This window comes from Pinus tabuliformis, chromosome J, assembly GCF_031772625.1.
Source record: "Pinus tabuliformis cultivar Carrire ecotype Pingquan chromosome J, CPIR1, whole genome shotgun sequence".
In the NCBI taxonomy this organism is placed as follows: Eukaryota; Viridiplantae; Streptophyta; class Pinopsida; order Pinales; family Pinaceae; genus Pinus; species Pinus tabuliformis.
The window spans coordinates 474,161,761-474,233,849 of record NC_142295.1 but is presented as its reverse complement, the minus strand read 5'-3'; the positions used below and the strand labels follow the sequence as shown (position 1 = coordinate 474,233,849).

At 38.6% G+C, this 72,089-nt stretch overlaps 2 pseudogenes; both read right to left on the bottom strand.

Moving 5' to 3' along the window:
* Window positions 1–47,077: 47,077 nt before the first annotated feature.
* LOC149227874 (uncharacterized) lies at window positions 47,078–54,266 on the bottom strand (annotated as a pseudogene).
* Window position 54,267: 1 nt separating this feature from the next.
* LOC149227873 (uncharacterized) lies at window positions 54,268–54,932 on the bottom strand (annotated as a pseudogene).
* Window positions 54,933–72,089: the final 17,157 nt, after the last annotated feature.

The following is a 72,089-nucleotide window of genomic DNA, read 5'->3' as shown; positions in this document are numbered from 1 at the left end:
TGCTTGTAGCTACTCTTCTAGTTATTATTTCTATTTCTTAGTAGACCTCTCCAGGGATTCATTTACTCTCACTGACTCTTCTATAGACTCACTTTCTCTTAAAATTAGTAAAACTTACTTTCCAGAACTAAAAAATTTCTTTGTTTGGTTCTCACTTACCAGAAAAATCTTTAAATTTTGTTATGTACGTTGATGGTGTATGATTTTCCATCCTAGATGATTCAGTATTAGTTAGTTTTTTGCATGAAGATTGCATTTTACTTGTACATTTAGGGACTTCCAAACACCACCCCGCATACATGAAGGGGAACTACATCTATTTGTACTTCATCAATAAAATTAGCATTGATAGAAAATCTAGTTTTGCACTATTTTGTTACCTTTATCTCTGCATCCTTATTTACCCATATGTTGGAGCAGTGTTTTGGAGTACAAGTTTTGGGAACTGTGTAGATGAGCATCATGCAAGAGGGTATCGTGTAAAATGGTCAACTGAAGGATAATGTGTGAAAATATGAAGAATAAGGAAAGTCATTGGGATATTTTTGTATGTAATAATTCATATCAATTCTTACCAACCCATAGTAATGTTTACCTGCCTGTACTAAAAAGGGGTTTTTGGTCAACTTGGTATAATGTGTAAAACTATAAATAGATAAATCCCAAGAGGTAAAAGACACCTTTGACCATTATTTAGACATATGTTTTGATGCATAGTATTACATTGTAATGAGAATTGATTTAGGCCGATGAGATGTGATGGAAGTGATTGTAATGGAAAAGTCGTAGTATGAACAGAAATATCTATTTTTGTCTTATCTTGTGGATTATGTGATGAATTGTCTATTTTTTGTGTTACTTTTATTTTAAATATATGAATGATGGGTTAACCATGTAGAATAAAGGTATACCTCATTTTGTTTTCTAAATAGTAATAAGTGATAATATGTTGAATACAGTAATGTGAGAATAAGGTCTCCATCTCCTTCATCACTGCAAAATTATTTAGGTTCCTATAGTTCCTCATAAATCCTTCAAGTGAAACTTCGCCTACTTGCAGGTGTTGCTGAAAATACTAGCGTTTGAAGGGGTTTTTTCATATAATTCACGTTAAACATGAGCCTACCCCCTATGCACCAACAAATGGTCTTTTTGTGGTGATGGGATCTATGCCTGAAGGGGGTATGGAGACCTACTGAGGAAGAGATATAACAGTGGATGGATACAAAAGAGCATGAGTTTGTTATAGTATGTATTTACAATTTTTTACAAAATATTTTTTACTAAGTTTCTGAATGTTTTTACCAAGTGGTTATAGAGCTTTAAAGAATAACACGTAACTTGGAACGCTATTGTACTATGCCAGTGGACTCCAAAATTAATCTAGAGGCTAAAATCTATAAGTAAAAGGATTCACACAATTTCTTTTCATTTAAATAATGTGTCAAAATGCTATGTTGTTGAGTTTTCTATAGAGGGTGCTTCGTCATATTATGAAAATGAAAGGGAATTGTTTGAGGAAGCGCAGGAAAGATATCTAAGATCATTTCCCATCTGAATAAAAATGTTATTGTGTGACAAAGGAGTTATTCCATTTGAATGTAATGCAATTCCTTCATGATATTTATGTGTAACAAGTGAAATAAGGATGTGGTAAAATAGAATGCTTCATTGATGAATCTTGAAATTTTTAAAAAGATAAGGTTTGAGCTCTTTGAAAAAATAAGTACCCTTCACCCTCATACATGAACAGAGCCTTTAAAGGTGTGCTCCAAACTCATCAATATAGATATATTAAGGGATCATAAATTCACATTCATTATGACTATTATTACTAAATATTCATTAAGATGCAAAGGTTTCATGTTATTTCTTCTAAATCTAACAACTGTAAAGTATGTGTAATAAAATATTTTATTTATGTACAACAATTTAAATGCATTATGTTTCAATAGCAAAATGTATCTAAAAAATAAAATAAAAATTATGTAGAAAAATTAAAAACTTATCAATGGCATACTTTATAACTTGAGGCTTCCTTCTTTTCCAGAACAAAAACATTGAAATCAAACTCATAAAAGAGTAAGTTATGTGAACTAACCTTATTGGGTAGCGTATCCCCCCATAGCAGGTTCTTGGGGCTTGAAGCCCAAATTTTGGTCAAGTGTAATGTAAAGGCCCTGCGAAATGCTGGCACAGAGCGCAAGAGTCTAGGGTTGTCCGCCCTAAGATAATGTAATTTAATGAAAAGTGTGTCGGCCTACCCATGGTCTGCGGACCATGGGACTATATAAATAGAGCGAGACTCTAAGTGTAAAGGCAGTCTTAGTTTTTGACAAGTAACAGATAGATGTGAAGGCATGGTTAGAAGTTAGAAGTAGATCTGAAGGTATTGGGTCATAGTGATAGGTAGAGGCTCTGTAGCTAAGTGCGCAGAGGCCTAGTAGAGTCCACAGCTGAGTGCTTCTGAAATATTGAGTGTCTATGCTTCTATTTTATTTATGCATCTCTTTACAGTTTTATGATTGCGCACACTTGTTATGAATGTTGAATGATTAATGAGAATATTTGGCCCACACAATTAAGTTAAGATCTATAATAATAGCACAGTAAGGATAAAGGATCAAGATAGCACCTCTTCGTGCTCTTTACGGAGCTGCGTGGAAGCATTTGCACAAGCTGCGAAGGACAGACAGTTGCGCGAAGCCGCGCAAGCACGTAGGTTCGGTTCATGAACTTCCTATATTTCATGAAGACATCCCTAGGGTGTGGAAACCTGATTCCATCACCCTCCCATACTACCTCGGGTGAGACCTCATTCCGTGCACAACGGACTGTTATCGAAAGGGCCGACAGTTTTGGGAGTTGTTTGGCTAAATCACTTCTGAACCTGGGTCAGGCCCCAACAAACCAACAAATGGTTCTGTTTCCAGGAACAAGATCTTCCTAAGGGATGTCTGATGTCATGCAATTGGAACCAAACAAAGAAGGAAATTGAAGAGTGGTTGGACAAGAAGATTCATGAGTTCGTGACATAGGAAAACAGAACTTTGCAAGTATCCGAGAAAAAGTGGCTGGATCACTACATATATACGACAATCTATGAGAATTCTTCACGTCCTTTCCTTCTGAACTGTCTGAGTGGATAGCGAAGCTAGCCGACAGCCAAGGAAGGTGTAAACTCGACCAACTGATAGTGTGGACTCTAGAAATAGTGCGTAGACTAGAGGCATTAGCAGATAAGTTTGCGCGAGCTATGGACCATTGGCTTGACCAGATAATAGGGGGATTTATCACTGAGTTTGCAATAGACATGACCATGAGCTACAATGAAGCAGAAAAATGTTTTCTCAAGGGACCTCGAGGTAAGTACATTAAATATTTGAATAACTAGATTAAGATGTTGTTATGTGAAAAGCGAGTTATGCGAATACATTAATGTTTGGAATGACGCGGACTGGAAAGATCTACAAAGGTAGCGAGGAATTAGGAAATAGTCCCTTAATTTCAGCTTCATGAGAGAGCGAGTAAGAGCTCACTCAGGTCTCTCCGAGAAGCGTGGTCAATTTGATAAGGCAGCGCATTCTGCAGTTACCACCTTCATTGAGATCGTGATGCTTCCAGGAAAGACCCCTTGGGATCTGGATCAACAACTGAAGAGTACGATCTGTGAGGCTAATATGACGCTCATGGATGCACATCATCGCGCATGGTTTGTGGCATCTCTAACACCACACCTGAGGATGACGTTGTCGCAATAGAAACTTTCTACCCAGGCTGAAGCGTTGGAAATGGCGATGAGGTTGCATGAGACACCAATATAGGATCCGGGGCTAGGAGTTCAACAAATCCACGAGCAACTACAGAATCTCTACCTAGAAATGCAGAGCTTGAAGCAAGATAGGGCACTGCAGCCAAAGGCATGCGAGGAAGTGTGGTGCATAAAATGCAAAGGCCAAGGCCATGACAAAGACCACTGTCCAATATTCGTGAACTACTTGGCAGGAGGGGGGCCAATGTCGTTGAGACCAGAGGCACAAGCAGGGCCAAGTGTGACACCCATGTTATGGTGCGTGATCTGTCAGATAGGAGGAAAACACATGATGGATAATTGTCATTTGTTGTAGAAGTATACACAGACTCCCCAGTAGTTGTTTTGTAATTTCTACAGGTTAGTAGGACACGACGAGCGTACTTGTCGCAACTATGAGTTAATGATGGATCGAACCCTAGCATATCAGATGCAGACAGAAACGTGAGCACTCGACCCAACGGTGAGGATGGCGCATGTTGGATTTCATGGGTGAGATCGAGGACGAGGAGGAATGGGACCAGGAAGGGGCCACAGACAGTTAATTTGCTACAGTTGTGAAGGACCAGGGCACTACGCCCGCGATTGTACCAACCCAAAGAGAATATCCTGTTCATACTGTGCTCAGTTTGATCATGCAATGATAGATTGTCCTACGTTGATCACCCAGTTGCGCGAGAAAGGGGTACTCTAGCCTCCTCTGACCCAAAATATCCAAATGATGATGTTTGAATTGCGTGAAGAAGACCCAAATGTGAACATGATGCTCAGAAGCAGTGCGACCATAGGGGAGGATAAGGGGAAGCAACCCAAGGAAGATGCATGGGTTCGCAAGGCTCCTGCAGAGGAACCTGAGTTTGACCTAGAACATGCAAAGGAGACGTTCATGGAAGCCAAGAAGAGCTTCACAGAGGCCTCTACTTTAGGTATTAAGGATCAACCAGAGCCAGGGATTGATCCTTCTATGCTTACTACCTTTTTGGAGACATGCATGAAACTGCTGCATGACAATAAGGCAGTTAAGAGACTACAGGAGTTGATCACTAGCTGTGCAGGATCAGGGGAACGACACGTAGTCCAAAAATTGCGGAAGCATACATTCTGCACTGGGAGGGAACAGAGATTGACAACACAGATTGGCGAATATGAAATGGATTAGGTAATCCTAGACCTGGGTTCGGATGCGAATGTGTTACCAAAGAAGACATGGGAATGCATGGGCACGCCCATGTTACAGTGGTCCCCTGTTCAATTACGAATGGTGAACCAACAGAAGATTTTTCCCATGGGGAGGTTGCAAGGGGTAACAGTTGATATCAAAGGCGCGAGCACACAGAAAAACTTTGAAGTAATAGAGATTATCGATGACAACAATCCTTATCCCACGTTGCTAGGAATAGAGTGGGCCACTAATATGAATGGAGTCATCAACTTGAAGAAGTAGAAGATGATATTCGAGAAAAATTCCCTATGCGTAGTAGTTCTGCTAGATCCATCAGAATGAGCATGCTACACTGAACCTGTGCGCGATGATGAAAGTGACAATGAGCTGGATTGTATTTACCAGATAATGATGTGAGACTAGGATTGGGTGAACCCGATTACAGATGGGATAATCTCGTGGGAGCGTGACAACTCATGTACTTCAGATTTAGACGAATAAGTAGAATGCTGGCAGAACCAGTTGCACGAAGTGACAATGCTGAATTACAACATGATGATTAGATCAATGTGCTACATGACGACAGAGGTAAGTGAACTGCCAACATATGATGGGGTGACATCACTGGATGAATTACTCGACAAATTTGAAAGCGCAGTACTAGAACAACAGCAGTACGGTGTGCTGGAATGGCCACTATGTGCAACACCCTCACGATGGTGGAGTACACATCAGGAGACCATTGTAAACTGGCGCAAATGTAGAAATCGGATGAACTTGCAGTTTGGAAGCCCCCAGGATCGAACGAGAGTAGGGTAGCCAGGGCAAAGTAGCTTGCGCGACCCCCTGTGTCGATGGGTGTAGACATGTGCCATGTAGCGCACACAAGCACACCCCAGACTAAGGACCGAAAATCAGAACCAGACACGGTAGTAGGAAAAGCGACGCACACCACAAATATTCCATGTAGGAGTAGTCAAAAAGCTATGTAGAGTCATGAACAGAGTTCACCAGGCGAGACGAACTGATTAGGACCTGTGCGTACCAGCAGTTCAATGGGCCTATAGGGCCATAAGCAAAAACTGAAATGAAAAAATGACCCCAACACTGACGAGAAGAGACGAAACCATAAGAGCGGAGAAGAATCCCTGTACAACAACTCCCATAGTTGGGACAGTACGTGAGGACCCGCGTAAAGGAATTATGTGGTTACAGGAAGCAATTTGGCGAGGGAACTTGAAACTTCGTGAACTCAAGGAACATTGGGTATGGCTGAGAAAGAAAAGCGTGAGGTTGGACGAAGAAATCAACAAACTAGAAACTGAAGTCGCGCAAGCATGCTGTGTCGAGAAACTAAGCACGATGGGACAAGGAATAGCCAGCCATACTACTATAGTAGAAGAGTTTATGACCCTACTATAATGGCTGCGACTACACCTTACTAGACAAAGTAACCAAGGAAGTGCACCGCATAAGGAGGAATGCGAGGCCCTGACTAGCGCGAGGGTAACTAAGGAAGGTGAATTGAAGCCTCGCACTAGTGGTGCGACCACCTGAATAACCATAGGAAGCAAATTCTCAGTGCTCCAAGTAGTTGAAAGAGAGCACGGGACTACAAAAGAGTTTGTAGGAGAGCTACATGAGACGAAGGTTGTGCGTAGGATCGGGATGACACAAGGGTTGCGGTCGTGCATAGGGGCTGTGCTACTGTATGGGTAGGCTGGGAGGTGACCGTTGGTGTCACTGTTCATGACAAGAGGTCCAATTTAAGGCAAAAAGGAGCGGGCGACTGGAAATTAAGACACGAATTAAGAACGAGATTTGGGACGATCTACCACCAAGAAGGCATTAATGATGTAGAAGTGGGGGGAAGGGTTGAATTCAAATTCAAAGGACGCTATAAAACCCCTACGGCTAGCTCCAAGGAAACATTTTGTTGTTTGAGAATTGAGCAAGTACAGAGCAGTGAGCGTTGCGTATTTTACCATCCTCAAGTGTAGACACAATGATAGCTTCTAGAACAAGAGTGTGATTCACCAAAGTTACCACAGAGCCCAATATGGCCCATGAGGAGCTTGGAGAAGCAGTAGCTACACCTGAAGTTCCAAAATCACCACACACACCATAGCCACAGAAATATAAGCAAACAATGGGGCCAGTCTGGGTATCCCCAAGAAACCCAGAGTTTGGAAAATTGTCAATGGCAGAGAAGGGCAAAACCATGACCATTGAAACAGTGGAGGAGGAAGAAGAATTGCAGGCCGTGATTGCGCAAATTGAGGTGCAAGACGATGAGGTTGAGGATGTCTCCCAAAAGCATTCCGTGACAAAGTTACCTCCCTACATCCCCCCGTGGAAGTGGAAAGCCAAGGTACCAAAGGATTTGAAGGCCACAAAGAGCGCGCTCCAAACCCCGCTCCTCCCCGATGATATAAGGTTTGAAATTCCGCCGTTGGGACGAATACCTACTATGAAGTTCGAAGATTAGGACCTCGTGGATAGCGAGAAGTTCCCATAATTGGCCACAGAGAAGTTAATAAAGCAGAAATGGTTGCACAATGTGGAGAAGGCTAGGTTACTCCATCTGTGATGGATATCCCACTACCACCATGCACCCATCACCATTTTTGTCATCCACTAGTTGTTGTGCCTAGTGGATGACAGGTATCTCTAGCTAGAGGAGCTTATTCCCATCACGGCTGATCTGATTCACTGAATTTCTCGAGTACCCGTCAAAGGAAATGACCCCGTGGCCATAGCAGGAAAAAGCAGTAACTTGGTCCTCGCAGAAGCTATGAAGGCCAAGTATGAACTAGAAAAGAGAAAGCAGGGGTATGCAATAGCAAGTATTAAAGAACAAGGGGTGCACGTAGCCACCCAGCTGCTGGCCAGCAAGCTAATGAGAAAATGTCGCACCAACGAAGTACCAACGTTTGCGTTGGCAGAGCAATGTGTAGAGGGGATCTAGTTCAACCGAGTGAAGTTCCTCTATGATGAGTTCTTGACAAATTGCAGGGAGGCCCAGGAGCAGGGTAAGACCTTCCACTATGTGTGTTTGCTCTTATCCATCCTATTGGTTGCAGGGGAGCTACCGGCAAACAACCAGTTCCCCACTACTGAGGGTGACCTACCCAAATCCACGAGGTACACCTCACTCTGGGCTACAAAAGCCATGAAAAGGATTCACAAGATAAAGGTGTTCTGGGTGTTTGTAGAGGCAAGCATCTGAACATGGATCAATCACACACTGCACTTATCCCCTACAGTTCATAACAGCCTGAAAAGCATGGCAGAATTCAAGGCGGATATGCATAACCTGTATATTCGGGCATGCAAGGATCTAGCATGAAAATGGGTGAAGCTTCCATTCATTGCAACAGATGATGCGATCTTTGATGTGATGGAGTCATGGCCTTTGGAGTGGCACACCCTGAACTTGGCAGAAATAGAGAAGATCACAACTCAGCAATGAAAGAAGGACACCAAGCTATGCCTCGTGCAGCTGGCTGAGAGGAAGCACTAAGAATAAGAAGCAGAAACACAACAGAAGGTGGCTGATGTAGCAGTAGCAACCCATACGACAGAGACCACAACTACGCCAACCAAAGAGGCCAAGGAAGGCTAGGAGATGTCCTCGGGGCAGTAGACTGGGGAAGTGGATAGGGAGGAGGACCATGTGGACCCCAGTACAACATCAACACAACTCAAGTGGCTGTGTGACTTGGAGAAAACCGTCCCCAGAAAGAAAGGGAAAGTCACAAAGACGTCTGACAACCCGATCACGCTCACAGAAGGTGATCTATTGGATATCAGCAAAACGATTCGGGAAGTTGTGGAGGGAGTGCTCCAGGGATTGCGGATGGAGCAGAACACTATGTTAGGGGAACTCAGCACACGACTACACGTTTTATAGGTATAGTAACCGCAAATAGGCACAATGGCCGAGTATGTCGTAGCAAGAACTGTTGAGGCCAAACAACCATTGCGCGCCCATATGGGTAATGTTAGGGCCTAAATCTACCTCAGGCTGAGAAAGGTAGGATCTAGGGTAACATCAAACCACGCTTAACCTGGTAGCTAGCCCTACCAAGTCGAGAGATGGCTCTCTCCTTGTCAATATCAAAAAATATGGCCAATGAAAGCTTTGAGATGATTGATGTAATAACTAATTTTAGGCTAGGTATGTGTACAAAGGTGTCTGGTTGAATTTGATGACATTTTGTTGGCTCAAATGTGAAAGGCAGATTTGGGTCTAAGGAATGAGGCTCAGTTTTGCAGAGATCTCTATGGGGCAAGGTAGGCAGGTGATTTGGTACTTCAAATTGAGTGAGATGGGGAACTTTTAGACAGGTGAGAAGTTGAAAAGGGCATGAAAAACTTAGGGATCCTTTTCAAATAGTTGAAAACATAGATAACTAAACAAACCCTAGGTAGAGCACTACACTTTCAATGTATTCTACCTTTTATCCTTGTTTGATTTAGTTAATATGAAGCAAAGAGAGATAATGGCATACATAAATCACATGTAAACTTACAATTACAGAAGAAAACACAATACCAAAGCAAGATGCCACATGAATCCCATCAAGTGCTGCAAACCCTAGTCTATTCCTTAGCCAAAACTGCTGAAATGAATATACAATGAAGCTCCAAGATTTCCCAAAAGTCCAACTATGCTAATGGCTGAAAAATTACAATATATAGGAAACCAACAACTCATCCTAGCCTCTAGGGGTCGAGCTCATAATATTAGGAGCTTTTCCAACAAAATCTAAACTGAGAACTAAAAAGTAGACAGTGGAACAGCTTGCCTCTAAAAACTACGAAACTGATCCATTCAGATGCAAATTACCTTTTGATGGATGAATCTACCTCTATGAGTGAAAATTTAGCATAATTACATCAAAATCCATCATGTCACATTAAATTACATCTTGATTTTGACAATTAGAAGGAAAAAAGTCAAACTATGAAAAAACTAGGTGAAAAATAGAGTTTTTGACCAAAAATGAGCAAAATTCCTCCAATGCACCGCGTTGATTTCCCTATGCATAGTGCCTTTTTGTAGCTAATTTTGGCGGCCTTCCCGGTGTCCAAATTTTCCCCAAGTTAGATTGTTGGAAATATCTGGTTGTCTACTTTCTAGCACAGATAGAATTTTTGAATTTGGCCTCCATTTACCGCTCCATAACTGAGTTCTCCCAATAGTGCTTCCTGTGTGTCAAAAAAGGGGCAGAAAGGTCATTTTTGAGGTGTTTTTGACCTTTTTGGAAGCTCAAAACTTGTCAAAATTTCTAGGCCATTTGTGAGCATGCATATTTTTGCATTTCAAATCCAAAAATGCTAAGTTTTCCTCAAAAGGAGGTCCCCATCAAAAGCAAGCACCAGGTGGCGTGGTGCATCGGGCAGAAAAGCTTGTTTTTTAAGGAAAAAATTCCAAAATTGCAAAAAGTTTCCCAAATTTTTTGAAATTTGGGCTGAGTTTCCTCCATTATGTGTTGTGTTGGGCCAAAGAATCCTTAGCCAATATCTAAAGTCTATCTTGCTCTTTTCACCTTCATGATGACTTCTTCAATTTGGCTTTCAAATTTGTCATTCTTGCTTTGCAAACCATATTTCTTGACAAGTAGTGGTATGCCATATGTTTCTCAACATATTTTTCTCATTGTTGGCCTTCTCTAGCATCCTTTCTAGGTGCAAGTTTGTTCTCTCAAGCCAAGATTCACAATCAGCTTGAATTTCTTGCTCAAGTGTGGTCAATTTGGTTTTCCTCTTCTTGGCAGCTTGTCGTTTTGCCTTCATGTTTCGGAGCTCCAAGATGATTTGTTGATCTTCTAGTTTCTTTTTCCTCTACTCCAAATAGTTAATTATCCACTTGTCTCTTTCCAGATTGAGAGACAAATGATAAATGTCATCTTGCTGCTCCCGAATGACTTGTTTCAGTTTTGAGCTTTGTGAGCCCAAATCTGTGTCATCATCGTGAATGAGGATGAAATCTACCTCTTGACCTTCTGATGGTCCCTCATCATGCAAGGGCTTCTTACCCTTGTCCTTTACCTACTCTACTGATGGAGAAAACGAGACCCCTTCCACCCCGGGTGGAGATAGTACTCGTTTTACTGCTGCTACAACTCGGCAAGTGAAGTGGGCTCCTCCCGGTTATGTTTTTCACTTTTGCGAGGCCTCCTTGGTGCATGAATTTCTCTAGAAGAATCACTGACTATCTCCTCATTTCTGTCATAAGAAGGATCAGACTCCATATTTGCTAATGTGTGAGTTTTCTTGATGAGTATGAAGAGATTTATGGTGATTTTAGTTTTCTGCTACCAAGGATGAGAATGTATGAGGGACTGTGAAGGGAGAGTGTATGAGGGGTTTTGGGAATTTTATTGACAACTTTTTTGGGAAATAGGGGGTTTAGGGAATATTATGTAGGCTTAGGGACAACAATTAGGGTTTAAGAATTTGTAACTAGGGTTTGGGATAGTGGGAGTTAGGGATATGGGTTTGGTGAATTTTAGGAATATGGGAATTAGGGAATGAGTGGATGAAACTAGAAAATAAATAAAGAATTCAAAGAGTGAGGGAGTGATGGAGTGGACTTGGGAGCAAAAACACAAATGCAAACCCTAGGCAATTGTTTTTGAGCAAAAATTGTAAGGAGGTAGGGTTTGAGTTTTATCTCATTAAATCACCATAAACACCAAGAGAAATTCATTCATTGGTCATGGAAGGATGTTGAGCCATTTGAGAGTCTTTGGAGGAATATTTGAATGGATTTCAGGCTTTTTATCCCAATGCACTGGCCATCTCAATGTGTTGCGCCAGTTCATTTTTTACACTGCAGCGGGTTGCCCAATGCGCCACGCCATCTCAATGCGTAGCACCTTTTTGCAAACAGGTTTTGAAGGCCTTCCCAGTGTCCAAATTTGGTGCAGGATAGCTCCTCGGAAACCTTATTGAGTTTAATTTTCAACCCAACTTGAATTTTTGAATTTGGAGTTCATTTTCCTTGTCAAAAATCAAATCTCCCAAGACCGGTCAAAATGTGCAAAATGAGGCTGCCTCAAGGCAGAGTGCTGTTGCAGTCAACGTTTGAAGGTCTTTCTCAACCCCAAATTGAGCACATGAAAGCTCATTGGAAAGATATTTGTGTCTAGTTATCATTTGACTCATCAAGAAAGTCATTTGGCCAACCACGCTAGGAGAAATCTTGATTTTACCAAGGTAACTTCAGAGGTGCATCAATTCTCCTGAGGCAACTATATTTTTGACGTTTCTCTAAAACCATGAAACCTGTGTAAAAAGTGAAGTTTTTTTTTCTTCAATGGCCTATTTTGGACAAAAACCTCTCTTATTTTTCCCAAATTCATCTTTTCTTTCTCAGAAACATCATTGGAGTAAAACCTATCCCGATGTGTGGAACAGGGGATTTGTCGAAATGAAGCGAAATGAAGGGGATAAGGGGCTTCTAAATTTTTGAGAAAATTTTGGGAAGTAGGGAGGGATGTTAGGAAGCAAGAGAAAGTGGAATTTCAGAGATTGGGTGAGGGGAAGGGGTCCAAAAGGTCAAAACGCAGGCTCGGCCTAGAAAATTGTCAAATTGTAGCAAGAAACTAGGGTTTGTGCGAAAATGAGGAATTTGAGGGATATCAGTGATGGGAAGTGTTTAATAAGATACATTAAGGATATGGGAAGGTGTATGAACATCAGGATATAAGTTTTGCTGATGATTCGACCATCCAAGAGAAATTACCTTCAAAACCCTAGGAGAGAGAAATGAACCTTACCTAGGCACAACTGAAGCATGAACAAGGTGTAAAATGACCCATTGGAACCTGACATGATGATGACAACCCTCTAAATCATGGTATACTCAGTTGAATGGTGACATGGACCGACATTTGGACAACTTTGAAAGGAGTAAAAGAAAACCCTAGACCTAATGCCTAGTGACCAAATTTTACTTGAAGACTCATTGAAATGACAAAATTTGACGTTGAAACCTTATAATCACTTTGTAAGAGCATGTTTTATCACTAGAGGAAGTTTGTAAAGACTGACACTAACATTGGCTCCAATGGGATGGTAGTTCCTTGGAGGTGCGAAGAATGGCAGATCTTTGGGAGAGTAGATGAGTGCCTTATCCATTGGGCAATGGAGTCAAAAACTCAAGCTAAAATGCATGACTGAAAACTAACAACTTGATGACACAAACTGACTCTCACTCAACTAAAAACTAACTCGATACTTAAACACAACCGACAAACTGGAAATGATGCTCAAAGTATAGCTTATTTGTCAAAACCTACTCTAACAGTTTCATTCATCACCTGATCAAGTGAAATGAAACAACCAATGCAACCAAGTAAGTATTCCAACTGTTGTTTGAATTCTCCACAAGTGATTGCTTATGAACAACAATAGAGAACTACTGAAAGGCCACTCCCATGACAACTTGTGAACAGATTCGTTGAATACTATGGATTCTCTATCTGCCTCCAAAAACACTACATAAGGATCTTGAAGTTCATGCACACTGGGACTTAGCTCATCCAATGTATTACTTTTCTTATCCTCATACCATGAATGCAAACTTTGATCTGAGCTTTGTGACGAGACTCCTACTGAAAATGACAAAGAGACCGATTACAGGATCAAGTTTGTATCAGTACACATTTCAAGCTCACATATAGTCAATGGAGAAGGACTTTGACTGTAGACATCATCCAAAACATCCGCTATTGGATCATGAAAAACATGAAAGGACTATTGCAACCCATTTTCTATTAGCTCCGATGAGATTGCATGATTTCCTACAGGCTGCTCATTTGAAGAGATACTATGCAATTTACCCTTCAAAAATTGAAATGATTCAAAACAAAATGGTACGGAATCATCTTGCATCATTTGATCATATGGTCCAGCTTCCAAGTCTTTATCTGCAACTTGACAATCAATGGGATTCGGGGGCTGCAACACTGGATATGAAAAGTCTTGAACAAGGTTTTCATTGCTCTCAAGATGGTCCAGATCAAGACTTGTCGACAATTGATTTTTGATTGCATGGAAGTTGTCTCTGATAAACTGAAATGAAGCAAAACAAAAAGGCAAATATCCTTCACTTACTTCAAAATTTGTGGCACTTTCCTCGTCATTTCCATAGCTGATATGTGATGGGTGAACATTGTATTTGAGCTGCTCAAAGTGAACTTCTTCCTCCCAAAAACTGGCTGCTGATTTGTTTGCAAGACTAGCTTATGTTTGGATAACATAATCATCATCATAATGATCAAACTGAGGCAAATCATCAGTATAAAACACAACATCAAGCATACATGTCATATCAACAGATCTCTCTTCTCCAAGATGATCTATAAAACAATCATTATTAGATATATGACAACTAGGATAAGAAACAAAATGTTTTGGAGCAGCCATTTGTTATTCTTCAATCAGCGACCCATGGGCTTGAACATTATACTCATTCCTTGTGGCGATCCTTTACATCATCTCTTCCACTGCACTTACCAAAATGTCCAACTTTACCTCTAGAGATGTCGATTCCTCTGGATCTATGCTTTTCATCTCTTCTTCCTTCAACTTTGCCCTTCGGATCAACAAATGAGCCTCTACATCTACTGCATTGTTCTGCATCTCTTCAAGTGTTGCAAGATTCCTTTCTCTAAGCTAAAACTCCATTTCTAGATCAAAGGCACCCAAGTAGTGCAAGAGAGTGGATCCAAGAGGAGGTCTTATATTAACCGTCATCGAAAAATAAACTTGGTTAAATCTGGCAGAAAATTGTTGTACTGTCTCTCCTGGAAATATTTTCAGCTGATTATACTCTTCTATAATCAAGAAAGGGTTTTGTCTTACCACCCACCTGTCGAGGAAAACTTTAACGAACTACTGGAAATCTGAGATGCTATCGTCATGCCGCGTTTTGAACCAACTCTTGACTTTGCCTTGCAAAGAAAGAGCAAAAAGCCTAATTCTGACATCCTCTTCATTAACTTCAAAAAGGTCAAGAAAAGACTCAAAATTCAACACATGTCTCTCAGCAGTGATGTTGTCGTGTTCACCATCAAATCTTGGTAGATATAGGTCATGATTTTTAGGGAAAGCATGGGATATAGGAGGTAAAATCAGAGGCTTGTATCGATCTAGAATTTTGCAAGGTATAGGGGTATGTACAGAAAGTATAGAATCAGTCGTGGTCTCTTTAGGCTCATCATTTTGAAGACGATCATCACAAGATTTAGGAAAAGGGTCATGATCAAGCTCAAAGGCATGTAAATCTTTGGTATTCACAATCTTCAAAGGGAAGGAATCAAATTCAGGCTGAGGATCTTTCCTCAAATACAATATACTTTGCAAAGCCTTCTTGACATTCTCGGGAAAAGAGAAGAAATAATTTATGACAAAGAACAAAAAGTCTTGGATGAAATTCCAACTTGAATACCTGATCATTCCATATTGTCCTTTCATGTTTCTTCTAGTCAGGTTCATCCTTTAGTGGAGTCCTTAGATGTGATCTTGAAACTGATTTAGAGTTGCTAGGTGAATGATTTCAGCCTTGCGGTGTCTGATTGTTGTCCACCATCAACAATCAAATCTGAACTTGATTACATTTTACTGAGGAAACCAGATGTTCAGTTCATAAACTAGACCGGAGATTGACTAAAGCAGCATGCATCTACTTTCGCTAATGCAAATCAAGAGCATTTCGAAGGCTACCTAGTTAACTTCAGGCTCTGTCTATAGTTTATAAAGCAAACAGCAAACTTTTATTCCCTAGTATGGTCGCCACTATGTTAGGGCCTAAATCTACCTCAGGTTGAGAAAGGTAGGATTTAGGGTAACATCAAACCATGCTTAACCTTGTAGCTATCCCTACCAGGTTGGGAGAGGGCTCTCTCCTTATCAATCTTAGAAAATATGGCCAATGAAAGCTTTGAGATGACTGATGTAATAACTTATTTTAGGATAGGTATGTGTACAGAGGTGTTTGGTTGAATTTGATGACATTTTGTTGGCTCAAATGTGAAAGGCGGATTTGGGTCTGGGGAATGAGGCTCAGTTTTGCAGAGATCTCCATGGGGCTAGGTAGGCAGGTGATTTGGTACTTCAAATTGAGTGAGCTGGAGAGCTTTTAGATAGGTGAGAAGTTGAAAAGGGCATGAAAAACTCAGGGATCCTTTTCAAACAGTTGAAAACATAGATAACTAAACAAACCCTAGGTAGAGCACTACACTTTCAATGTATTCTACCTTTTATCCTTGTTTGATTTAGTTAAGATGAAGCAAAGAGAGATAATGGCATACATAAATCACATGTAAACTTACAATTAAAGAAGAAAACAAAATACCAAAGAAATATGCCACATGAATCCCAAAAAATGTTGTAAACCCTGGTCTATTCCTTAGCCAAAACTGCTGAAATGAATATACAATGAAGCTCCAAGCTTTCCCAAAAGTCCAACTATGCTAATGACTGAAAAATTACAAGATATAGGAAACCAAAAACTCATCCTAGCCTCTAGGGGTCGAGCTCATAAGATTAGGAGCTTTTCCAACAAAATCTAAACAGAGAACTAAAAGGTAGGCAGTGGAACAGCTTGCCTCTAAAAACTAGAAAACTGATTCAGTCAGTTGCAAACTACCTTTTGATGGATGAATCTACCTCTATGAGTGAAAATTTAGAATAATTACATCAAAATCCATCATGTCACATTAAATTACATCTTGATTTTGATAATTAGAAGGAAAAAAGTCAAACTGTGAAAAAACTAGGCGAAAAACAGAGTTTTTGACCAAAAATGAGCAAAATTCCTCCAGTGTGTCGCGCTGATTTCCTTATGCGTAGCGCCTTTTTGCAGCAGATTTTTGAGGCCTTCCCGGTGTCCAAATTTGATCCAAGTTGGCGTTTTGGAAAGGTCTACCTATCTACTTTTAAGCACAGATGGAATTTTTGAATTTTGCCCGAATTTGCCCTTTCAAAACCGAGTTCTCCCAACACTGCTTCCTATGTGTCAAAAAAAGGGCAGAAAGGTCATTTTTGAGGTGTTTTTGACCTTTTTGGAAGCTCAAAACCTGTCAAAATTTCTTGGCCATTTGTGAGCATGCATATTTTTCCATGAAAATTCCAAAAATGCTGAGTTTTCCTCAAAAGGAGGTCCCCATAAAAAACGAGCGCCAGGTGGTGTGGTGCATCGGGTAGAAAAGCCTGTTTTTTAAGGCAAAAATTCCAAATTGGTCTTAGTGTCCTCCATTAAATGCTGGGTTGGGCCAAGGAAGCCGCAACCAAGATCTAAAGTCTATCTTGCTATTTTCGCCTCCGTGATGACTTCTTCAACTTGGCTTTCAAATTCCTGATTCTTTCTTTGCACACCATATTTCTTGACAAGTAGTGGTATGCCATGTTTCTCAACATATTTTTCTCATTGTTGGCCTTCTCTAGCATCCTTTCTAGGTGCAGGTTTGTTCTCTCAAGCCAAGATTCACGATCAGCTTGAATTTATTGCTCAAGTGTGGTCAATTTGGTTTTCCTCTTCTTGGAAGCTTACCATTTTGCCTTCATGTTTTAGAGCTCCATGATGATTTGCTGATCTTCTAGTTGTTTGTTCCTCTACTCCAAATAGTTAATTATCCACTTGGATCTTTCTACATTGAGAGACAAATGATGAATGTCATCTTGCTGTTCCTGAATGACTTCTTTGAGTTTTGAGCTTTGTGAGCCCAAATCTGTGTCATAATCATGAATGAGGATGAAATCTACCTCTTGACCTCCTGACCATCCCTCATCATGCAAGGGCTTCTTACCCTTTCCCTGTACCTTCTCTACTGATGGCGAAAACGAGACCCCTTCCACCCCGGGTGGAGATAGTACTCGTTTTGCTGCTGCTGCAACTCGGCAAGTAAAGTGGGCTCCTCCTGGTTATGTTTTCCACTTTTGCGAGGCCTCCTTGGTGCATGAATTTCTCTAGAAGAATCACTGACTGTCTCCTCATCTCAGTCATAGGAAGGATCAGACTCCATATTTTCCAATGTGTGAGTTTTCTTGAAGAGCATGACGAGATTTATGGTGATTTTAGTTTTCTGCTACCATGGATGAGAATGTATGAGGGACTGTGAAGGAAGAGTGTCTGAGGGATTTTGGGAATGTTATTGACAATTTTTTTGGGAAATAGTGGGTTTAGGGAATAGTATGTAGCCTTAGGGACAACAATTAGGGTTTAGGAATTTGTAACTATGGTTTGGGATAGTGGGAGTTAGGGATGTGGGAGTTAGGGATATGGGTTTAGTGAATTTTAGGAAGATGGGAATTGGGGAATGAGTGGATGAAATTGGAAAATAAATGAAGGAGTCAAAGAGTGAGGGATTCATGGAGTGGGCTTGGTAGCAAAAACACAAATGCAAACCCTAGGCAATTGTTTTTGAGCAAAAATTGCAAGGAGGTAGGGTTTGAGTTTTATCTCATTAAACCACCATAAGCACCAAGAGAAATTCATTCATTGGTCATGGAGGGATGTTAAGCCATTTGAGAGTATTTAGAGGAAGATTTGAATGGATTTCAGGCTTTTTAGCCCAATGCGCCGCACCATCTCAATGCGTCGCGCCAGTTCATTTTTTACACTGCAGAGGGCTGCCTAATGCGCCGTGCCATCTCAATGCATAGCACCTTTTTGAAGACAAGCTTTTGAGGCCTTCCCGATGTCAAAATTGGGCACGAGATAGCTTGTTGGAAAGATTATTGAGTCTACTTTCCAACTGAACTTGGAATTTTTAATTTGGAGTTCATTTGCCTTGTCAAAAATCAAATCTCCCAAGACTGGTCAAAATGTGCAAAATGACATTGCCTCAAGGCAGAGTGCTGTTGCAGTCAACGTTTCAAGGTCTTCCTCAACCCCAAATTGAGCTTGTGATAGCTCATTGGAAATCTGTTTGTGTATAGTTATCATTTGACTCATCAAGCAAGTCATTTGGCCAACCAAGCTAGGATAAATCTTGATTTTTCCAAGGTCACTTTAGAGGTACATCAATTCTCCTGAGGCAACTATATTTTTGACTTTTCTCTAAAACCATGAAACCTGTGTAAAAAGTGAAGGAGGTTTTTCTTCCTTGGCCTATTTTGGAAAAACTCATCTCTTAGTTTTCCCAAATTCATATTTTCTTGTTCAGAAACATCATTGGAGTAAAACCTATCCCGATGTGTGGAACAATGGATTTGTTGAAGTGAAGCAAAATGAAGGGGATAAAGGGCTTCTAAATTTTTGAGAAAACTTTTGGAAGTAGGGAGGAATGTTAGGAAGTAAGGGAAAGTGGAATTTCAGAGGTTGAGTGAGGGTAATGGGTCCAAAAGGTCAAAACGCAGGCCCAACCTAGAAAATTGTCAAATTGTAGCAAGAAACTAGGGTTTGTGTGAAAATGAGGAATTTGAGAGATATCAGTGATGGGAAGTGTTTAATAAGGTACATTAGGGATAGGGGAAGGTGCATGAACATCAGGATACAAGTTTTGTTGATGATTCAGCCATCCAAGAGAAATTACCTTCAAAACCCTAGGAGAGAGAAATGAACCTTACCTAGGCACAACTGAAGCATGAACAAGGTGTAAAATGACCCATTGGAACCTGACATGATGATGACAACCCTCTGAATGATGGTACACCCATTTGAATGGTGACATGGACCGACATTTGGACAACTTTGAAAGGAGTAAAAGCAAACCCTAGACCTAATACCTAGCGACCAAATTTTACTTGAAGACTCACTGAAATGAAAAAATTTGACCTTGACACCTTGAAATCACTTTGTAAGAGCATGTTTGATCACTGGAGGAAGGCTGCAAAGACTAACACTAATAGGTAACACCTTCATCTTGCCTAAAGGCGCGCTAGCAACAACAAACGAGGATGACCGGGCTGCGATGAGTAGACTGAAAGGCATTGACTTGAACTTGGCTACCCTGCCGCACAAAATACTGTACTAGCTGTAGGATTGGGTCATCGCCAAACTTCACACCTAGAAATGTTGAGCGATCTAGGTCTTACATGAGTAGAAAATCAACATGGACCAGCTCAGCATCCAGAGGGATGCGTTGGTTGCGCAGGCTAGTGGATTGGAGCAAGCCGTAGAGGATGCATGCAAGAGCATTCCAGAGTTGGCTGTGCCGGCAGAGCTACCAGCAACAGAGCGGGTCCATAGATTGGCGGCCGGAGTCCATGAGGCCCGGGAGGAAATGACAAAGGTTTAGTTGGAGCTGAACCTGCAAATCGCCGAGTTGCGATTGAAGGCACAACCCTCCACACCCCCAGAAGTCAGAGAGCAGTGCACCTGCGCTATCCAGATGGGGTTGGAACAAATTGGCCAGGTGACACAGGGGTGCACCGGGATGTTGGAGCAAGCACTAACCATACTTACACACCTGCAGGAAGACCCGAACCTACAACGCCTAGAGACAGAGGTGCACGAGTTGCAGCAGGAATACGATAGTGTCTGAGGCACTGTGTAGATGGTTTCCCTTACTCAACGACTCGCCAGACTACAGCAGGCAAGGGCACTAAAGGACCGATTAGACGCCGCACACCAAAAGGAAGCCCTGCTTAAAGCACACATCTAGCCATGGATCGATGAAGCGTTCACAATCACAACTACCATTGAAGGGAAGATGGCACAGATGCGGGAACTGTACACAGTTGGATAGGAATGTGACCCTGCTCATGAAAATTCAAAGATACACGTGCAACAAGTACAATAGGTGGTGAAACAGTGTGCTGCAGATACTCAAGCTGTGCGAGACCTGCTACATGGACTTTGCACAAAGATCATCGCACCAACAGAGTGACTTGGGACAAGTCATGATGATTGTGTTGGGGGCCTGTTGGGCAGCGGATCCCCCCATAATGGGTTCTTGGGGCTTGAAGCCCAAATTTTGGTCAAGTGTAATGTAAAGACCCCACGAAATGTGGGTGTAGAGCGCAAGAGTCTAAGGTTGTCCACCCTAAGATAATATAATTTAATGAAAAGTGTGTCGGCCTACCCATGGTCTGTGGACCATGGGATTGTATAAATAGAGCGAGGCTCTAAGTGTAAAGGCAATCTTAGTTTTTGACAAGTAACAGATAGATGCGAAGGCATGGTTAGAAGTTAGAAGTAGATCTAAAGGTATTAGGTCGTAGTGATAGGTAGAGGCTCTGCAGCTAAGTGCGCAGAGGCCTAGTAGAGTTCGCAACTGAGTGCGTGGACCCCTGCAGCTGAGTGTGCAAGGTGGAGTTGGGATTGTACTTGGACAGGTAATTAATAAAAGATAAGTTGATTCTGAAATATTGTGTGTCTATGCTTCTGTTTTATTTACGCATCTCTTTACAATTTTATGATTGCGTGCATTTGTTATGAATGTTGAAAGATTAATGAGAATATTGGGCCCACACAATTAAGTTATGATCTATAATAATAGCACAGTAATGATAAAGGATCTAGACAACACCTCTTCACACTCTTTATAGAGCTGTACAAAAGTAGTTGCACAAGCTGCGCATGACAGATGGTTGCACGAAGCTGTGCAAGTGTGTAGGTTCAATTCACGAACTTCCTATATTTCATCAAGACATCCCTAGGGTGCGGAAACCTAGTTTCAGAACCCTCCCATACTACTTCGGGTGAGACCTCAGTCCACGCACCACAGACTATTGCCGAAAGGGCTGATAGTTTTTGGATTTGTTTGGATAAATCACTTATGAACCTGGGTCAGGCCCCAACAAGCCAACAAACCTACACCCCAAAAGTAAGTAGAAGTAAAAGTAAAAATACTTTGATGTTTTCTGAAATACCTTGTCCATCCATCTTCCCACAAAATCATAGTATTTAGTGTGAAAATTCAAATGGTCATACTTTTCAAGAATATAGTTTTGAACAATCATTTCATAGGAGGGCCTTTCATAAATTCTATTTTTGTTTCTTTTTGAAATTTCAACAAGGTTAGTCCCATGGAAATATAGATTCTTGTGACACCCTTCAAATGATTCATGATCAGAAACCACTAGAGTATTCTTCAAAATAATTTTCATATTTCAAATCAAAATCTAGTGTATCATAATTCATTCTCTCAATATGATGTAAAGAACATGGTAAATTATTCTTTGGAGGATGCAAAGCGTTCTTATCATTGTATAATTCAACAATCTTAAAATTTTCAACAAATATCTCACTATTTAACTCAAGGAAAACTAGGTTTTCCTTCTTTATAAGATTTATGATCTAGAAATTCTAAATTGGAACCCTGATCATCATGAAAAGTATTAGATTGAGTATAGTTATCATAGCTAGGAAGAAGTGAACAATATGAATTAATATCATTAATTTCATTCCATTATCAAATTCACCTTTCTCATATTTATCATAGGTAGGTTGTTGTGAAGCATATTGCAAATATGTTGATTGAGTTGTGTTGTATAATCCTCATTTTGATAAGTATTAGAAGTGTTTCGAATGTGTTCAAAATAAAAATTAAAATCTATAACTAGTTCATGATTCAATTCATCATGGTAGTTATCATAAATAGGTGGTTGAGAATAGTTCACATGAAAATTAGAAGAAATAGAATCAAAATAGTTAAATATAAGTTCAAAAACTAGTTTTGTTGTTGCATCACAAAAAGGTTCAAAATTTTGATTAATTGATTGAAAAATATCTTTATTGATTAGTTTTTGTTGAGCACCTTTAGGAATATGTAACATAATTTCTGATTGGTTAGATATAGTCAAATATTTTTAGATGTAACTTCTCCTTTGTAAATATTATTACTATCATCTTCTCAACATGAAACCGAGGATAAGTTTGAATTACCAAGAGTTATAGAATTTATAGATCTCTCAAACCATGAATGCATTATATGATCTTCTCTTAAAGAGGAAAAAGTTTCTTGTTCATGACTTTCAAGATTTGACAGAAATGTATCATGTTCATTAGCATATAAAATAGAAGGTGATCTTTGAAGATATTCAAAATTAGATTAATCAATATTACTTTCTCCTTAAGAATCATAATTTATCTTGGGTTCTTTATCATCATCATCATATTGGGTTTTTAAAATATTACCATTATAATATTTACAACAATCAAAATCAAGCAACTCCGCATGATATATAAATTTATAATACTCACGAAAAATTCTATGAAAATTCTTCAACAAAGAGGTTCCACTAGGAGGAAGTCTTTTGTACCACTTTCACGCATCACCTTCTAATGATATCATGAACAACTTCATGAGTACATCCTCATGGTGAACCCCCATCTTGGGAATGTAATCGTGGAATTTGATAATATGTTGTGTCGGATTGTCATATTCATCTTCTCAAACAAGGGGAATATGGGTATCACATATATCTATGTCTGGAAATTCATGTGGAAAACTTGTAATGTTAGAAAGAGCTAATGCAACAAAGCATAAGGAAGTCCATGAAGAAGCCATTGAAACGAAATTGATCCAGTTGAATAACTGAGTCACTAAGTGAACAATTAAACCAAGAAAGATTCACTTGAAATCCTTTACGGTGTGTGTTGTTGTAACCCTATCCACCAATAGGTCACAAAATTAATAGTTATTTAGTTACCACGAAAATGAAATCTTGACACTTCGTTCCCCGACAACGGTGCCAAAAGAATGTTGGTTCTTAGATTATTCCGATAACTGAGAGAAATCCAATAACACATTCACCGAGGATATAAATCCTCTCGCTTCAGGTTAAGGTTAAAATGGCTGGCCTCCATTCACCTCAAATGATATTCACTATTTCTAATGAAAAACTATGTTCAACAAGAAAACAATATAATGCTATATTAATGATATGAAAGAATGAAAAGTTTAATGGTGTAGCTTTGAGGAAAGGAACTTATATGCAAATATAAGATTCATGGATTGAATGAATAATTACTGTACACAATTTAAATAAAATTACTCATACCTACATTAAAGGAAAAAACACATAAGAGATAAATAAATTAAAATATAAATAACGAGGAAATAAAAAAAAACTAAAATACCTTTGTATCGCAAGTGTAATGTTATTCAATTTAATGTAAGTATGTTGTAACTCAATATCAAATATTGAATTACTTTACAAATAATACATAAAATAAATAACTAACACATTTATTCTACCAACAATATATATTGGAAAATAAATGAGTTCAATAAAGATTGCAACAGATTATAAAGATCATGTCAATTGTCAACCTATTAATAGTTATCGAGATAGAGATATATAACAAAGTAAAATAAATAAATAAAATAAAATAGAAAAAACCCATATGTATTGATATTTAAATTTAATGTGTTGGCAAAGCATGGAAAGTGTGTATCATTACATCTCTAACATGTGACATATACTTCAAATATGATTCAAACCCTTTAAATAACATGTATTTAAAAGCATTAAATCAACTTATGTATGCATTTCAATGTATGATCAAGTCAAATCAACAATTTTGCATATTTTATTAGTAAACATAAACTCTAAATAACAAGAGCATATAGGGAGAAAAACATAATGAATTATGATATCATAATTACATTTTCATAGTCACAATGTAAAAGGCCACCGCAACAAGTATAATATGGCTTCAAAATGAATTTTCATCTCCCAAGCCTACCATCATCTAGTCTCTGGAAAAACCTTCTCTCTAATGAGAAATTACATTCTTTATATTCTTATGCGAGTTAGTTTCCCATTTGGTTTTCCATAACTTCCCTAAATACAAAATTACATTTATAATATTTTATCCCAAAAATAAAATACATAAGCCTTTTATTTAATTAGTTTTTGTGTAAATCTTCAACCCAAAAAACCTTTAAAATATTCTTATTTATTCTTTCGTGCATTAAAAAAACATATATTAGTTTTAATATAAAAATATAATAATAAATGAAACTAAAATAAATAGAAACTCATCGCCTATAAATATTTCCCCACAAAATAACTTCCATATACTCTTATAAGGAATTGTCACAAAATAATTTCCATGTACTCTTATATGAAATTGTCTTCCTGTTTTTACGGCGGGGAACTTCTCACAATAAATTTCCAGGCATATAAAAAATGGCAAGTTGTAAATAAAGCTTACTTTCCATAAATTTAAAAGCTATATTAAATATAAAATTTATTTTCCCCTTTAAAACGTTGAATTCATGTTTTTTAATAAAGCTACAACAAAATAATTAGACAGTCAAGTCTTACATGTGAGAAATTGATTCATAAAAAATAAAAAAAGGCTGATTGTTAGAATGTTGGATTTAATTGAAAATTTATTTTAGACTTAAAACCATGTACTAATTCCCTCTTCCTTTTTATAAATTAAATTTTTGTGTGAGCAAAACGTCCATTCAGCTATTAATAATAAAAAAATTAAGTTTAATATAATATATTTAAAATTTAAAATAAAATAAAAATCTAAATAATATATATTTCAAATTTAAATATAATTATACATTTTAATATAGCTTTTAAATAAGTTTTTACATCTCATAAACTTAAGATTTAATCAAATCAATATATTTTATATAAAGTTTAAACAATATACACATAAGTTTATATATATATGTTTGTTTGTTTTAATATATATTTAAATTTATACACATTTAAAACTAAATTAATACACTTTGAGGGTCCATGAAAAGAGGGAAGGGCCATGGCTGAGCCGTATAAATATATGGAAAGCACGGTGGCTATTGTATCGTCCAACGTTCTGAATTAGTTCAAATCAAAATATTTTCTCTGCACAGTGATCGTATCCTCCAACGTTCTCAGGCACTGTAAAATATTTGTCTGCAAGGATATGGCGCCCCTTTGGTCCGAATCAAACACAGTTCTGCCGCAAGTGAAATATACGAAGTTGTTCATTAATGGAGAGTTTGTAGATTCAGTTTCAGGTATGTGGAATTAATTAGGTTTGTTAGCCATCAAATCAAATAAAAAACCTTGCATGATGTTTTTTTTTTTCTCTATCTAGCAAGAATTATTTGTTTCTGTAACTGAACATTCAATTGTTAATTTATTGTATTGTATTAATGTTGCAGGAAAAACATTTGAGACGATCGATCCTCGAACAGAGGAAGCCATAACTCGCGTGGATGGAAAAAATTTAACCGTTGAGGTGTTTAGGATGGATGGTTATGGTTCTTTTTGGAGAGAGAGAAGTTGGTTAACGTTGTTTGTTTGACCCAACAATGTTTACATATGAGTCAAACATTAAGTATCTCATTTATTTCATGGGGCATATTTAAAAAGGGAGTATTAAATGTGTTGGCCATTCGTTTTATACCATAACTTATACACATCTTGTTCCTAGGTTAAAAGTTAAAGGAAATATCCATTATGATTTGCATGAGCTAGGGTATTTTAGGGGTTATATATATATATATATATATATATATATAATTTTAATTAATTGATATTTATTTTATTTTACTATGTTTTATTTATATTTTAATTATTATATTTAATTTTAATTTTTAATCTTTTATAAATATTTTAATTATGATTACCATTTTCATTTTTTTTTAATTAATTGATTTTTTTTAAGTCTTATAATAATTATTATAATTTATAATTGTAAGTATTTTTTTATTATTTATATATAATTAAAATTTATAAATTTCATATAATGATTATTATAAATTATAATGACTATTATAATTGTAATGTTGGGTGGACATAAATTATAATAATTATAATGTTGGGTGGACATAAATTATAATGATTATTATAACTGTAATATTGGGTGAACATAAATATTATTTGAACATATGATTTGTATTTAAGAATAAAAAAAAATCATATGATAAATGAAACACAAGCAAAACCCACCCAGATAATCTAACTCTGATAATAGTCAAATCTAATACCAACATTATCATTTACACCAAAATCAAGCTATTTGTACCTCGTCCAAAATGTTAACATGTGATTCAACGAATATAATCATCCTTTGCAACAACCTATACAAATTTGTAGATGATCGCACAAGATATGTAATGTTATATCTCTCAAGCATACAAACATAACTATGTGTAATTTTGACTTCTCATGAAATACCATTAATAATAACTTATTTTAATTTAGACAATGTTGTAGCAGACTCTGAAATACCATTAATAATAACTTATTTTAATTTAGACAATGTTGTAGCAGACTCACAAGTGACTATTTAGGAAGTTAAATCATCAACTTGAAGCTGGGCAAAACTTAAAAAAATCAGTTGGTCAAACTATCTATTGTAGTTTATAGGAATACTTTCTAATGAGGATTTAGATGAATGATGTTTTTAATATTTGGTTTGGATTTTTCTTTGTCTTTATATATAGTGTTCATTCCTAAATACTTCACTTTTAGTGTTACGTGTTACCGATTTATCATGCAGGTTTTATAGTTACAATTTGTAAAGATTCACTTGATTCAAGGAGTATGTGCATGGCATCATAGACCTTAACTTTAGATAACTTAGAGTTTAGTTATGGATCTTAGTTTTCACTTGAGTAGTGCTTTACCAACCAAACTCAATGTTATTCTTGCTCCATTAGGTTACCTTTTTATTATATGCTAATTACCTATTGATCCAACTAAAGTAAAAACCACCCTAAAGAAAAATTATGATAATGAAATATTGGTTAAAAATATAAGATATTTAATGATAAATAGATTATATATTAGCAATTGCTATTAAAGGTGTAAAGATATAGTGAAGGAATAAGGTGTGAACGATTATTTATGCCAAAGAAAAAGTGAGATAAATACATTTGCTAAGGTTTTGTAGGAAAAATAATAATTTCGAAATGTACACAAAATTTGACCATATATTTAGAAATCGGAGTCAAAATTTTGAATATATAAATTAAAACGTAATTTGGTAAAAAAAACAGTAAATAGAAGCAACATCATATACTTGTTTTGACTATTATTTTCTGTAATATAGGAATAATTTGAAGATATTTAAAATTTAATTGAGCAAATAAGCAAGGTGAGGGTGTTATTTTTTTTCTTTTTAATTTTTATTAGTTCGATTAGAATGCAGGAAATATGAGAAAAATTATTATCTTTTATATGGATTAATATAAAAGGGCGTAACAATTTAAAAGTATGAATGTAATTTTACCAATGAAATTTTGTTGCTAATAAAAATATGTTTGTCAAAAGAATATAAATGATAAAGGATAAAATTTTAGCAATAGAAATATTATTTTAGTAATAAAATTATGTGCGTAATAATTTTTTTTTAGTTTTAGACTATTTGTGAGAAGAAAGGAAATGTTAAATGATAAGTTTTAAGATGAGTTAAATTATATAAAGGATTTTCCTTAAAACACATAGATACTTAAGGAGATATTTGATTAATATGATTTGTAAGAAAACATATGAGTAAATAAATTTTATAATATACTGTTAGTTTATAAATAAATGTTAATGAAAGAAAAAAAAACTAAACCTATCACCATTATCAGCATTTTAACTTATATGTTTATGACACTATCTGTTCATCAACACATTTGCATTAGATAGTATTAAGTCTATTGGTTCTCCCTACAATCCCTTTGGTTTTTAGTTGATAATAATTTCCTCTCATTAAAAAGTTGTGGGGCACATGAGTCTAATTTATTTCAAACACTCATGTTGTTCAAATCATGAAGTATTGCATTCTTTTTGTACGTAAATTTTTTTTTTTGAAAAAATGAAGTAATGCATGTGAACGGGGTTCTTAGCCTTATTTGCTGCTCTACATTTTTTTCGAAATTGTTTAATGAATTCACTAATAACCTCACATGGTTCATCGAATATAGAAACCTCTACATTCCTCCATTATATAAACAGAATGTAAGGATTCCAAGGCTCCCAACTAAACGTAGCCACATCGTTCATTCTTCACCATAGTTATTGCATTTGTTTAGTTCAAAGATCCCAACAATCCAAAGCAAAAAGTTTTGATACCTCCCAAACAAATGTACCCACATCATTCATTCTTTGTCATAGTTATTGCATTTATTCTTCTCAGAGACATCAAGAAACTCGCTTGCAATGGCTAGGATCCTCGCCATTGTTCTAAGCACTTTGTTAGCACTGACCGTTAATGGTATCTAATAATTAGTCGCAATTGAATCAAGTATGTACTTCGTTGTGACTAAAGCTTGAGAGGGGGATTTTTAATGAAAGGAAAGCATTTTTCAAGAAAGAGGCACAGGTAACCATGTTTCGTCTTAATGGCTACTTCCCATCTTCATTATTCGCTCTTATTCGTGTGAACAGAATGAGATGGGTCTTTTGGACGTTCTAGCAGGCGAAGGTTATGGATATGAATAATATTAATGTGCGGTGTTAGTGTCCTTTAGTCTCAGTGATCAAATTTACTCTTTTAATATTCTTAATAGAGTCATAGGTCAAATTATTATGTTTTCAAATAAAATTTGACATATTTTGGTTGTCAAAAATGTTCTGAGTCATTGTCTAGGTGTAATGCTACTCTCATGCCATGGTCATCAAGGTCAATCAAAAATCAAGTCCATGAGTCTTTGAGTCACCAAAGGTCATTTTTCCTTCATCAAAGGGTCATCATTAAAGAAATCGAAAAGGAAGAGTCATGGTGTCATAAGGTTGATCATCAAAGTGTCATGAATGTCTTGTTGGTGTGTGATCATCATATCTCCATTTAAGGCCATATCATTCACCACTTAAAATTAGCAAGGTGTCATGAGAGTTAGCAAGTTAGAAAATAAAGTTTTTCAAAAAAGAATCAAAGGTACATTCATGTCACATGGAAATATATGTTTCATATTAAAGAAAGATGTTGTAGTACAAGTCACATCACCAAGGCATCCAATCAAAGTACATATGATGTCATTCCACTATCTAAGCTTAAAGTAAAATTCTTGAGTTATAAAGGAGCAACCAAGCATATCAAACAATTCATTCTACCTTGTCAAGCTTCTAAGTGCTCATATCCATCATTTTTATTCATGCCATAGCTATCACAAGGTCGAAATTCTCCATTGTTGTTATTCTCATTCAGTTGTTGCACTTTTGGAGGTCTTGCTCCGTTTTTGGCCAACTTGTTGCGCTTTTGCCTTGGAGGGGAAAAGGGACCAAAAATAGCTCAATTCTTTCCTCAAATTGCTTTCACAACCTCCCTACACCAATGCATCACTAGTAGTTTGAAGACAAGGTAAACAACAAAGGAGGAAACAAAAAGTTTTGAAAATTTTGTGTACACAGTGGAAAAGGAGCTATAGATATGCAGTGACTAGTCAATGTGCTTCTTTCCTAAGAATCCAAATCAGAAATTTCAAGCATCCATAGAAAGCTTAAGACATGGACATTCCAAAAAAGTATTGGAGGTAGCTTTTAAAGTCTTAATTTTTCCGTAGTGATAAAAAAAGACCATTTGTATGCCTTTCTGCCCCAATTTCATACCAGTCGTTGTGCTTCTAGAAACATGCTTTTGGAGTAAGGTTTCAAGGGATCTAAAAGGAATTTTTGTGAGAATGAATGCTTCCAGGATGAAGAGGAAATCTTAAACCTTCATTCTATGTCTTTGGGTAGGTTCAAAACTCCATCAAATTCATCAAAACATCTTGTCAAAGTTTGTTTGCTTCTATTGTTAGTTCGCTGCACTTTTGCAATCATTCGATGTACTTTTGTGGGGGAGGCATGTTTCTGCATTTTGATGGTCAAGAGTTGACCTTGGTAGATGTAATTTGTCTCTCATTGATTTTGCATGATGTAATTAAGCATTCTAGTGATGTTTAGAGTTGATTTGTTTGTAATTAAAACTTTCAAAATCAAATCAAATCAGTTAGTGTAAATAGGAAATTGGTTTCTAACCTCCCTAGTTTTGGGCAATGGTTAGAGAAAATTGTGTAATTGGTTCCTAGGAAGGAGGATTCAACCTATGAGAGGGGGAATGTTGTTTTGCATCTATATGTATTTAGAATGAACTCATAGAGAGGGTTGGATTCTTGAAGCTCATCTCTTGGACTAGTGTACTAGACATTTTTGCAAAAGTATAAGAGACAGTTGCAACTATTTTTTTGGGATTCTTGTGATGTGGTTTGTGGCACTATATTTCTCCAATTTTCTTTATGCATTTGATGATTAAGTATTTCCAACATCCATCTATATTCTTCTATTGATTATCTCACAAGTTTTAAGGAATATTTTATGATCAATATGCTTTGTTTTGTCTGAGATTTTCATATAAGTGTTTTTTCTTCTAAGAAAATGAATTCATACCTATATGCTCATTTTTCTTCTTCTTTCCTCCTCACCATACTACAATGACAAATTCACTTTGTGCCATTGATTACACCTACCTTTCCTCATTCTATGTCTGCAACTGATCATTTGGAATACTTGACCTAGTTACTAACCTTGTTCTTCTTATCCAGCAAACCCTAATCAAAACCATATTGAGCTGATACCTAGCCTAAAACCCTCATATTCTCTAGTCACTTCCATTGGTTGTGAGGTTTATTTAGAGAGAGCCCTCTCTGATTTGGTAGGGCTAGCTACCAAGTCAAAAGTTTGGTCTGAGGTTACCTCTTTGGTTTCCTTTCTCATCCTTGGGAAAACTGAGTGCCAACATGTAGGAGAGTGAAAAGGATCATGAACTTTATGTGAGGGCTAGGGATGTTGCTGAGAAGGTCCAACAACAAGCAGATGAGTAGATTTGTTGGGTAGCGGAAGCCTCGTGTAACGGTCATGGGGCATGAAGACCGCAATTTTGGGTAAAGATTTCATGAGAAGCACGAAGTGCAATTTGTAATAGGTTGAAGTCAAAGGGTAGTCCGCCCAAAAATAATGTAAAGAAATGTAAGATGAGTCGGCCCACCCATGGATCACGGTCCATGGAAAGGTATAAATAGAGCAAGGCTCTATGGGTAGAGGTAGTTAAGTTTGGTTGTATGTTTTTGGATCTGAAATGTAATGGGTTTTTGAGGGAAGTACTCTGAAAGCGCTTGTCAGTCCGAGTCGAGGGTTTGGGTAGAGGATAGAGGCCCTGTAGCTATGTGCACAGAGGCCTAGAAGAGTCTGTAGCTATGTGCGCGGACCTCTGCACCTAAGTGTGCAGGGCATATCTAGATGTATTGGTGATAAGTGGAAACAAAGATAAGTTTCTTCTGCAAATTCTGTGTTACAATCTGAGTTATTACGAATCTTACTGTGTGAATGGTTGATATAACTATTTAATCTATGCACATGTCCTTATGTTATAGATATATGTGAATATAAGTTTATTCTAAGTGCGCGAATTGGTTAAATCTGTTAAATGATTGCTTAAAGACCCTTCTAAGTAAATCTGAGTTACAATACTTCATCAAATATATTAGATTTGTAAACAACACGATCATAGAAAGTTAAAATCATTCTGGGTCTGGATCTGCGTAAATACAAAGCAGCGCGAAGCTGCAAAGCGGTGCGCAGTACCTCCAGACCAGATCCAAACATCCCAAGGGTGAGGAAACTTGGTTCCAGCACCCTCCCCTGCTACCTCAAGTGAGACCTCAGCCTACGCTCCGTAGACTATTACCGAAAGGGTCGGTAGCTGTGGGATTTTCTTGGCTAAATAATTCTTCCAAACTTGGGTCAGGCCCATATAAGCCAAAAAATGGTTCCATTGCCAGGATCGGGATCTACCTAAGGGGTGTCTGATGTTGGGGCACTGGAACCCTACAAAGAAAGAGATTGAAGAGTGGTGGGATCTAAAACTCCACGAGTTCACCACCTAGGAAAACAAAAACCTACAAGTATCAATGGAAGATTGGTTGGACCATTATATATTCACAGATATTCACGAAATCTTCTTCACGTCATTTCTGGTAGAACTGTACAAGTGGATCGCAAGACTAGCTGATAGTGTGGGAAGGTGAAAATTTGACCAGCCTATTGTGTGGACCCCAGAACTGGAGCACAGGCTAGAAGCCACAGAAGATAAAATGACACACGCAGTAGATCATTGGCTAGATCAGGTAATAGGAGGATCTATTACCGAATTCACGATAGATACAACTGAGAGCTATAGCGAAGCAAAACGACGGTTTCTTCAAGGACCTTGAGTTAGGTATATCAAATCATTGAATACTTGGATTAAGATGTTCTTGTGTGAAAAATAGATAATGCGCATTTATTGATGTTTGGAGTAACGTGGAAAAGAAGAGGCTACTGCGGAATGGGAGAGTAGAGAACAGTCCTTTAACTTCTATTTCCTGGGAAAGCAAGGAGGAACTCGCGAGGTTCTCACCAGGGAGTGTGGTTTGGTTGATCAGGGAGCGCTTCCCACTGATACCACCTCCGTCCATGCCACCACCCACTTCACCTACATCGAATCCGTCCACCCCAACACCGACCCCACCCCCAACCCCGCCACCACCAAAAGTCGGGATGGCGAGCGCAGTCCAGCTGCCAACATTTAAGGGGATAGGAAATGAGGAACCAGGCCAGTTCTGGTTTGTGATAAAGTCTGTATGGGATGCTCAGGGCATCACAGATGATAACATCAAGAAGGCTACCTTAGTTAGTGCACTGCAGGACTGCGCATTGACCTGGTACATGAAATATTCAAGTGATCATCCAAATGAAGGAATGACAGCAATCCAGGAGGCACTAAACAAGGAATTTGGGCGACCCAAGTCGGAAGCATAGTCAGTTATTGGGTTCAAGGAGATTGTAATGTTTCTTGGTGAAACCCCATGGGATTTAGATCAGAGGTTGAAAAGCACCATCCGCGAGGCCAATATGACATTGACAGATGCACAACACTGTGCTTGGTTTGTCACATCGTTAACACCATATCTGAGATCAGCTCTATCGCAATAAAAGATCTCAACCCAAGCTGAAGCGCTAGAGGCAGCAATGTGGCTGTACGAAACCCCAATATAGGACCTAGGGTTGGGACTACAACAAATCCAAGCGCAAATACAAAACTTATGTCTAGAGATGCGAAGCTTGAAACAAGGATAGGTGCCTAGGACAGAGGTACGGGAAGAAGTATGGTGTATCAAATGTAAGGGACCGGGCCACGATAAGGACCATTGTCTGATCTTTCCAAACTATGTGACAGGACGGGGGCCAATAACGTTGCAACCAGAGGTACAAGCTGGGTCAAGCATGGCACCCACACTCTGGTGCGCAATCTGTGAGGTGGGAGGAAAGCATGCCACGGACAATTGTCACCTATTGCCAAGCTTAAGACAACCCCCTCCTCAACAATTATTTTGTAACTTTTGCAAAACGGTGGGCCATGAGGAAAGAAATTTCCGCAGTTACCAAATGTTGATGGATCGAACACCTACTTATAGGATGCAAACAGAGGTGCGCGGGTAGGATCCCACCACACCATTCGTGCGGGGAGGGTACCAGGGACGCGGATGGGGCCGCAGAGGTATGGGACTTGGATGGGGACGAGGGCAATTAATTTGCTACAATTGTGGAGGGTCGAGGCATTACGCGTAGGATTGCACAAACCTCACCATAGCCTTTGACCATGAAGCAGTCGATTGCCCCACGTTGATTGCTCATATGTGAGAAAAGGGGGTGCTTTTGGCCAACCCCACTCAGAACATCCAGATGATGAAGGCTGAACCTCATGCGGAGGAGCCGAACATAAATATGATGCTTTGGAGTGATGCTACCACCGAAGAAGATAAGGGGAAAAAACCAGAGATGAACCCATGGGTCCATAAGGCCCCCCCGAAACAACCAGACTTTGACTTGGAGCATGTGAAGGAAACCTTTATGGAAGCCAAGAAGAGCTTCACGGAAGCTTCTACATTGAGAAGTAAGGATCAATTAGGATCAGAGAAGGATACATCTGTGCTAACCACCTTTTTGGAAACTTGCATGAACTTACTCAGGGATGCTAAAGTGGTAAAGGGGATGTAGGAATTGATAACTCGGTGCGCAGGATTGGATGAACTGTGGATGATCCGAAAATTAGGTAAACATGCTTTGCGCACTGGGCGGGAAATGCGACTAACTGTCTAGATCGGAGACTATGAGATGGATCAAGTCGTCTTAGATTTGGGGTTTGATGTGAATGTCTTACCAAAGCAGACTTGGGTGATCCGGATTTAAATAGGAACACAACAAATTACAGAGATAACCATATACACAAAGATGCAGTGGAAACAATACTTCATTTCATTAATGGAAAATACTGAAATATGCTTACAATCAGAAATGGAAATAAACCAGCTAGGGCGATGGTAGCTTATCTCTGAGAAGAGATGTGATGGCTACATGCCTCTGAACTGTGTTACAATGAGGCTCGAAGGCCTATTTATTGTTGAGAAACAATGGAAAACCCTTAACATTCCAAAACCTAACCATAGGAGATGAAACGCCAAACTGTGGGCCCCGTTTGGGGTAAATTGGTACATCAACTTCCCGGGGTCGTAACTTTGGCATATGATCTCCGTTTGACGCGTACAATAGCTCATTAGAAAGATCTATCCGAGCACTATCATTGTTGGAGCGGACAACATCGGTCCATTCCATGGACCCATGTTGCCCCCGGATTCCCCAAAAAACGTCGTTTAGGGCCTTAAAACGGCTCCGGAAATTCAGGACCCGAAGAACTGCTAAAAATAGTAAGTTGTGCTACAATTAAGGAAACTGAAAATGCTGAGAAAGATAATGGTGGGGGTCCAGGTGGACTTGGCAGGTGGCCACCAATATCCACCTGGATCATTCCTCCCCCCTTAGGAAGCAATGGTCTCCATTGCGTTGAGCTCCTCCATGAGACGAGGAAACTTCTGCTGGACTTGTTCCCTGGTGAGCCACTTGCCCTACTGAAGGAGTTGGCCTGCTTTGACAACTCGATACAGTTGGATATTCTGTTGGCGAGTCTTCTTGATCTGTGTGTCCATGATCCGATCAGTTGCAGCTTGTTCCATGCAATCTGGATTTAATTCTCTGGGTTTGAGTTGTTCTGCAATGTCAAATGTGTCTAGTAATGGTGGAAAGTATGGCCGAAGGCGGTCCACATTGAACACTGGGTGCAGGCCAAGGAATGGGGGAATGCTGAGCTCAAATGCATTGTCTCCCATAGCCTTAGTAATGGTGTAATGACCATATCAGAGTGGTCTCAATTTCCGATAGGCGCCAGTAAGGCGTTCCTTTTGCAAATGCAACCAGACTTTGTCGCCCACCTGAAACTTGTGTGGCACCCGATGTTGATCATGTCGCTGCTTGTACTTGGCATTTGATTTCTCAAGAATGTCATGGACCTGCTGGCGAATAAGTTGGATGCGCTCAATGAAGCTGGTGGCCTTATCTGTTTCGGACTAGACATGAGCTGAATTCATGTGAGTAGCTGCAAGTGGCATGGCCACATCAATGGGGCATAGTGGCTGGAATCCCAAACCCACCTGAAAAGGGCTATGGCCAGTGGAGCTGTGAAGAGCTCGGTTGTAGCTGTGCTGAACATAGGGGAGGCTCTCGTCCCATGTGCGTGGATGCTTTGAGTTATACATGCGCAGAATGTGCACAATCATCCTATTGACAACCTCTGTCTGGCCATCAGTTTGAGGATGGAAGGCTGTGGACTTCGTGAGTTTGGTTTCCAGCATTGACCAGAGACTGGACCAAAATGTGATGAGAAACCGACTATCCTGATCTGAGATGATAGACTGTGGGATCCCAAAGTGCACCCACACTCGTTCAAAGAAGAGTTTAGCAGTGGCTTCTGCTGTGATATTCTTCTTGCAGGCCACCATAATGGCCATCTTCGAGAACCTGTTGACGACCACAAAAACACAGTCATTTCCATGCTTAGTGGAAGGAAGGCCTGACATGTAATCCATGGAGATGGATTCCCAAGGTCGACTAGGGGTAGGCAACGGGGTATAGAGGCCGTGCTTCTTAATGGTCGGTTTGGCAATGGCACAGGCAGTACATGATCGGATGTACTTCCCAACATCCTGTCGAAGATTCGGCCAATAGAAATAATTTTGCAGTACTGCCATTGTTTTCTCGACCCCGAAATGCCCAGCAGCCCGACTGTAGTGTGCTTCCCAAATCATCTTGGCACGCTCGCTTGAAGGAACATAAAGGTGACCGAGGTGGCATAATAGGGCATCCTGGAGGTGAAAATCTGCAGCATGCCGACCCTCCAAGAGTGTCTGGTAGGTGTGGCCGAATTCTGAGTCGCTTTTGTAGAGAAGTGGCCAATCAGAAGTCTCGTGCCCACAAGAGTTGAGCACGGTGGTTAGCGCCATGATCGGTGGTTGACTGAGGCAATCTGCAACATTATTAGTGCTGCCCTTTTTATACTTGATATTCAAGTGAAACTGTTGTAGGTATGTAGACCACTTCTGATGGCGATCATTCTGCAATTTCCCTTGGGTCTGTATGAACTGCAGGGGTCGGTGGTCTGTGTGGATGACCGTTTCCTTCCCCAAAATGTAATGCTTCCATTGTCGGCAGGCCTGTACAATGGAATACATCTCTTTATCATAAGTGGGGTACTTCCGGACTGTGTCTGAAAGTGTTTCACTGTGATATGCCACTAGATGTCCATGTTGAGTAAGGACTGCCCCAATAGCATAGTCAGAGGCATCTGTCTCGACCTCAAATGGTTGTTGTAAATCTGGTAACGCGAGCACTGGTGCCGTGCAGAGGTGATCCTTCAACTCCCTGAATGCCTTCTGTTGAGATTCAGACCAAAAGAATTTTGCTTTCGCCCCTCCCTTGGTGACTTGACTCAAGGGCCAAGAAATATGAGAAAACCCCAACACAAACCTGCGGTAGAAGTTGGCAAGACCTAGAAATCTGCGGAGCTCTGTTAGAGTGGTTGGAGAGGGCCAATCCCGAATGACTTGGACCTTGGCTAGATCGACATGCACCCCCTATTCATCAATGATGTATCCCAGATACTAAACTTGGGTCATGCCAAAAGTGCATTTCTCCAAATTGGCACATAACTTGTGTTGCCGCAGTGTTTGGAGAACCTGTCGGATGTGGTGGAGGTGCTCTTCCCAACTCTGGCTGAAGATCAGAATGTCATCCAAGTATACTACTACAAAGGAGTTGGTGAATGGCTGCAAGATGTCATCCATTAGCCTCATAAAGGTTGCAGGAGCATTCGTCAATCCGAAAGGCATGACCAACCATTCGAAGGGGCCCTCCTTGGATTTGAAGGCAGTCTTCCACACATCGGAGGGTTCGATTGATACCTGGTGATATCCTGACTTCAGATCGATCTTGCTGAAATATTTCGCCCCCTTTAGTTGGTCTAGGAGGTCATCAATCCGCGGGATCGGGTACCTATTACGGTCAATGATCTTGTTTAGCGCCCGATAGTCAATACAGAGTCTCCACGTCCCATCCTTCTTCTGTACCAACACGATTGGGCTCCCACATGGCGATGAACTCGGACGGATGTGACCTTTCTGCAGGAGCTCCTGAATCTGCCTCTTGATTTCATTGTTCTCCAGAACGGAGCGCTGATAAATTGGTCCATTGGGCAGCGACGCACCTGGGGTTAGATCGATGGAGTGCTTGACTTGACAGTGCAGAGGAACCCCTGCCGGGGAGGTGAAGATGTCCTCGTACTCCTCCACAATCTTGTCCATCTGTAGTTGTCGTGCAGAGGGACCCCGTTTGGAGGCCCCGGCCACTGTCGTCTTCTTTCCTTGAGGGTGTATCATCAGGAAAACAAATTTCCTGGCTTTGGAAATGATCTTACTGCATTGTTTTGCAGTAATCAAAGAGATGGCGGTAGGTGGTGCTACCTCTGGTATCCTGAACAACTTATTTCCCAATGTAATAATAACAGCACGGGGCCTTGATTCATACACAGCATGTCGCTTCCACAAGTATGGTTGTCCTAGTAATACATCACAAACTTCAAGGGGAGCAATGTCACACAATACCTCATCCGTGAAGGGCTTGATGTTGTATGGAAGGTGACATTTCTGGCTCACGCGAAGATCTCGTCCTTGGTGAAGCCACCCAATGGTGTATGGTTGTGGATGTGCTGTGGTCGGTAAGCCCAACCACTTCACGACCTCTGCCGAAATGAGGTTCTTTTGACTCCCGCTATCAACAATGAACTGTATCGAGGAGCCCTTTACCCACATCTGGGAGTGGAAGAGACGCTCCTCCTCCTCTGGATCTTCGGGTTCATTTTTCTGGATCTTTGCGGTAGCAACAGTGGCGTTGGGATCCGCATCAATGATTTGCTTCCCTTTTTCATACCCCTTATCGGGTTCTGACTCAGAGTCGGAACATGCATCTGATTCTGAAACCTTTAGCTCAGCCACCAGTGACTGCTTGGCCCGACACTCACTTGTGTTGTGATTGGAGCTCTTATGGAACTCGCACCATTTTCCAGTGTCCTTTCTCGGCTTCGCGGCGCTGTTCTTTGCTTGCAGCGTCGGCTGGTTGTCTTGGGCTGTCCCGCCTTGGCTTTGTCCTTTGTTCTGTGGTTTAGGGGCACCTTTCCCCTGCTTTGGATTCGCAGATCCAAAGTCTCGCTTCTTTTGTTTAAACTTCTGTTCGACCTTGACGACATATCGGTATGTTGCGCCGAGCGAGGGGATGTTTAGGAATTGTATTTCTTCCTGGATGTACTTGTGCAGGCAGCCACGGTATTTGAGTATCAAATGTTGCTCCGAATCCTTGATACCCAACTTTGTGCGAAGGGTATGGAAAAGATTGGTGAACTCCGGCACGTCTTGGTCCCTTCCCTGCCGCAGCGTGGTCCACTTTATGTATTCATCCTCATAGCTTCCGACAGGGTAGTACTGCTCCTTGACAGCATCCCGGAATGAATCCTAGGTGGGTGCGGCTGAAAATAGTGAGCTAGTACTTTCATCCTTCTGCTCGTAGTAGGTTTCCCACCAGTCCTTGACGTGGGGGGCTGCTTTGAGAAGAGCAAAAACAATCTTTTCCCGACTCGAAAATTCATGAACAGAAAAATAACCCTCTAGCAGATTTAACCATTTATCTACGGCATCTGCGTCTATCTGACCCTCGAATATGGGGATTTCAAAATTAACTTGTACCTTAAAGGGTGTGGCATTTCCAGAGTAGCTGCTGGAAGCCGATGTGTCGCTTCTGGGTAGCCGCTGAAGGATCTGGGCAAAGCTGTCCATCATCGCGTTCCGTTGTCGCTCGAGGGCTTCTTCGAGCAAGATTTTGATGGGATCTCCTGCCCCCTCGTCTTTCTTCTCGTCCGCCATGGGAGGCTGTCGGGATTTGCGAGGCTGGTCTTGCAAAGGTTCAACCAGTTCAAGCCCTAACTCCTTATATCTCGACCTTGTTGGGGACATGCAAAGAAAAACAGAGAAAAAGTGGACCGCTCTGATACCACTGATTCGGATTTGAACAGGAACGCAACAAATTATAGAGATAACCATATACACAAATATGCAGTGGAAATAATACTTCATTTCATTAATGGAAAATACTGAAATATGCTTACAATCAGAAATGGAAATAAACCAGCTAGGGCGATGGTAGCTTATCTCTGAGAAGAGATGTGATGGCTACATGCCTCTGAACTGTGTTACAATGAGGCTCGAAGGCCTATTTATTGTTGAGAAACAATGGAAAACCCTTAACATTCCAAAACCTAACCCTAGGAGATGAAACGCCAAACTATGGGCCCCGTTTGGGGTAAATTGGTACATCAACTTCCCGGGGTCGTAACTTTGGCATATGATCTCCGTTTGACGCGTACAATAGCTCATTAGAAAGATCTATCCGAGCACTATCATTGTTGGAACGGGTAACATCGGTCCATTCCATGGACCCATGTTGCCCCCGGATTCCCCAAAAAACGTTGTTTAGGGCCTCAAAACGGCTCCGGAAATTCAGGACCCGAAAAACTACTAAAAATAGTAAGTTGTGCTACAATTAAGGAAACTGAAAATGCTGAGAAAGACAATGGTGGGGGTCCAGGTGGACTTGGCAGGTGGCCACCAATATCCACCTGGATCATTGGGAAAGCATGGGCAGGCCTCCACTGCAATGGTCGCTGATTCAACTACGGATGGCTAACCAACAGAAGATTTTGCCCATGGGACGCCTGCATGGAGTTACAGTAGACATCGATGGCGCTAGCACCCAGACCGATTTTGAGGTCATCGAAATTGTGGATGATAGTAACCCATATCCTACACTGTTAGGGATAGATTGGGCAATGGATATGAATGGAATCATCAACCTCAAGAAATGAAAAATGATATTCGAAAAGAAAGCTCTCCGTGTGGTGGTCTCGTTGGACCCTGCAGAAGGGGCGCGATATACCGAGCCCATGCACAATGAAGACAACGATGGAGAGTTGGATTGTATCTACCATATTACAGTGTAAGATCAGGACAGGGTTAATCCAACAGCGAATGGTTGACTCTCATGGGACGACGATAGTTCTTGCATGTCGGACTCAGATGAAGAGGTTGAACGATGGCATAACTAACTGCATGAAGTAACCATGCTCAATTGTAAGCGGATGGTGACAATAGGAGCAAAGGAACAGCCGGAGGTATTAGCTAAAACATCCCGTGCAACTGTTGCTTCTGGACAGGGTGTAACCCCGAAGATGTGAATGACAGGGTGCAGATGTTGAACGAAGGCACGCGCATAGCTGGAAGAGTGAAACAAAGTAAGCGTTCCTCGCTGGCATAGGCTATAGGTGTCTGAGGTGTGGACATCCACCATGCTTAGAAATAGGAGCCCGAAGCCACCCCAATAGACCAGTGCCCAAGCGGCTGGCGCTAATGTTAGTAGGGGCTCATGGAAGTTGCGGGTACCATAGGTTCGTTGGGCCTGTAATAAATGACAGAAGGAAGCTCAGAAAAAATAGAGTGGCCGCGGGCCCCTCAACACTGATAAACTGTGGTTATGGCCAAAGAAGCAAACTGAGCTACGAAGCAGAGTAGCCCAAGCATGAACTGTGACCCCGCTATCATGGCTGTGCCCGCACTCATGGAAGAACATAAACCCCAGACCGATGACCCAGATGCTTCAGAGGTGCTCGCAGCCCGGGTTAGTAGGGACGATCCAAACTTGCACCAAAGGTGCAAGCACCTGACTAGCCATAGAAACTACAGTCTTAGCGCCTCAAGTAGTTGAAAGAAGGCGTCGGACTATAAACCAGTCTATGAAAAACCAGCGCGGCAAAAGGATTCTTTACCAAATTAGGCAGTCCCCAAGTTCGCAGCTGCACCCCAAGGATATCACTACCACGGGGAACAGTCAAAATATGATTGTTAGCCACATTGGCCCTGACAGGAAGGTTTGATCATGTTAGAAAGGAGTGGGTGGTGGGACATTAAGATGAAAGTTCCGGACGTATGCAAAGATCTACCAACTCGACGCCACTAATAAACTAAAAATAGAGTGAAGGGATTTTTTCAAATCTCATAGTTTGTGGCCGGCACTAGACTTTTGGCACTATGAACCAACAAAAAGCAGCAAGTACGCATCTACCAGGCACACCATGAGTACTATGGCAAGAACCTGAGCACGAGTCGCAGAAGAAATGTAGCTGAACCAAGAAGAGCCCGAAGAGGTGACTCAAGTTCCTGAAGTTCCTAAGTCCCCACATACCTCGCGACCCAGGAAGAATAAGAAGAAGATGGGAACAGTCCAGGCCTCCCCAAGATTCAACAAACGCTTGGCCGTTGACAAAGGCAAAGCAGTAATCACTGAACCCACTGAGGGGGATGACGATATGCAAGACCTGATCGATCAAATTGATGCACAGGCGGAGGAAGAAGAACCTGTGTTCCAGCTTCTGTTGTTACCCTCGTATCTTTCTCCATGGACCAGGATGACCAAGATATCAAAAGATGTAGGCATTGCAAAAACTATGCTCCAGAGCCCGCTTCTTCCTGACGATATAAGGTTTAAAGGGTTTCCAATGGGGCACGTTCCAAGCATTAAATTCGAAGATTGGGACCTTGCAGATAGCGACAAGTTTCCCGAATTAGCCGAAGACAAGTTATTGCCGCAGAAGTGGTTACTAGGTGTGGAGAGGGTGAGGCTAACAAATCTTAGGTGGATACCTCACTATCACCGCACAACCATCACCATATTTGTGATCCAACAACTACTATGTCTCATCCATGATGGATATCTCTGGCTGGAAGAGTCGATCCCGATCACAGCCGACCTAGTCCACCGGATTATGCACCTACTACTTAAAGGGAATAACCCTGCAGACATAGTAGGAACCGGTAGCGAGGGAGGCCTTGCCAAAACAGTGAAGGCGAAGTACCATCTGAATAAAGGAAAGTAGGGGTATGTCATAACAAGCATCAGCAATCACACAGTACGAGTTGCCACTCAGCTACGAGCCGGTAAACTCATGAGAAAATGTCGTGCAAATGAGGTGCCAGCCCTGTCATCGCATTGGCAGGGCAGTGTGCCGAGGGGTTTCAGTTCAATTAGGCACAATTTTTATGCGAAGAATTTTTGACCAATTGTCAAGAAGCATAGGATAAAGGTAAGACCTTTCATTATGCATGGTTTCTCTTATCAATCCTTCTGGTTATAGGTGAATTGCCGTAGGAGAGCCAGTTTCCCCACATTGAGGATAGCCTACCCAAAGCAGTGCGGTATATTTCGCTCTGGGCTACAAAGGATGCAGCAAGGGTTTCCATAATTCGGGCATTTTGGACCTCCATGGAAGGGAAGATACGGACGTGGATTGCTCGAAGACTATGCATGTCCCCCACGATCTACAATAATTTTCAAAGCATGGCCAAGTTCAAATCAGACACGCATCACGTGTATATCCACGCGCAAAAGGATCCAGAGCCATCTTGGGTCACACTCCCATTCCTTACAATAGATGATGCCATTTACGCGGTATTGGCAGCATGGCCTCTGGAATGGCACACCCCAGACAAGGTCGTTCTCGATAGATTGGCCGCACAATAGCAGAAGAAGGAACGCCAACAGCAACTCACTCAGCTGGAAGAAAAAACATGTCAGGAACAACAATCCAGCAGCAGGAGGCTACGATGAGCCCGATAACAACGGGGAATCAGGCAGATCAAGGAATGAATTTGGAACAGGACCCACAACAAGAAACAGAGACGTAGGACCACCTCAAGCGGTTGCGCGTCAAGGAATCACTGGCCACCCGGAAAAAGTCCAAAACACCGAAGGCTCTGGAAAACGAATTCATGGACAGTAGCCAGCCTGCAAGCAAGGTTACCACCAGTGTGTTGGCTGAACTAATCATCGCGCAAACAACTGTGTTGGGGGAGACATCAAGTTTTGGATTTGGTTCTTCACTCGTATGTTTGGTGATGGTGCTTTCATTTTTTTTATTGGGCATTCAGTCGACAGAACATGGAGCCTATGCTCTTGTGTAAATCTTTGTTAATATGTATCTCTTATATTATATTGTTCATTCTTCCCTCGTGTTCATACACCTTTGTAAGTTTTGGGGAAGGTGGAAGTTTTGTTTTGTGGATGGTGAGTCTCTCTCATAATGTATCTTCTATCTAGGCACGCAATTTCTTTTGCTCGACACTTAGTCTATGTTTGTAATTTTCATTATGGATAGTAGTTTTTTGCCGTTGTGTTATTCAGTCTGAGTATGACCTACTTCTGGCCTGGAAACCAATAATGTACATTTTTTTTGTTAATAGAAATATTTGCTATCTATTTACAAAAAAAAGAAAACAATGAACATTTTGTACTTTGAGGATAATTATTGATTTATAATATATTATTACACTTCAAAAATAATTGCTAGTTTGTAATTTCTATATGAATTATTAATTTTCATTTTTTGATACTTTGGAAGTAACTATTAGTGTTTTTTTTAAGTGATTGTTAATTTTTAAATTGAAAATGTTTGGCAATTTTTTTGTATGAATATAGGTTATGGTTTTTTGGGGTATGTTGTATTAGTAAGCTATGATCTTTGTCCATAAAAATGAAATAAAACCTATTTATAAATTGAAATCTTCTATGATAAAGTAAAATTGAATCCTGATGGTCAAGAATTTTATTACATACTTTAAAATAATAATAATAAAATTATAATTTAGTTAAATTTTATGAATCTTTTAAATTTTATTGCATACTTTAAAATTATAATAATAAAATTATAATTTAGTTAATTTTTATGATTTTTTAAAATGTTGGTAATGTGAGATGTATCATGAGGTAGATGTTTTAATGCTTATAGTGGTGTTCATTAACAATTTAAATTAGATCATTGTGTTACTCTTTAAATTAAGAGAAACACCAACCATTTAATTTGTATAGTTGCGATAGTTCTTAAATTTAAACAGACATCAACGATTTAATTTATATCACTGTACTACATCTAAAATTTAGATAGGCATACACCAACCATTTAATTTATATAACTAAATTAGTTCTTATATCTAGACAAATACGAGCTTTCACATTAAAATACACACCAACCAATTAATTTATATCGCTACACCACAACTTAAATTCAAACAAATTACTTTTTACACCTCGAAAGAATGGGTTGGTAGTTCTTAAATTCAGATGAGACACATGTTGATTTATATTGACCATGTGAGCATTTATTTTGGAGGCAATGGAATTATTCACTATGACTGGAAATGCCAAGAAAACTCTCGAGCCTCGAGGATTTAATGAATCTGATTGTAGTTTTTATGACAATTGGTTTCGAACTCAGACTGATGAAAGGGGACCGTTTTTGTTGGTTGTTGTGGATTTGTTTTTGCCTTTTTTGAGGATTCTATTAGATTCATGCACACCTCCAGCATCCTTGATCAGATCTTGCTACCACCTCCTCCATTTATTCAGTCTGAATCCCTTAGGTTTCTCTGCTTGAACCCCAGGCCCATTGGGTTTTCTAACCTCTTCCTTCAATTTTTCCATTTCCTCGGCCCTCTCACCATTAATGATATCCTTACTACCTTCACTGGCAGATCCAGAGTTCCCATATGCCAACTCCATGGCCCTCAAAATAACCAACCAAGATAAGGACATCTAACTTCCAACCACAATTGGGATCGAAATTCAAAAGTAATCCATTCCAGAAATCCGAAAAATAAATCAGAATTGAACCTGTTGAGTCCATAACTCTCAGACTATCAGGTCCTAGATCCCAAAAACCACCTCCTAGAAAAATCCCAATGGGTCTTGAATTCAACGACCATCTACCCTGTAAATCCCTAATTGGGTCATTAGATCACGAATCCCCAAGATCACCAACACACTAGTCCCCCTCTCCTCCTACTGGTCCTTATGCCAAAAATCCACCATTGACTAATTTGTGAGGAAGAAAACAGAGACCCACCAAGGAATATTTGTTTGGGGCCCTTATCCTTACCCAAAAAAAAACACAAAATAAGAGATCTGAGCTAGACTAGAGATGCCTTAATCCTCAAAAGAATACAAGTTCAGACTGAACACATTGTCTCATTGCACTTATCTTGTGTTCTACTCTTCTTCCCCCTTTTTTTATTAGCACCCAACATTTTTTTCCTACATAAAATGGGATCCCCATTTTATGTGTTTATGAATCGTGTCAAAGCCTTGAAATACTTACCCTGCTGTATTCCCAGGTGCCATTCCATTGTCTGACCACATAAAACTACCAATCCTATTTTATGTGTTTATGAATCGTGTCAAAGCCTTGAAATACTTACCCGACTGTATTCCCAGGTGCCATTCCATTGTATGACCACATAAAACTACCAAAAAAATGAAATGATATTTGATGTCCACAAAACTAAAAATAATATATATAACCATTTATTTTTCAATAATTTCATAAGAAATACAATAATTATATGTATCTTCCATGGAATTGCTAACCACTAAATACTTGTTAACAAACTCATTTTAAAAAATAATTGTCAATCATGTGATTTAAGGTACCATTCAATGTCTTCAAAAATATTACAAATTGAAAATACCACACAACTAGTTAAATAACATATAGTATGTTATAATTGTTAGAATGCTATGACATCACTTTGTCATAAATTTTAATTACAAATTGAAAATACCACACAGCTAGTTAAATAACATATAGTATGTTATAATTGCCAGAATGCTATGACATCATTTTCTCATAAATTTTAACGTTAGTATCTATGGATAGATTTCTTGGTACCATCGCCTAAGGTGGCTAAATAATATCAAATTTCAGCCTAATGGACATCAATTACTGCACTCATGAGTTTATCACCAATAAGATTCTTTAGGATTTCATTCTTTCTGAGTTCTATAATGTTGGAAATACTACACACCTACATGCGGACTCTTAGTTAGAGCATTAGACTACATGAAAGATTCCTTCTGCATGATTTACTCCTTGATTTGCCCCTTCTTTAACTCCGCAACTGGTTAGTTCTTCTGTATGATTTACTCCCTAATTTTCTCCTTCTTTAACTCCGCAACTGGTTAGTTCTTCTACATGATTTACTTCCTAATTTGCTCCTTCTTTCACTTCACAACTAGCTAGTTCTCTCCAGAACTTGTTGTAGGTGTTGAGTCCTCTCATTGATCACCACTATGGTGCATTACCTTGGGATCTTCACCCAGTAATTCTATATCATGAGCATTGTAACCTATTTTCTAATGAATCATTCTTTTGTTCTTTCGATTTTCCTTTAGTGTTTTTGCTATACAAGGCTGTGTATTCAACCTTTACTAGCTAGATTCATCTGTGCAGGTTTTCTAACACATTTACATGGTATCAGAGCCTAGACCCAAGTTTGATTCCCCCGAGTTGCGTTTGAGGGGAGGTGTTGGAAGAATCACCGCACCTCTATGGAATCTGTAATTTCAACCCTAGGGATCCTAGTTACTGATTTGTAACGTTTACCAACACCTGCGCAGGTTGCTATATAAAAGGCGCACTAGTGCTTTATTTTGCAGGTATTACAGCTTGGAGATCGAAGATCAACAGAAAAATGGAGTTTCCCAAAGCATCAATCCTAACACCGTACAATTATCACGAATGGAAGGACCAAATGGCTCGATACCTTCATCAAAAAGGGTTGTACAGGATTACCATGGCTGCAGAAGTGGAACCCACTTCAGCCATAGAGAAATCCAAGCACCTCAACCGTATGGATGAGGCTCACGGATCAATATGCATGTGCATCTCTCCAGAGTTGCAGTTTCATCTATCTTCTTGCAATACTCCCAATGAGATTTGGAAAAAGTTTGAAGAACTCTACGGGAAACAGGATGAGATGAAAGGACATTTGCTTGAAGTGGAGCTTCTGTCATTGGATCCACAGAACTATGACAAAATTTAAGACTTCTTCACCAAATATAATGATCTATTGTTGCAACTGAAGGGTTGTGGAATTGAAAAATCCAAGGAGGAGAGTCGCCAAGCTCTCTCTATTATTTCAAAGCTCGGACCGAAATACTCCGTCTTTGTGTCTACATTTCATTCAGTAAGGCTCACAACAGGTAAATCCTACACTATTCCTTCTCTCAAAGAGTTCATGGAGTCCCTTACTTTTGAGCAAGATAATATCATTGGCATGGGGAAAATCAAACCTCCAAAAGCGCATGCACTTACTATGCATGATGGCAGCCAGAATAAAAATCAAATATCTGATTCAAATCAGAAAAATTAGTAGCAAAAAGACAAGGGAAAAGTGCATTCCCATCCAAAGAAGGAAGGGTACAACAAGCCCTTCAATGACTCCTCTAGCTCGAGAAATGAAAAAGGGAAGAAAGGAAACAGATGCACCTACTGTCAAAGAGGATTCCATCCAGAATCCTCTTGAATGAAGAAACAAATCAACCAAATGGTAGAAATCCTTCAGAAGCACAACCTTGGGGACCACATCCCTTAGGGCGCCAAGAAGAAAACTGAGGATCTGCCACATAGGAAAGGTAACAATTTTCATGCTTTAGTTGCAATTAATTCTTCCCCTGATGCATGGAGTATAGATTCTGGTGCATCACATCATATGGATGCTGCAAAGGAAGTCTATTCCTCTTTGGATGCATGCAAAGGACCGCCCATCCTCATGGGAGATGATTCACCTATTGAGGTCACCAGAAAAGGTAGAGTGGAACGTTTACACGGAAGCTTTGAAGATGTGCTTCATGTTCCAAAACTTTTGGTAAACCTGCTTTTAGTTTATTGGATCACTCATTCTGGCACCAAAAAGAGAGTGGAATTCACTCCAGATGCAGTGAACATATATGACATACATAGCAGCTCCAAAATTGCAACCGGTGAGGTAAATAATGGAGCCAGACTATATACATTTTCTGAATTCATTGAATCTGAATCTTCCTACTGGCTTACACATGATGATGATAGTAGTAGGCTTTGGCATGAGAGGTTTGGTCACTTAAATTACAGGTATATGCAACAGCTAAGCAAGCATGAGATGGTGGAAAGCTTGCCAAATATCAGTTTCTCCAATGGAGTTTGTGAAGGGTGTGTCCTTGGCAAACATCCTAGAGAAAAGTTTGACACTGGCAAGACTCACAGAGCATCCTCTCCTCTAGATCTGATCCATAGTGATCTCATGGGGCCTTTTCCTCATCCTTCCATCAACAAAGAAAGGTATTTGCTTACATTTATTGATGATTTCTCACGGTATACTTGGGTGTATCTTCTTAGGAACAAATCTAAAGTTTTTGTGCACTTTTAAGATTTCAAAGCACTAGTTGAGACATAGTCAGAGAGAAAGATCAAAGCCCTCCGTATAGACAATGGGGGGGAATATGTTAACACAGCACTTCCGAACCTTTGCCTTGAGTCTGGCATACAATTACAGTACACAGTTCCATACACTCCACAGCTGAATGGAGCTGCTAAGAGAAAGAATCGATCTCTCAAAGAGATGGCTTCCTGCATGTTGCATGCTAAGTCACTGGCTCATAAGTTATGGGCTGCAACACTTAATTGTGCTAACTACATCCAGAACGGATCTCCTCATAGGTCTGTCAAGGATCAGACCCCCTTTGAGGCTTGGAGCAGCACTAAACTAGAGGTCACCCACTTTCGTGTTTTCAGCTCCCGAGCATGGGCCAGGATCCCCTCTGAAAAGAGGAAAGCTCTTGATCTACAGAGCATTGAGTGCATCTTTGTTGGATACCCTGATGGTGTGAAGGGAGACTAACTCCTGATTTCCTCTACGGAGAAGCTCATCATTTAGTGAAGTGTCAAATTTGAGGAAAGTCTCTCTCATGCACCTCAATTGCCGCATGCAGACACCTTTTATCTACCTCATGTCCGAGATGATGACTCAGTACACTCAGATGCAGATACAGAGCATACAGATGCCATGGTAGAGCATGCAGATGTAGAGACAGAGTCTTCAGATACAAATCCAGTGCATGCATATGATGATCCACATCCAAGCCCAAATTGGGCTTCCAGCAGTGAATCAAATTCCCCTATCATAAATCAGAGAACAAGGAGCTTACGTGAGATATATGCACAAGACCACCCAGCTGCTAGAAATGGTCTTGTGGGGGATAAATCTAATATGTAGAGGACTAGCTCAGAGTTTATTGAGCCTCCTCTTGTCCTCACCACCACTGAACAATCGCCATCCTGGGATTGTCATTTGGTTCAGTCTTCTGATCCACAGTCTTATGCTGAGGCTGTTGGGCATCCATCTTGGGAGTCCACCATGGAGGAGGAGTATAACTCCCTCCTTGAGAACCAGACCTAGGATTTGAACCCCCTTCCTTCAGGAAGGAAACTTGTCTGATGCAAATGGGTCTATAGGACCAAGAGTGCTGCAGATGGGCAAATCACCAGATGAAAAGCAAGGCTAGTAGCTAAAGGCCTCCAACAAGTGCATGGCATTGATTATGACGAGACCTTTGCTCCAGTAGCAAAGATGGATTCCATACGCCTTACACTTGCCATTGCGACTGCCCAGGGATGGGAAGTACATCAGATGGATGTGAAGAATGCCTTTCTTCATGAAGACCTATTAAAGGATATTTACATGGAGTAGCCACATGGTTTCATTTAGGATTCATCTTTGGTCTGCAAACTAAAGAAATCTCTCTACGGCCTTAAGTAGGCCCCGAGAGCTTGGTATGTGAAGATAGATTCTTTTCTCTTATCACAAAACTTGGAAAGATGTAAGTCTGATCCGAATGTTTACATGCTCAGGACACATAATTCTCTTCTTATCTTAGTTTTGTATGTGGATGATCTCCTGATCACTGGCAGCTAGGTTTCAGCCATTGCTGCAGTCAAGAGGGCCTTGCATTATAGGTTCTTGATGATGGACATGGGTCCATTACACTTCTTTCTTGGTCTTGAGATCAGCCAAGATGCCATAGGCATCAACTCTCTCAGGCTAAGTATGCACGGGATCTTCTCGAGAGATTTCACATCACTGACTGCAAGCCAACACTGACTCCTTTTCTATCTAGGGTCCACCTTGAGGATGGAGGTGACACTCCATTAGTTGACAACACTCTCTACCAACAGCTAGTGGGGAGCTTATTGTACCTCACCCACTCTAGAATAGATCTCTCATATGCAGTAGGGGCAGTTTCCAGATACATGCAGGAGCCGCATGAGCTACACTGGAATGCTGCCAAGAACATCCTCCAATATGTGTAGGGTACCATCACCTTTGGGATTCACTATGCGACAGGCATTGCATTGAATCTCTTTGGTTTCACTGATTCTTATTGGGCAGACGAGAATATTGATCGCAAGTCCACCTCTGGATATTCACTCAATCTAGGGTCTGGCCCTATCTATTGGTCGAGCAAGAAGCAGGCTGCTATTTCTCTCTCTTCAACCGAGGTCGAGTACAGAGGAGCAGTCAACATCACCATTCAGGTTTTGTTTACAACACTTCCTCACTGAGTTGGGCATCCAGTTCCACCAGCCCATTGTCATATGGTGTGACAACCAGTGCACTCTCAAATTTTGCAGGGATCCAGTACAACAACAGCAGACGAAGCACATAGAGATCCATATGCACTACATCAAAGACTTAGTACATGATCAAGTCGTTGATTTACAGTTCTATCCTTCAGCAGAACAAACTGCAGACATCTTCACCAAGACATTCACTGAGCAGAAGTTTTGCTCTCTATGCGATCATCTTGGAGTGAAGGACACCGTTGCTTAGCAACTGTCTTTCTTCCTCTTTTCTTTTGATTACATTGTATTTTGAGGGGGGGGGGGTTTCCCACGAGGTTTTCCCTCTTTCATCAATTTTAGTTTAAGTTTCACTGTATTTTGGGTGACCTTTGGCCTTAGTTGCCAGGGCCCATTTTCTATTTTTCCCCATAGTGGTGTTCAGGGGGGGTGTTGGAAGTACTACACACCTACATGCAGACTCTTAGTTAGAGCATGGGACTATATGCAAGATTCCTTCTGCATGATTTACTCCTTGATTTGCTCCTTCTTTAACTCCGCAATTGGTTAGTTCTTCTGCATGATTTGCTCCCTGATTTTCTCCTTCTTTAACTCCACAACTAGTTAGTTCTTCTACATGATTTACTCCCTGATTTGCTCCTTCTTTCACTCCGCAACTGCCTAGTTCTCTCTGGAACTTACTATAGGTGTTGAGTCTTCTCATTGATCACCACTATGGCGCATTACCTTGGGATCTTCACCCAGTAATGCTATATCATGAGCATTGTAACCTATTTTCTAATGAATCATTCTTTTGTTCTTTTGATTTTCTTTTAGTGTTTTTTCTCTACAAAGCTGTGTGTTCACCTTTACTAGCTAGATTCATCTGTGCAGGTTTTCTAACACATTTACATGGTATCAGAGCCTGGACCTAGGTTCGATTCCCCTGAGTTGTGTTTGAGGGGAGGTGTTGGAAGAATCACTGCACCTCTATGGAATCTGTAATTTCCACCCTGGGGATCCTAGTTACTGATTTGTAACATTTACCAACATCTGCGGGTTTTGGTGTAACGGAAAACCTCCACATGTAACAGACTCATCCAATGATGTGGCCAATCTCTGCACCACACCTTCCTTGAGATCATCCGGGTTTGTGTCAACCGGCTTTAGAAAAACAAGGTGCTTCCACAGGCCATCTATTCCAGCAACTATAACTGCTACTAGTCCTAGATATGGATTAGCACAGACATCAAATGCTTTAATCTCAAAGTTGTTCACAACTTCACTTGAAATCCTAGGAGGGCATGCTATTTGGATTGGAGCCTCTCGATTTTCTTTTCCCCAACAACGATATGCTCCAGTCCATGTGTTAAGCTTCAATCGCTCATAACTGTTTGGAAATGGAGTTGTGAAGGCCAATATGGATGGAAGATAATGGAAGACACGAGCCATAAACTCTACCCCAATTGTGGACATACAATGGTTAGTAATTGACCCATCTTCAGCCATAAACTTGTTCTTACCATTTTTCCATAAACTTAAACGTACATGGCATCTTGAACCAATGTCATTTGAAGCATTCGAAAGAAGTCCATTTTTGTTTGCAATTTCTCTTATAGTCTCTTTTAGGAAAACTAAGTTATCAGCTGCCTCCATGCAAGGTGAATGCCCCAATTCCATTTCAAACTGGCCATTCCCTGATTCTACATGCACCCATTCTATAGATATGTGCATGTTTTGGAGAGCTTTGACAACTTCAAATAGAACAGGAGTTGCAACATCAAATCCTAAAGTTGAGCAGTATAGCATGGAGTCAATGGGTACCCACTTGTTTTCATTGGTTTCCTCAAAATATAGAAGTCACTCTCAGAACCAACATTCACAACCAAGCCAAATTATTCTTCCAATGGCATTGCAACTCTTCATAAGGTTTTCCTTAGGAAATATTCCCAAGGATGGTTAGGTTTAAAATTCATATCAACTAATACCATATTCTCTTGGTCGGAAGAGGGAAAACTACACAATGTCTTCATCTTAGGCATCAGTCAGATTTCACCAACACCAGTAAAAATGGAACCTTCAACTGGACCGTCTGCACTTGAATTCATACCCATGCACGCAAATGTTAAACCCACCCTATGATACTTCACTACTTTGCTGAAACAATTTTCTAGAACAACTCGAAATCTTTGCTTACCCGAAGTATTAACACAAAGGAGACAAACAAACATAGGTTTTCCTTCATTGCCTTCTAGATCCAGAATATGAGAATTAGTCACTGAGGTACCCACTTCAGATATCACATTTTGTGTACTATTTTCATTCAGCTGATAGAAAATGACTGCATTGTCCCTTAATATATTTTGTGGGGATTCAATGGCTTCTTGAGTACATAGAGCTCCACCATCACAAGCATCAGAAAGAACAGATGCAACTACTTTGTGTGCCCATTTTTCACCTTGTATGTATTTTCATGGGACAATCAAAATATGTGGCCACTTCCAAGCTGAGAGTAAAAACGTAGTCAATGAAGATTTTGTTACTAATATGTGCAGGCTTCCTGTTGTATAAATCTTTGTAAATACCATCCTCTTCCTCTTGAATTTGCACCAATGGATTTATATTAAGACCATTGCAATAAGAAACTATACTCTTAAAGGCAACAATGCCCTTGCCATGATTTCAACGTCGACTGAAACAGCTGAACGAACCTCTCTAATGACCATGTTGTACCATCCGGTGGACCCTGATTAAGGATCACCCCAGCAACAGTCTCAGTCATTAAAATCCTAACCACATTTGGGACATATTTCTTATGCCATCCAACAGGATACATTTTATCAAAGTTAATTCCGTCATCAATGAGAACTGTAGAAATATTGGATACACCAAAGAACTTTAAGAGAATACTCTCTAGGCCAAAAAAACTATGGCACGCCTCAATCCCCTCTAATGTCACATCACAATTCTAAATCTTTGCAATGTCCCGTATACTTCTAAGCCCAGAAAGGAAATTGAGAATCCAAAGATACAATGTTGTGGTCATGAGAATCTATCACCGATATTCTGTCCACTATCTCACTTAACATCCTCTTAGTAGTGGTTATTGTCTTCACCATGTTTTGTTCTCACATAGTGGCTCCTCCCTTGCGCATGTTACACCCCATAAATGAGATATATACCTGATGAATCTGGTCACAATTTGTGGGTCGCCATTAATGAAGGTTTTGTTTATTATATGGATTTCCTTACATCGTGTAATTTATGACTTTTCTAACTAAAGTCTCTTCATGTGGGAAAAAATTCTAAAGGAAAGGAAAGGTGGACATATGTTATGGGTGTAAATATTTGTATAGATGTTAAATGGAGATGAAAATAGTAGACAATATTTAGCGTGGTGAATTTAAAAAAAGGACAATTTTGGTGTAAAAATGGTCCAGCACACTTAATGCTTATATGAGAAAAGTGAGTTAATTTCTAAGAAAATAAAGAAAGAAATCATGATAACTAAAATTATTGGTGCAATGGCACTTGGCCCACTCAATTCACACTGGTATCCTTGAATTTGCATTAAGAACTTGTTGCCTCATTAACTTTACTCTAAACCATATGTGTTTTTCCTACTTCATTTTCTCAATAAACCTGTTTTACCTCACACTAAATCCCAATGTATCATGTACCTTGTTGTCTCTAATATGAAAATTTGACCTTTCCCTAATTTGTGAGTATGTTGTGAAATGTACAGGAAAGAGTTACTCAATGCCTACCTCCTACTTCTACATAATGAACATAACATTTCCTTCTGAGGGTCTTTTGGTTTTTCCATCTCCCTACTTCATTTTGAAAAAAGTATGACATGGTTCTTACTTTGTATTATTCTCTATTTTTGATACTATGTGATGTTACACTTAAAAAAGGAGTTTTCCACTTTTAGTTCATCCTAGATATTGAAGTTCTCTATGATCAATGTATTATTTTAGCATATCTTCTCCATTTTCCCTTCCTTTACTTTTCAACACATTTTTATTCAATGGGTATATTTCTTCTTCTTCCCACTCTTCAAACTATTTCCTACACTCAGTGCCATCATTTCTTGCACTCGGTGTCATGTTTTCTTCCTTCTTTTAGCTCATATTGAGTTATTTTCACTAAAACTCTAACTCTATCCATTATTTTCTTTATTTTTCTTGTAGAAAATATTTTTTCTCGATGCCTCCAATTTTCTTGGATGTATCCTTATTTCATATAGGAGTACCTCATAAGGAGCATCTCCTTTTCACTATTGGATAACTTGTTATCTGATCTTTTTAAAGTCACTCAATTTTGTTCCATGTGTTTCTAAATATGTTTTCTCTCATATTTCACACATAATGGAGTGTTGGGACTATAAACATTTGAAAGCAAAGGGAAAATTATTTCTAGTCTCAAAATTCTATTGATATTCATTTATTCCACTATTAGACAACTCGATATTCAATGTTTTTTACTAACTCAATCTAGTTCCATCTGGTTCTTGATATACTTGGTCCACATACTTCACCCATAAATGTGTATTATGGCCTCAAGTGTTTGAAATAAAGAGCACAATTTTTATCAATTTGAAACTTATAATTACCTACACCTATTTTGTAGTATCAAGGATGTATTCCATCGACCCTATGGTCATGCATGCATCTCACCTAAATTCTCAATCAAATCCAGTCTTAGATATTTATACTTTTGAATTATCTTTAGTTTCTTGTCACCTCCTTTGATTTGTGATTATTTTTTATTTTAGAAAGAAGACTACTATCATGAACCTAAGAGTCTTGGAAAAAAAAATCATCTCTAGTAGACTGATACTACCTTTCCTTAACAACGGAGGCTTGACCAACCTTCACTTACTACAAATAAACTATGCCTCTTCACTTAAGCTCTTCCCACAATTTTTTCCTCAACCTACAATATGTTATATGCAAAACTAAGTCCAACATAACCAAGCTCATTCAACAATAGGCATACATACAATAATATTTATACCTAGTCAATATTTAAATACATAGAAAACACCAAGAAAGCCAAGGAACATAAAATTCACCATAGTAATTAAACCACAAGAAATAAGCATAATTAGCACCCAAGGTGGATGCCTTAACTTTATTTATATGGAGAATGTTACGATGTATAACATAGGACCATAGCCAACTAAATGAAACTCATTTAGAAACCACAGTTTGAAAAGGAACAACTACCTACAATAACTGTCATTCCAACCCTTGAAACAATCGTAGGCCCTCCTCTTGTATGTCTTGTCTTATTTGTCTCTTCGTTAGCTAGTGAAATTCTTTGGGCTATTATGCCAACCTTTGAAATTTTCACAATCCACCGATATCCTTTACACTTGTGTGAATTTCCATTACTTCTTCCATCCTTAACACCTTTGAGACATCCTTATTCTTAGATGATACTTTCCTTGCACTTGCAGGCCACTTCAAATCTAAGGTGGATCCAAATGGAACCTATATAATTTTCTTCCTTTAGTTCCTTGTCTAGTGATCATCTATGATGAAAAAAATGTTCCAAACATGTGCACTTAATTTCCCTTAGTACACTTGAAAAGTGTGTCATCATGTGTCGAACTATGTATGGTGAACCTGACAAGTTGTCCCTAGTCCACTAGAGGATCAACATCCATTTAGTAAGGGCTACATACAACCTAGCATCCAAACATCCCACTCGTGTCCAAAAGGAATCTTAACTCATAAAAAGGAAACATGATTGGTTCACAATTTTGTCCAATGATCAAGTAGGAAATGTTCGGCATTGCATCCTTTTGTGGCAACCCTCAACGCACGCATGAGTAGTATGCCTAATACAATATTCAAGTGAATTTATTACATACTCCTTCACCAAATTTACTTATATATTGGCACTATCCAGCCAAAACTTGTCTAAGTTCAATGAGCTTATACTTCTTGAATTCTAATATATTGTCTTCATGCTACCATAATGTATAATTCCTTTCCCAATTGGTCTCATCTTCAAGTCTATATTTATAGATAACATAGTACTCGTGCATTTTATTTTACTAAAGAGGGTAGTCTTATATGAAAGTATATTATGCACCTCTATCCTTAATCTATTTACAACTAATGTGCATGCTCTAGATGGTGCAGCTCTATGAGGATCACCTTCATTAGCCTTATTAGACTTCAACTCACTAATACATAAAAAAATATGGTGATCTTTCATGTGATATAGAAGCTCCAATTTGTAAGTGACACTATCAATCTTATCAAGTGCTTTGCATGGTTCAACTGCCACATCAATGCACCAAGCATGTCACATGGTAGCATGTATTCTTATCCTTGACTTAAGTAATACTATGTCACCAACTTGAAACTTTTTCTCTCTCCTACCATAATCAAACTAATGCTTCTTCCTTTCTACTATGTTGTTCAATTCAGTGCAAACCATCTCCAATCTACCTTTCCATCCATTCATGAAACCCAAGGATAATGGGTTGTTCCCGTAACAGCCTCGTAAATTTATGCGGGGTTTCACTGGTTGTTATGCATTTTCCAAATAAAATGGATTTTATCCCATTCAAAAACTCATTTTCATGTTGTAACTAAATTTTCTTGCACATCTAACAAATCTAGCTAGTTCAATTGGTGTACACAAACAAAATTCGTTATGTGATTCTCCAAAAGGCCATTGATATGTATTTTCTACCCATTAGTCTATAGATGAAAACTTGAGCTCCTCAATAGCTTAGATCCAACAAGCTTGAAAAACTCTCATAAACAACCCCATGTGCCTTGTATCTCTATCTACCACAACTCTCAATGGAAAACTCTAGTAAACCACAACATTCTTAAAGAACAATTTGCGAGTTATATTGCTACACAAGGAATCTTCTAACAAGGAAAAATAATCAACCACAACCATAATTGTCTTATACCCTTGTGACACTGGAATATGAGTGACAATGGCTATGGAGACACTTGACCAAGGTCTCTTTAGCACCAACAAAGGTTCGAGTGTATTAGAATATATTTTGGTGTCTTCTTTGTGTTGTTGAAACACATGAAAAGACCAGATATATTTTTTCACATCTTTTGTAATACATTTATGATAATAGGTTCATTATAACAACACTATTTTCCTTTGTTTTCTTAGGCATCCCACAAAAGTGAATCATGAACTCCATAAAAATATTTTTTTAAAGGTTAGATGGCTTATGCACATAGGTGTAATTGCTAAAGTACAAAAGTCCAATGTTCATCCAAGTCTTCCTTGTTTTTCCCTCCTTTGCCTACTTGATGATCTTCAAAGTTATGGAATTCTTATGCAATCCATATTTGATCTTATCTTGCAAGTATATGAAAATTTTCACTTGAATTCTGATAGGCATGAACAATGCATCCTCCTCTAAGGTTGCAATTTGCACCTTCCTACTCAAGGAAGTTGCTACGACATTCAACTTGCCTAGCTAGTACTCAATGGTCATGTAAAATTCTACCATGTAGTATTTCCCTTGTGCTTTCTTAGGTGATAATATTGGTTGGGTGGAAAAGTGGCTTGTTGTGACATTTTCCATCTTCATAATGAAAACAATTTCTTAACAATAGTGCTTCCATGCTTGTAGGCAATGTATAATTGTAGACATCTCTTTCTCATAGATAAAGTACCTCCATTCGTGATCCTATAACTCTCTTCTCTTGTAGGTCATTGGATGATGTTATTATGAGAAAAGAATTATATTGGTATAATTTAAAGAATATATTCTTACTTTAAATGACTACTCATGTCTTGTATATTTCAGAATAGCTGCAAATACAACTTTGTGCTTTGAATTGCATTATGTCTCCTAACATTTCCTATCAAATTTGGTGTTGAAAACTTAGAGTAACCTTTAATGAATATGTAGTAGAATTTTATCAATCCAAGAAAACTCTATACATCATGAACCATCCTTCATTTCTCCTAATCGTCAATCACCCTTATCTCCTTAAGATCCACGTGTATGCATCCATATCAAATTAAATGAGTCAAAAATGGAATTCTTGTCTACCCAAAGACACACTTGGATATCTTCAAGTATAATTTAGTATTCACTAGTTCCTCAAAATCTCCTTCCAAATGTCCATTATGGTTTTCCATTTTCTCACTAAGCATCACAATGTTATCTAGGTAAAAATCCATTGACTTGTGTAAGAACCATGTGCATGCATCATTTATCTAGGTGTAAGAGTTAGCTTGATCATTGGTCAACACAAAAGGAATACCAAGAAATTCAAAAGTACCATAGCTTGTCACATATGATATCTTCAACTTATATCCTTCTACAACTCTTACTTGGTGATATCTCCACCTCAAGTAGAACTTTGATAAAACGTATCAAAATAACTTGTTGTGAAAGGTAAGGAATGCTATTTTTTCTTCAATGCATGATATTCCAATCACTTCCTAAATTATGGTGTGACCTTATTCTTTTGGAAGAGGAGTGGTGCACCATATGGTGACCTAGATCTAATGAAGCCAACATTTATGAGTTTAGTCAATTATCACCTCAACTCTTCCAACTTCAACAGATAAAGTTTTACAAGAGCTCTATTCAAAGGATACCACAGTAGTTCAAGTTCAATATTATGGTTAATGGTGTGACTAGGAAGAATAAATCTATGTAAATAATCAACCATACAATCTACAAACTTTTCCAATGCATTGGAAAGTGCCATTGGAACACATTTCTCCACTCCACCCTCATCCATTTCTTCGATAACCACTACCAAAAGTTGAGACCCTAGGCTCCTAACCACTCTCTTCATTCTCAATGCAAACATGATATGCATCCTTCCATCTCATTTTTTGTTGTTATGCACATATCATAAGTATTCCATCCACCAAATTTCACCAATTTTTCCATAAATGGCATGGGAGTTGACTTCATTCTCCTTAGGAATTATTTCCCAAGAATGATTTTAAAGTCATCCATATGTAATATTGTAAATTGTGCATGGCCTTTCCACTTCTCCATATGTATAAGAAGTGCAGATGCAATGCTAGTCACTTCCTTATCCTTAGAATTGATTACCTTCACTAAAGCACCATATGATCTAACTCTAAGTTCAATTTCACTTACCAATTCCTTCTTTAACAAGCTTTGTGAGACACCAAAATCCGCTAATATTTTTTTATTCTTTCGTTGATGATTAAATCCACATAACGAAGCTAATTGATATTTTACCCTTTCATTACAAGTGAAGACACCTATCCACTAAAAAATATCCTCCAAAAAGGATTTCTCCCTTCCATCTATATATAAACCTATTGTGCAGAAGAAGAAACAAGATTTTTACCTCTGTTTGAAGTGGCCTACCAATGGGTATCATATAGTTCCATGTTCAAATGGTCTTTGTGGGAACATATATTCCCAGTTTCACGTGAACCTAAGGCATTTTGAAGTATGTATTAAACGATTATTATGTGTATCTTAACTTGGCTGAAATGCACTCTAGGATGTGGTGACATACTATTGAGAAATCAATATGATTGTAGACTAGGGTAGATTTCTCTTGCTTGATAATTACTTGTGAATGTTTGTTGTATTTTTATTTCTTTTATTATTTTTTATTCATCAAGAAATTACCAAAATATAAAACATGATGATCACAAGAGAAAAAGAACACAAAGATGTAGGCTCTAAGCCAAGGAAAAATAGTAGAAGGGGGAAAATCCAAGAAAATCCTCTTCTTATAGAGTCGTATCAAGGTGAGATATCCAAGGCCCGAGACCAAGAACAATACTACCACAAAAGCCTCAAGTCATCCCTCCTTCAAGTCTTTTCAACAAATCAAAGTCAACAAAATTCAATTCTAGTTAAACCTCTAAAAGCTAGTCAATTCCTAAAATTTCAGCCTTCTTGAAATTTTGGCCCTTGAAATTTCGAGCCTGCAATACTTCAAAAAAATACACAGAACTAGGGAAGAAATTTCTTCTTCTTTTTCTCCTTTGAATTGTATCCCTCTCCTTTGACTTTGTTTTCCTTCTTCTTCTTATTTGGCACATAAAGTGAGTTGATGATGTGAGTGAGATCCAAACTGATTGAACTATCCTCTATATTGATCTATCCAAGAGGTCGAATAGGTGCCTCTTGGAAGTCTAGGATGACATGTTCCCATGAAGGGATGAATTGGTCTTGTGGATGACAAAATTGACTTTTTGACTCAAATAAAATGATTTTTATTTCTTACAAATAGTCCAAATGGGACTTTGACTCAATAATAGTTTTTTGACTCAAAAGACTCTACAAGCATGAAGAACATGCTTTGACTAGAAAATAATAATAATAATAATAATAATATTTGTTACTCTTCTTTTGTTTTACATTAAATACATATTGATACAAGTATAATGGTAACAGTATGAAGGCCAAACCTAGTTACATTTCCATTGCTCCCTATTAAATAGGGAGGTATTCATAATAACACAACATGATACTCACAAATTTAAATATTCTCATAAGAAGGGATTCATATTGATAAACATCATCATCATCATAACCAACATTGTCAAATATAGCAAGGCCTTGGCTAACAAGATCTATCTCACCACTAGATCAAAGCACAATGCTGGGAGAAATATATTTGGACACCACCACTGCCTCTCAAGGCACATACCCTATCCTGATGTTTAGCAGGTATGTCCTTACAAGACTATTCTTATCTTGGATATCACCCATTCTCAAGTAATATCAGTCCTCAGGACTACTCTTATCTTGGATACTCTATCCTTAAAGAGCATCGTTCCTCGAGACTACTCTAATATTGGATACATTTCCTCTATAAGTATCGGTTCTAGATGCTTATCCAATCCACCATTCTCCCTACTAGTGCCTTCACTAGGCTTATGAATGTTATTCCTAGCCATAGTGCATGACACATGGAGAATAGGTTGTCCACTCTCACAACCACAAACCAAAGCTTGTTTTAAAAGTACTCATCAAAGCATTGACTACATGTTCCTTAGTGTATATCTATTGTAGTTTCTTGGCTCCTATCTACATCACATCAGAATGAGATTTGAAATTCCTAGTTATTTTTCAATTATCATGTAGCTTTGACTTGTCATTAAGTAGTTCATCAAACATCTTATGGAGCCAATATTATTAATAGCTGATTTGCACAATTATTCACATATTCTTCATTTGTAACAAAATTATGATTTCACACTTTTCCAAGAAATTATATCAACTTCTAATCATCATTATTATCTCTATCAACATCAGTATTGTCAAATTTGGATCGAACCAATCAACTTATGATATAATGATATCAAAACTCTGAAACTTATTGCTAATGGGAATTTCCATAGAACTCTCATCTTCTTTTGATCACAAGCTTCTTTGGGTTTTCTTGCCAAACTTCAAGTAGAATTGTATCCATCCAAGATCTAACTTCTCCTTCTTTCTAAATGAGGTAAGTGAACTTTTTATTTTTGTGCTGCCATTTAATCGACTTCTTCTTTCTTCTTAATCTCCATGCTTTGTTGTGTTCTTCCAATTCTTCTAACTATTATTCATTCTTAAATAATTCTTCTTTTGACTTGCAACCTTTGTTAGAAGAATATGAAAGGACAAAAAGGACAAAGTACAAATGTAATAGCATTAATAATAATCAAAGAGATGTAGAATACTTATAGTTTGAAGAAGGTTAGCTCCCTCTAAATATAGGACCTATTCACCAACCTTGTTTTCATAATGCCATTATCATCAAGGGTTAGATCTACCTCTTACAATGAAAATGATCAGATAAGTTTTTGTTCCTGATGTTCCTTTTAGTCCAATTTTTCTAGGGTTTACAAAACCTACATGCCAAAGTCTTCAAGACCTATTAATAAACTATAGGTTCTTCAAACCCTAGAAATTATTTCTGGAGACCTACACTTCAAGTAAATAATTTGAATGCTAATATATCATTTATATCATTATCTCTAATATATACTTGTGTAGACCTTTATTACTATATTTCAAAATATCAATGCCATGAACTAGAAGACTTAACATTATAATAAATTGACATAGGTCATGGAATGCACAAAAACTATATGTACCTCTTCAATATTACTTGTCAACAAATATTTGATCCTCTTGCAACAAAGATTGTCATAAGAGGTGTTTGAAATATTTGGTCATCCAACTAGAATAATGATCGGATAAATTCCTTTGAGTTGCTAGCAATTTCTTGAATTTAGAAATAGGTCATCTATATTAATGAAAAAGTCCTATGTATAGGAGGAAGTCTTGGTATGTTAGGTCTGTATACTACTAGTGTAGCCCCTTATTGTATTGTTGTGCCCTTACAATATTATTGCTATGTAGGCTCTACTTATATTTTGACCCCTTAGACTCATATATATGGAAAGGAGGCCTTGTCATTTGTATCATCAAAAAGTTGTTCATTTGTGTAATGTAAAGGAGGTTTCTCCCTCAACGAGGCTTATTTTGAAGTCGTTGATCTATATTTTCTTCTATTTTGTGAGCTGGTTACATAACATTTGATATGAGAGATTTGGATTCTAGGGTTTTGCAGCTTCAAGACAGCCATCATGGAATTTTCAATATAACTTTGTTTCTATGAAGTTTAAGAAGTTGAAATTAAAATCCATTTGAGCTTAAATCTTGATGAACCTCATGTACAAATTTCAGATCTTTTCTCATTATAGTTTCAGAGATATGAGTTAAGGAAGTTAGGGTTTTTGCAGACTCTAGAATTCCATCGAAAACAAGTCATCGTGGAATTTTCGCTATAGATTTTTTCAATGAAAATTCACAAGCGGAAATTAAAATCCATTTGAGATGAAATCATTCTAAACTCTGTGTATGAATTTTAGATATTGGTTCGCTATATTGTTGGAGATAGGATCCAAGTACGTAAGATTTTTTTTTGCAGGGTCCTGAATTCGATCATAAACAAGTGACCTTGCGAAAATCATCATAACTTTCTCTTTGAGCATTATATTCCAATTTAGTAAAAAGTGACAGAAATAAGATGGAATTTAGTTTGTTGGGTATCATTTTCAGGGCCGAAAGTAAAAACAGTGACACATGGTACATCATACAAGTTCGTTTTACTGAACTCGTATATAATTAGGTCATCGTGGGATATTGGGCATAACTCTTTCTTGGAGAATCCAATATCAATCAAACTTGTTGGGTTGGAAAGAGGAATTAGAGGGATAATGTAGGCCAAAATTTCAAAACCTGGAGGTCGAAAATTATAGAGTTACAGTCGTTTAAATATTGAGCTCCTAAAAGAAAGAATAGAATGACTCGAATCAAGAAAATAGAAACACCTAGTAAGAAAAATTGGATGGATGATTTGAAGAATGTGACTGAAGCTAAGATAAATAGTTTTATCTAGGCCATGGAAGCTAATATTGATGGTATAGAAGTAGATTTGAAGAAAGGTATGGAATATTTTAAGAAAGACATAGAAGGTTTGAAGGAAGGTGGGAAAAAACTACTACAAGAAATGCTTCCTAATGGTGAAAAGGTAGTAGAAGAAACTCATAATGAGAATAAAAGAATTTTTAATCATGATTGCATAGAATCTAACATTGGATTGAAGGCCCACCATTTTCCCAAAGATCGATATGAGGAATTTTGATGGCAAGGATCCTGTAACATGGATACTATAGATGGAGAAATATTTTGATCTCCATAATGTGAAAACACACAACAGGTATGTATTACAACTTTATATTTAGAGCCAAGTTAGTTTTCATGGTATCAATCACTTTTCTCTTGTAAACAAATGGTCACCTAATCCATTTTTATGGAGGAAATGATAGCACATTATGAGGATACAAAGAGAAACACCTTCTTTAGCCAATTGGTAAATCTCAAACAAAAGGGTTCAATGATAGAGCACATTGAGGACTTCCAAAAATTTAATATAAGGGTAAATGATATTCCAGAGGAGCATAGGAGTGATGTCTTGATAGGGACTCTAAAGGATAACATCCAACATGAGGTTCATCTTTAGGAACCCGATTCATTGGAGAAGGAATTCATGTTGAAATGATAAATTGAAACAAAATTATGGCAACACGGAATCCTACCATTCACAACTATAAAGATGGAAGTGTTGTTGCTCCTAGCCTTCCACAACCTACAAGGTCAACACCACAACAATTGGAAGAAAAAAGAGCAAAAGGGATTTGTTACAGTTATGATAGAAAATACACTAAAGGTCATAAGTGTGGTGAGAATAAATTATTTTACATAGATTGTGAAGAGGAGGAAGAAAATGATCAATAAATTTCAAAAGAAGAAGATTGTTAGGTCCCTATAATATTAGTGATCCCCCTATTACTATTGTCATTGTATCCCTTATTTTTATTATTGTGCCCATATTATTATTATTATGCGCCATAGAATCCCTCTATTGTTATTTTTGTGCCCTTATTTTTTTCAGCTTGGTTATATTGTGACCCTATAGACTCCTATATATAGAAAGGAGGTTTTGTCATTTGAATCATCTAACAATTGTTCATTTGTGTAATGTAAAGGAGGTTGCCCCCTCGAAGAGGCTTATTTCTAAGATGTTGATCTATGTTTTCTATCTTTTTGTGAGTTGGTTTCATAACATTTGGTATTAGAGCTTTAGATTCTAGGGTTTCACTGCTCCAAACAGACTCCCGAATTACATTCCAAATAGGTGACTTAGGGAAAATCGTCATAACTTTTGTTTTGAGCATCCGATTGAAATCTCGTAAGAATTTTCAGAAAGAGGACAGACTCTAGTTTTCTGTGTATCAGTTTCAGGTACTAAGGTCGAAACAATGACACGTGGCACGTCATACAAGTTCGCTCTACTGAACTAGTATATAATCATGTCATCGTGGGAGATTTGGCATAACTCTTCCTTGGAGAATCTAATTTTTATCAGACTGGTGGCATTGGAAAGAGGACATAGAGGGCTATTGTAGATCACGATTTCAAAACTGGGAGATCAAAAATTACATAGGTACATTAGATTCAATATCGAGCTCCTACAAGTGAAAAAAGGTGTGCCTTTTTTAAATTTTTGCATAAGCTTGGTTTGAAAATTTATTTTGAAGGAATTCAAAGGGCATAGTGAAGCATTATTATCGGTAATTGATGCCTCGAAGAAAGAAAATGGAAACACCTAGTAAGCAACCTGAAAGCTCTAGAATGACTCATGAAGAAGAGGAAGAAATGTAACATGATATATCAATATTACGAAACCAAGTGCAACATATTTCACTCACACAAAAGGTAACAGAAAATAAGATGGATGGTTTAAAGAAAGACATAGAAGCTAAGATGGAAGCTAAGATGAATGGCATGGACGATAAGATGGAAGAATTGAAGATAAAATTGAATAAGTTGCTACAAGAAATGGTCACTAATGGTGAAAGGGTAGTAAAGGAAACTGATGATGAGAACAAAATAAATGTTAATCATGATTTCATAGACTCTAATGTTGGATTGAAGACCCACCATGTTCCAAAAATCGATATGAGGAAGTTTGATGGCAAGGATCTTGGAACATGGATACTACATATGGAGAAATTTTTCGATCTCCATAATGTGAAAAATACACAAAAGGTACGTATTGCAACTTTATATTTGGAACAAAGCTAGTTTGTATGGTATCGATGGTCTTGCCCTCATAAACAAATTGTCACTTGCACAATTTTTACGGAAGAAATGATAGCACATTATGAGGATACAAAAAGCAACACCTTTTTTAGCCAATTGATAAATCTCAAACAAAAGGGTTCAATCATGGAGAACATTGAGGACTTCCAAAAATTGAACATAAGGGTAAAATATATTCCAGAGGAGCATAGGATTGATGTGTTCATAGACTTTAAAGGATAATATCCAACATGAGGTTTTCCTTTGGGAACTTGATTCATTGGAGAAGGCATTCAAGTTAGCAAGAAAAATGGAAAGCAAAATTATGGCAACCAGGAAGCCTACCACTCACAACTATAAAGATGGAAGTGTCGCTACCCGTAGCCTTCCACAACCTACAAGGTTGACACCACAACAGTTGGAAGAAAAAAGAGCAAAAGGGCTTTGTTACAGTTGTGATAGAAAATACACTAAAGGTCATAAGTGTGCCAAGAAGAAATTATTCTACATAGATTGTGAAGAGGAGGAAGAAAAAGAACAAGAAATTTCAAAAGAAGAGGATATACTCTAGGAACAAACCATAGATAAAGAAGAAATGAATCCGACCATATCTTGTAATGCATTGGCTGGAATTACCACTCCTCAAAATATCAAGATAGAAGGACATATCAAGCAGAAACAGGTAATAGTGTTGATTGATTCAGGAAGTACCCATAATTTTATTCATTGTAAGATAGCAAAGGAATTGAATTGCTTCCTATATCGAGCACCAGAGTGTCAAGAGATGGTTGCAAGTGGAGGAAGCATAAATTTCTCTAGAAAGTGCCATAATATCAAGTTATCCATGGGAGAATATGTATTGAATAGCCCAATGCTTTCCATTCCAATGGGTGGTGCTGATGTTGTACTAGGAGTCCAATGGCTACAATCCTTGGGTACAATAGCTTTTAATTTTCAAGAACTTTTCATGAAATTTTCTACGGAAGGAAAGGAAGTTGAATTAAGGGGTATTGCAGGGAAACCAAAAAAGATAATTAGCTCTAACGGTATGACAAAGCTTCTAAAGAAGGAACAATGAGGTGTAATTGCACAATTATGTTTGTCAGAGGTTCCCACATCGAAATCATCTATTTCTCCAGATATTCAAAACTTCTTGGACAATCATACCAAGGTATTTGAGACTCCCAAAGGTCTCCCACCTATTCATGATCATGATCATGATATTCATTTGATTTCAGGAAGTGTTCCTCCAAACATCAGGCCGTACAGATATCCCTATGCCCAAAAGAGTGAAATTGAATGTATGGTTGCAGAAATGCTAAAGGCTGGTATAATTCAACCCAGTCAAAGTTCTTTCTCTACTCCAATAGTATTAGTTCACAAGAAGGATGGATCATGGTGCATGTGTCCAGATTATAGGGAGCTCAACAAGCTCACTATTAAAGATAACTTTCCCATTCCTATCATTGATGAATTATTGGATGAATTGCATGGATCAATTTACTTCACCAAGTTGGATCTTCATTCAAGATATCATCAAATCAGAATGAAGACTAAAGACATTCCAAAAACAAAATTTAGAACTCATGAGGGTCATTATGAATTTTTGGTCATGCCTTTTGGCCTTACTAATGCACCTCCTACATTTCAAGGTTTGATGAATTCCATTTTCAAACCCTTCGTTAGAAAATTTGTGTTAGTATTTTTTGATGATATACTAATCTACAACAAGTCTTGGAAGGATCATGTCCAACATGTTGACATGGTGCTCAAACTATTGGAGGAGAAACAATTATATGCAAACATATCCAAATGTTTCTTTGGAGTATAAGAGGTGGAATATCTGGGTCATATTGTATCTCATGAAGTTGTTAAGGTAGACCCTAGAAAAATTAAAACCATTAAGGAATGGAAAATCCCCACATCCATAAAGCATCTATGAGGATTTCTCGGGTTCACAAGGTATTATCGCAAGTTTGTTAAGAATTATGGGAGAATAGTAGCACCTCTAACAAAATTATTGAAGAAAGATGCATTTTAATGATCTCCAGAAGAAACAAAGGCCTTTGAACATCTTAAAGAGGCAATGTGCCTAGCACCAGGCTTAGCTACACCAGACTTCACAAAAACCTTTATTGTGGAATGTGATGCCTCAGGAAATGGAATCGGTGCTATTTTAATGCAAGAAGAAAGACCCATTGCTTTCGAAAGTCGTCCAATCAAAGGAAAGTATTTACACAATGCTGCTTATGAGAAGGAAATGTTGGCAATACTACATGCACTTAAGAAATGGCGACCCTACCTAATGGGAAGACAATTCAAGGTAAAAAAAAATCATGATAGTCTTAAATACTTTTTAGAACAAAGATTATCTTCAGAAGAGCAGCAAAAATGGGTCACAAAGATGTTGGGTTATGACTTTGAAATCATCTACAAAAATGGGAAGCAAAATTTTGTGGCATATGCACTCTCAAGAAAGGATGAGGATGTGGAAGCATTTCTTTGCACCATTTCTATTATCCAACTAGATTGGATAAATGAAGCAAGGATGAATGGAAGAATGATGAGGAAGTGTGGTCACTCATTAGAAAGATACAACAAGATCCTAGTACATTTGATACATTTATATGGAAAAATGATTCATTATGGTACAAGGATCAGGTATACCTATGTAAGAATTCCCAACTCAAACAAAAGATTCTTATGGAATTGCACACCTCTCCCATAGGAGGACACTCAGGATTTATAAAAACCTACCACAGGGTTAAGAAGGATTTTTTTTGGGATGGCCTTAAATCGGATATTCAAAATTTTGTGGCGGAATGTTTGGTTTTCCAACAAAATAAAGTTGAAACAATTAAGACTCTAGGACTATTACAACCTTTATCCATTCCAAGCCAATGTTGGGAGGAGGTTTCAATGGATTTTATCATAGGTTTACCCAAGTCTGAAGGAAAGGGTGTTATCATGGTGGTAGTGGACAAACTTACCAAGTATACACTTTTGTGCATTATCTCATCCATTTAAAGTGAGTACAGTTTCTACTGCATTTATGGAAACAATTCAAAAGATACATGGAAACCCAAAGATTATTGTAAGTGACAGAGATCCCATTTTCACTGTAAATTTTTGGACAAAATTATTTTCTTGTCTTGGTACTCAGTTAGCTCATAGCTCATCTTATCATCCTCAATCTGATGGGCAAATTGAGATAGTAAACAAATGTTTGGAAGGATATCTTCATTGCTTTGTATCTAATAAACAAACACAATGGGTCAAATGGTTGCCTCTGGCTGAATGGTGGTATAACACTTCCTTCCATACTGCAAAAAAAATTACCCCATTTATGGCACTTTATGGATATCATCCACCATCCATCACATCATATTTAAGAGAAAATTATAAGGTTCAAGCAGTGGAAGATCACATCGAGCATCAACAACAAGTTCTCCAACTCTTAAAGGATAACCTCACCTTGGCACATAATAGAATGAAACAATAGGCAGATCAACATCGCAGCGAAAGAAGTTTTGATGTAGGTGATTGGGTATTCCTACGGCTACAACCATATAAAAAAATGTCCCTCAAGCAAGCTAAGAAGGATAACAAATTATCACCAAAGTATTATGGTCCATACAAGGTGTTGCAAAATATAGGTACTATGGCATACAAATTGGAGCTTCCTGCAGCTTCTCAAGTGCACCTAGTTTTCCATGTTTCATGTTTAAAGAAGGTTATAGGTGACAAGCTTCCAGTTCAAACAATATTGCTAGATCTTGATGAGGAAGAAAAAATCATATTGGAACCTAAAGCTATCAAAGAAGCAAGAACTCGACAACTACGAAATAGATCAATTTCAGAATATCTCATCAAGTGGAAGAACTTACCCGTTGAAGATTCCACATGGGAGGATGAGAATTTTATACAGAAGCATCCAGAACTACTCAAGCGTCGAGAAAAACACTTTTTTGAAGGAGAGGGGCATGTTAGGTCCCTATAATATTAGTGATCCCCCCATTACTATTGTCGTTGTATTCCTTATTGTTATTGTTGTGCCCCTATTGTCCCCATATTGTTATTGTTATGCCCCATAGAATCCCTCTATTGTTATTTTTGTGCCTTTATATTATTATTGTTAGGTCGGCTTGGTTATATTATGACCCTGTAGACTCCTATATATAGAAAGGAGGTTTTGTCATTTGAATCATCTAATAATTTTTCATTTGTGTATTGTAAAGGAGGTTTCCCCCTCGAAGAGGCTTATTTCTAAGGCATTGATCAATGTTTTCTATCTTTTCATGAGTTGGTTTTATAACAAGGATATACACCATGAACCAACCCTAGAGAAAGAAGAAATGAATCTGACTATATCTTGTAATTCATTGGCACTTTATGGATATCATCCGCCATCCATCACATTATCTTTAAGAGAAAATTATAAGGTTAAAGTAGTAGAATATCACATTAAGCATCAACAACAAGTTCTCCCACTCTTAAAGGATAACCTCACTTCGGCACATATTTGAATGAAACAACATGCAAATCAACATTGCAACGAAAGAAGTTTTGATGTAGGAAATTGGGTGTTTTTATGACTATAAATATAAAACAAATGTTCCTCAAT